Source organism: Amblyomma maculatum, chromosome 3 (assembly GCF_055883805.1).
Source record: "Amblyomma maculatum isolate TAMU_Amacu chromosome 3, ASM5588380v1, whole genome shotgun sequence".
Classification (NCBI taxonomy): Eukaryota; Metazoa; Arthropoda; class Arachnida; order Ixodida; family Ixodidae; genus Amblyomma; species Amblyomma maculatum.
Genome location: NC_139346.1, coordinates 221,646,994 through 221,719,082, shown reverse-complemented (window position 1 = coordinate 221,719,082; position 72,089 = coordinate 221,646,994). Strand labels below are relative to the sequence as shown.

Below are 72,089 nucleotides of genomic sequence, written 5' to 3'. Positions count from 1 at the left end.
ACCACTTTCAGAAGCGTTCCTGGTGTTGACATAATATATGTTCTCCTAAAATGGCCTTAATAGATTGCATCTTATTTGTTTCATTTTCCCAAGCAGCCTGTCACTTAGCTCTTAGTCCACTGCGCACTAAAAGACCTCTCCCTGTTTGCAAACAATGTGACGTCAGGGAGTCACGTGATAACCCGGCTTGGTGGGCAAAAGCGCTCCTTTCAGCCGGGTCTCCCTGCTGCAAGGAGCGGTGGGAAGCTGTGCGCTGCTCTGCAATTTTCGCTTCGAATCTTGCGATAGTCATATTCGCATCCGGCAGAATATGCGGCACTCCTAAGTACACGCACCTATTAGCAATTTTCGCCTTGAAAAAGATGACAGTCTCGGCAAGCATGCATGCAATTATTTTTGTTGAATGAACTGGCACGGCCGCTTGCGGACGACCTGAAGTCCTACCAAACGCTTGAAACTTATAGGACGTAACCATGCTGGAAAACGGGTCAATGCAGGCATATTACCGGCATCATATTCTATTCTTTTTTTTTTTTTCTAATCTTCACAAAATCGACTGTGAGCCCCACGAAGCATAGGCAGTTATGAGCGAAAACATCAGCGCACGCGCGAACTTCGTGCTTGGCTGGATGATTTCCATCCCAGGTACAGACATTTTTAGTTTTTGTTATGTTTGGCCAGACAAAAAAAAATTATTCCCGCCTAGTCGTGTAGTACTGTCACCAAAACTGTGTTACAAGGAAGCTAGCAATAACATGCGAATGAGTCCTGTGGTATGCAAAGTAACAAAGCGCGATTTGTACCACAAAATACTATTCATGCAAGGCGCACAAATATTCATAAGGGCGCTTAAATGATTTCAGTAAAACACTTTTCGCTTGGAACACGATAGCTTTTGAACGAGCTATATAAAGATTCCGTCAAGGGACGCTGTTGTACTTCTGCGATCATGCCGCTTGCATGACCTTGGGAGTCGTTTGGTGAAAGAGCTAGCTCCTTCCTTCAACATGGCCTACTGAACTGGAATAAATTCAATGCCGAGCAAGAATATCTAAAAGCGCTACAATTGATCGCATGCCGCCTGGGCATTTTAGAGTGCGATTGGCCAGCTTAAGCATGATTCGTTCGGAAGGACAATAAAGCAAACTAATAAGTGCTTGTTCTTTTCCCCAGAATTATGCCAACGCACTTGTATACCAGAAAAATGTGCTTACTGTGGAGTACAATGTCGAGGCCTGCCGGCGCACGACGTTTGTCGCTGGGCTCTTTTGCACAGCTGAAAAACACATTTGGACCGCGTATAAAACGGAAGAAACATGTAGTTGGTCATCTGCGATCGAATATCGCATCACACCACGTGGGATATTGACGGTGTTGCGAAAAACACAGCAAGTTGTCACCAGACGAGACCAAATCCTCCGCACCATGCCACCAACAGCGGAATGTTTTTCCCACCAAGGTTCGCCCCTCCGAAACGTCATTCGTGACATAGGCCGGGAGAGGTCTATTTCATACAGTCGCTATGTGACGCATCCACCTATTTTATTTCCATGCTCCTGGCTTGTGTACCACAGCGTCTTCTCTATTACTATCCCTGATTCCATGGCTTGTGTACCACAGCGTCTTCTCTATTACTATCCCTGATTCCAATGTGACTGGGGACCCAGCAGAATATTGTTACGGGGATGTACTTAATGTAACAGCACCGCGAGATGGGCTGAACTCGACGCTGAGACTTGAGTAGCCGTGCAGTGTCCACTCTGTCAGAGCGTCGTCCTCTTTTTCAACGCTTTGTCGTGCCCGTGTTCCTCGGTCGTCGTCTTCGTCAGTGAGCACATCACTTTGGTCCCGCGTTTCCAGGTAACACTACCCCCCTCGGCAAAAGGCAACGTCCCGGTGCGTATTAGGCGTGCGATGTGGAGGGGGAGTAATATGGCTTTAGGCGGGCGACATGTATACGATTTCGGAAGTGGGTGTAGCAGTCGCTGACTTTGGGTGGAGCGGTGAAATCTCATAGGTCACGTCGGTCACTGGGCGTAGTACACGGTAAGGACACAACCCCACACGACGGCACGGAAGCCAGAGCAACACCAGAGATCCGGGAGGATAGTGCACATCGCGGTGGTGAGCGTCGTAGCGGCGTCTTTGAGCTTCTTGAGAGCTGGTGAGATTGTGACGAGCAATCTGGCGAGCAGCGTCGGCTCGGGCGATGGTATCGCGGGCATAGGTTGTGACGGGGCCAGCGGCGGAAAGCAAGATGTCGAAAGGCAGTAAGGGGTCTCTTCCAAAGAGAAGATAGAATGGAGAGTACCCAGCAGTGTCATGACGCGAAGAGTTATATGCAAAGGTGACAAATGGCAGACTAATATCCCAATCGCGATGACTGTCGGATACGTACATTGCGAGCATGTCGGTGAGTGTGCGGTTAAGATGCTCCGTAAGGCCGTTCGTCTGAGGGTGATACGCAGTGGTGAACTTGTGCCGAACGGAGCAAGAACGAAGTATTTCCTCAACAACTCGGGAAAGGAAACAGCGGCCACGGTCGGTAAGTAGTTGACGGGGAGCAGCATGGTGTAGTATGACGTCGTACAAAAGGAAGTCAGCAACGTCTGTGGCGCAGCTGGTTGGAATGGCGCGAGTGATCACGTACCGCGTGGCATAATCGGTGGCCACAGCGATCCATTTGTTTCCTGACAAGGACTCGGGGAAGGGCGCTAGGAGGTCAAGGCCAACACGAGAAAATGGCTCAGTCGGGATAGCAATCGGCTGCAGGTGTCCAGGTGGTAGCACAGGGGGTTTCTTCCGGCGTTGACAAAGGTCGCAAGCTGCTACATAACGTTGGACAGAGCGGTAGAGCCCAGGCCAGAAGAAACGCCGGCGCACGCGGTCGTATGTGCGTGAGAGGTCAAGATGACCAGCTGTAGGGGCGTCGTGCATTTGTTCTAGAACGGCAGAGCGTAGGTGTTGGGGAACGACCAGCAAGTGCTCAGCGCCATCAGGTCGCATGTTGCGGCGGTATAGCGTATTCCCATGAAGGAAGAACAGGGCGAGGGAAGAGTCACGGCTGTGTGTGCGGAGGCGGTCGATAAGAGAACTGAGGGTTGGGTCCAACCGCTGTTCGTTGGCTATGTGGGAAAAGTCCGATATAGAGAAGACACAGGGGTCCGACTTATGGTCAGTAGAGGAAGGGGGATCGACGGGATAACGGGACAGACAGTCTGCATCCTGGTGAAGCCGACCGGATTTATATACAACGGAAAAGGTATACTCCTGCAAGCGCAGTGCCCAGCGGCCGAGGCGGCCAGCAGGATCCTTGAGGGAAGAGAGCCAACATAAGGCGTGGTGATCGGTAATTACAGTGAAGGGTCGGTCGAACAAGTAGCGTCTGAATTTTCCAACGGCCCAAACGAGAGCCAGGCACTCCCGTTCCGTAATAGAATAGTTCTGTTCTGCTGATGACAGGAGACGACTGGCGTAGGCAATAACGCAATGTTGGCCTCGTTGTCGCTGTGCAAGAATGGCACCAATCCAGTGGCCACTGGAGTCGGTGCGAAGTTCCGTTGGGGCAGACGGGTTGAAATGGGCCAACACAGGAGGATTGGTGAGAATAGCGATGAGGGTGGAGAATGCCTTAGCCTGCTCTGGTCCCCATGAGAAAGGAACGCCTTTCTTCAGCAGATTGGTGAGAGGGCGAGCAACAGCGGCAAAGTTTGGGACGAACCGGCGAAAATAAGAACACAGTCCTATAAAGCTGCGGACATCACGGGGTGAACGGGGACATGGAAACGCACTGACAGCGCGAACTTTGTCGGGATCGGGTTGCACTCCGGTGGCATTCACCAAATGGCCAAGCACTTTAAGTTCGCGGCGACCAAAACTGCACTTCTTTGAGTTCAGTTGGAGTCCGGCACGGCGGAAAAGTGCCAAGATGGAAGAAAGGCGACGAAGATGGCTTTCGAACGAGGGCGAGAAGACAATCACGTCATCCAAGTAACATAGACAAGTCGTCCATTTGAAGCCGCGGAGTAAGGAGTCCATCATTCGTTCAAACGTAGCAGGGGCGTTGCAAAGTCCGAAAGGCATAACCTTAAATTGGTAAAGTTCATCGGGTGTGACAAAAGCTGTCTTCTCGCGGTCTTGTTCGTCAACAGAGATCTGCCAGTAGCCGCTACGAAGGTCGACGGAGGAAAAGTAGCGGGCTCCATGTAAACAGTCCAAGGCATCGTCTATTCGCGGCAGCGGGTAAACATCTTTCCTCGTAACCTTGTTCAGATGTCGATAGTCGACACAAAAGCGCCAAGTATTGTCTTTCTAACGAGCACGACAGGAGATGCCCAGGGGCTGTTCGAAGGTTCGATGATATCGTTGCTCAACATCTTGTCGACCTCCTGCTGGATGACTTGGCGCTCAGAAAGGGACACACGATAAAGCCTCCGATGTACAGGCTTTGTATCGCCGGTGTCAATGCGGTGAGTCACAACTGATGTTTGGCCCAGAGAATCGGCAGCAGTCAAAAATGTCGGAGAAGGATAACAAAAGGTTGTGCAGGTCCTGAGCGTGTTCGGGGCTGAGGTCAGAGGCAATCATTGCGGAAATAGGGTCGGTAATTGTGGTGGAGAGTACGGGTGTTACAAGGACGCTTGAATGTGGGCCAGGAGTGAGTGCACAAATGGTGCAGTCTGTGAGAGGGGACAAGGTAGCAAGGTAATGCTGTTACATTAAGTACATCCCCGTAACATCTTGGTGGAGGTCGCGGGTTCGACACAATCTGACGCTGGATCTCCGCAGAGGCCGTCACCTCGGACCCCGTCACGATGACAACTGACGCGGCTCCATCTACCTCCGCAACTCCAACTGTCGTCGTAGCCCACCCCCGTGACCCTGGCCCATTCTGCGGTACAGATGAGGTCGATGTCGAGGACTGGCTTTCGCTTTATGAGCGTGTTAGCCAGCACAACAGGTGGGACGGTACGCTGATGCTGGCCAATGTCATCTTCTACCTTACTGGCACGGCACGGGTTTGGTTCGAAACGCATGAAGCAGAAATACGCTCCTGGGATATTTGCAAGCAAAAACTCCGTGACTTGTTCGGAAAACCGGTTGGCCGTCAACTCGCCGCCAAGAGGGACCTCGCCAAACGTGCCCAGACATCTACCGCCTTATATTACGTATATACAAGACGTTCTGGCCCTCTGCCGAAAAGTTGATAAAGACATGCCAGAACCTGATAAGGTGGGGCACATCCTCAAAGGCATAGCCGACCATGCCTTCAATCTTCTACTCTGTCGGGACTGTGCTACGGTTGACTCAGTTTTGCAGGTTTGTCGCCATTTCGAGCAGACCAAACACAGACGCATTGCACATCGCTTCGATCGGCTCCCCAACACTGCCCCTACATCCACGTGCGAGGATCTGCCGAACCTAAGGCAACCTTCCAACACTGAAAATGTGACACGCATCGTGCGTCGTGAACTAGAAGAGCTCGCTCCTGCTGCATCCAACCCGCCCTCCTCGGACAGCAACCTAGCGACGATATCCCTCATTCAAGCCGTCGTCCGTCAAGTGGTTGCCAACTTGGGCGTCCCCTGTAGCCACACCGTGGAACACCAAAGTTCGAGCCCCGTCCCTCCCATGGTCGCCACCGCTACACCCCGCACCTCCACCAAGATGTTACGGGAATGTGCTTAATGTAACAGCACCACGAGATGGGCTGAACTCGACGCTGAGACTTCAGTAGCCGTGCAGTGTCCACTCTGTCAGAGCGTCGTCCTCTTTTTCAACGCTTTGTCGTGCCCGTGTTCCTCGGTCGTCGTCTTCATCAGTGAGCACATCACTTTTTTTCACCGCCACCGGCGGATATTATGCGTGATCCTTCCCTCGAGCAGTGGGAGGCCGTGTTGGCCAGCTCAGACCCGGTCGTCCAGACCAGGGCAGTGGAGTGGGCCACCCAGGTCGCCGTCAGCCATGGGTTGATGGCCATCTAACACGGAACCATCCATACATGCTCTCTGACGAAAATAAAGTTTTTCCATCCATCCATGGTCCCGCGTTTCCAGGTAACAATATTATATAATGTTTATTGTGTCTTGACTTGTAAATGTTAAGTATTACGTTTCCGATCAGTGGCTCAAGACCATTTCCAGAGGTTAAAGCAGGGAGGACACTTAATAAGTTTGTGTAAATAATGCTATTTTTCATATTTGCATTCATTATTTGCTCCATAGCGACAGCAGCTGCATAATACGCTGCAGTGAAAATGGTACACACTGAGGCAGTAGTGCTGGTGTTTTTGTGCTGTAGTGTCTTACTTCCACCATAGCCTTTAATTTTTGAGCTATATATGTATAAAATGCAGCACAATTCTCATATTTTGCTTTTACACCAGATATTTTTGTAATATGAGCTCATGTGATGTGTGCGCTCTTTTTTCCGATTGTGTTAGTGTGAGGTCAAAATTGCGGGCAGGGCATATCATGGTGGGAGTGGTTGACGATTTGGGACAATACTTGGGTTTTCACTCATTATGCAAAGGTCCTGGAATTTTCCTTCTTAACGAAAGAGAGGTGGCTTTATTGCCATGGCTTATTGCCGAAGAAAATTCTGGATGGGCAAGCGTTTGTGTAAACAATACTATTTTTATATTTGCATCAATTATTTGCTCCACAGCGACACTAGCTTCATAATAATCTGCAGTAAAAAATGGTACACACTGAGGCAGTCGTGCTGGTGTTTTTTGTCTTATACTATCGCACTTCCAACATAGTCTTTAATCTTTGAGCTATATGTATAACATAAAATGTAATTCTTATATCTTGCTTTTACACTAGGTATTCTTGCAATATGAGCTCTAGTGATGCGTGGTGTTTTTTTTTTTTTTTTTTGCAATTGTGTTAGTATGAGGTCAAAATAGCGGGGAAGGCATATCATGGTGGGAGTGTTTGACGCTTTGGGGAAATACATGCCTTTTCACTCATTATGCCCAGGCCCTGGATTTTTTCTTCGAAACGCAAGCAGAGTGGCTTTATCTACTGGGGCTTGTTGCTCTGGATGGGCTTTAGTGACTGCATGGTAACAGAGATGTTTCGGTTGGGAATGGTTTATGAGCACTTCTGGGCAAGTTAAGACAGCTCTTCGATCCTGTAAGCAAGGTTCATTACTTTCTACATAAAGGCTGGATATAGGGGACGTTCTGTATGCACCAAATGATAACTGTAAGCCAGGAATATGAACAAGATCAAGTCGTTTTAAGTCGGATTGTCTTACTGAACTGTAACTATGCACCCTTTTTCCAACTTGGAGAGAACCAGATAATAATAGACATGTAACAGGCATGTTCTGTCAGTTTCTTGAGAGTAGTTTCAGCTCATTGAGGGCATGGGATGCTTTTCTTTTAAAGTTGTTTATATGTGATAAAATGCTGCTTTTTTAACAGAAGTGACACTAGATGTTGTTCTTGTTTGGCTGCCAGTGCGGTGATTATGATAAAAGGAAAGAAGTAATAATAGGATAGAAAAAAGGAAAACATTCCGACCCAGCTAGGGCTTGGCCCACCAGGAAGCTTAGCGGAATGTGCGTTTTCTTTTGCCCTGAAAAGTATGATAGCAAAATCTCTTCGCCAGGGCTAAAGCGCACAAATACTCTCGGAGCCGAAATTGGGTGCTCCGCGTATATACGCTCCGATGTGCGCGTATTTAATAATTTATGCACACTCTGTTTATGATGCAGGCACACGCTTGTAACATTTTTTTTTTTAAACGTAAGTTCCAATCTACGTACCACGAAGAATGGCTCTTTGAGACTAGCACTGCTGCGTAGACATAATTTATGCCTCTGCGGTTTTCAATCTATTATTTACAACAGCTGCAAGGAAAAATGTATCAGCGCAGAACTGGCTGCGAACAATCATTCTACCTGGGCGAGTGCAAGCCACGATATATGAAATGGTTTCCATGGAACTTTGCGCGCGTTTCTACACAGCGTACCATTTTGCCCCGTTATTTTATTCGCGCTCTAGCGGAGCAGAACGGTCATAGCTAAGGACTCGGCACGAGTCGGCGGCAAAAACGGAACACCTACAGCGATTCTCCCTATTTCGGAACTTTGTGCGTTAATATTAGATGCGCAGAGAAAGATCAGTTCAGTCTAGGATGGCCTTGTTAAAAAAAAAAAAAAAAAAAAAAAAACTTCCGAGAGCATTTCAGAATCTGCAGCGGAAAAATGCGAATACCTGAGTGTTGCTGCTGCACAAGGTGCCGTCGCACAAGGAGGTCTCGTGCCTCTAGTCGAACACAAACAGCGTTTCGTTGAACTCATCAAAATTCACCTGCGTTCTTTAGTCGCAAGTGCGAAAGTCTGTATTGCGTGAAGAGAGCGCAGAACATGGCGCACTCTGAAGGCAGAATGAGCATTTTGTGTGGCTCCTGGGAGTACTACTCTCACTGTGTCTGCTAGTAGATTATGCCAATAATATGTCGGAATAAGCTGACGCTATTTTAATCTACAACGAGAGTATAGCAGCTGTTCCTTGTCTTTTTCGTAGCGACAAGCCTATACCTCGCTCGAAAAATGCACACACTCCCAATATTACATGCGCAAATCTTCATTTTGCAATTCTCTTCTGAGCTCTCCTGTCCCGATTTTCCTGATCTTTATGCGAATCTACAATACTTGTATACACTGACGTCCTTCACCTCCATTCGTGTAACGCGTGGCCGCCGTTGGAATCATTATAGTTACAGGCGTTAGATCTAGCTTTTGATCTGCATGCTCTATTAAACGAAATGATTTTTCATCGTTGCTTAATCTTTCGCTGCTTTTTTTCTCCTTTTCATTTCCTATTTTCTTGTCAACGTTTAATCAAAGCCATCATAGAGGATTTGCAAATGAAGTCCTCAAAGTTACCGGAAAAGAAGTAACGCAATGTTGTGAAGGCGTGGTCAATGGGAATGCCGCTCCCGGGTGATGCATCAGACAGCGTAGCCAGGCCAAAGAACGCCAGTTTATTTTCGGATCAAGGGGTATTATATAGCCAGAGGGGTGAGGGAAAGAAGGAAAGAAAGAATGAAAAGATTGGTGCCGTTGCCGGCTCATAGATGGCGATAGCATCCCTTCCTCCTAATAACTATAGCGATCCACAGGTTTCTTGACCCGGGTTGACCTGCGCAGCTGTGTCTCTTGGAGAGCAGGGTCTGCGGGCTCTGACGTGGATGCGTTGTTCTGAATAGCCAGCGGATGGTCCACTGGTTCTGCTGCTGGACTGTCGGTACCCGTGAGTGTGGATCCCTCGACGTTGCGCTTGCGGATTTGATCAGCATGACGACGGACCACCACATTATCCTCCGTCTTGACGGTGACTAGTCGAGCGCCTGTTGTTGACTTCACCTTCCCGGGTGTCCACTTGTCACCAACACCGTAGTTACGGACTAGTGCAGGGTCCCCCGGAGCGAAACTCCAGCTGGCGTCGTCCGAAGCTGGCGTAGCTGCTCTGCTCTGGACAGGTTTGTTCCTGAGAGGAAAACACATGTCAAGTCTGGTGCGTAGTCGATAACCTAACAGTACTTCTGAAGGTGATAGGCTCGACTGCCTTGGGGCATTCCGGTATCGACACAAAACTCGTGCGAGTGCGGTTGAGAGATCCACGCCAGGCATCTTCTTTAACCCATCCTTAACCGTTCTGACCGCGCGTTCTGCCAGCCCATTGCTTTGTGGGTGGTAGGGCGGTGTTCGAATGTGGGCAATGCCGTTTCTGTTCATGAATTCGGCGAAATCCGACCCGGTAAAGGGCGTGCCGTTATCAGTTACTACAGTGTGCGGTAGTCCGAACTGGCTGAAGAGCGTACGCAGCGCGTTTACCGTGCTGCTTGACGTTTCACGCGAGAGTGGAATGGCCTCGATCCATTTGCTGCGGGCATCAACCACAATCAGAAAATTTTTGTCCCTGATAGGTCCACCGAAATCGAGGTGCAATCGGGACCATTTTTCTTCTGTAGCTGGCCAGTTTACTGGCTCACGTTCTGGAGGCATTGATAAAGCCTGGACACAGTTTCTGCATTCATCGGCCATTCGGCTAATGTCCCGGTCGATCTCCGGCCACCAAAATTTGGGCCGTGCTACCTTCTTCATGGTGCAGACGCCCTGATGGGCTTCGTGCAATATCATCAGCAGTGTACCGCGCGCCTGTTTGGAGACTACTACACGATGTCCCCACAGTAGGAGGCCATCCTGAACAGATAATTCATGTCGCTTTTTGTAGTAATGCAACGTCTCAGTGTTACCGGAGCAACATGCTTTGGGCCAACCGTCATGGACGTACCTGCGGACAAGTGCTAGTACCACGTCCGTTTCTGTGAGTGACCGCAGTTCCTCTATAGTGATGGCCGACTGGTCCCACTGGTCGATGGCGAGGACAAACTCTGCGTCTCCTTCCGGTGCGGTCTCCGTTTCCTGCAAAGTTTGAGGTAAACGGCTTAAGGTGTCCGCGTAAACCATCATTTTACCGGACTTGCAAAGTAGCTTGCATTTGTACGCTCCCAGCAGAAGAGCCCTCTTTGTATTCTCGCGGCGGCTATGATGGGGGTCTGACGATCCATTCGTAGAAGGCCGAGCAGTGGCCGATGATCCGTCACCAGAATGAACTCCCGGCCAAGGAGGTAGTCCCGGAAACGTGAAACGCCAAAAACGAGAGCCTACGCTTCACGTTCGATCTGAGAATACTTCTTTTCGGCCGAAGTTAAGGTCCAGTAACGAAATCCGATGGGCCTCATTTCCCCATTAATGCGATGGAAAAGTGCCGCTCCCACACCGTGAGGCGAGGCATCGCATTCCAAAATAGTTCGAGCTTCGGATTGAAATATGTCAACACAGGGGCTGCGCAAAGAGCCTTTTTCGACAGTTCGAATGCTGCTTGTTCTTTATCGCTCCACATCCACCTGGCTCCTTTCGTCAGTAGCTTATACAAAGGCGCAAGTAAGGTGGACAGGTTAGGGAGAAACTTATGGTAGAAGGTGATAAACCCAAGAAAAGCACGCAACTCTGTAACATTACGCGGAGAAGAGGCTAGTCTGATAGCATCGATGTTCTTTTCAACCGGGTGCAACCCGTTTTTATCAATGCGGTGACCGAGATATGTTACTGCTTGCTCGGCGAAGCGACATTTGTCAGCGCGCAGCTTAATGCCATTTTCCCTGAAGCGTTGCAGTACTGCTTTCAGGTCTGAGTCATCTTGGCCCTTGTCAGCTATCAGCACATCGTCAATATAGACCTGCACGCCGGTTAACCCTTGGAGCACGGATTCAATTTTCCGCTGAAAGGTTGCTGGCGCAGAAGAGATTCCAATTGGTAGCCGATTGTAGCAGTATAGCCCTTTTTGAGTGTTGATGACGGCCAGTTTCCGCGACTCCTCGTCTAACGCGACCTGGCTATAGGCATCTCGCAGGTCTAGCACACTGAACCGTTCTCCTCCCGCTAAATTGGCAAACATGTCGTCAATTACTGGTAGCGGGTATTGCTCAATCTCACACACAGGATTTAGTGTGGCTTTAAAATCTCCACAAAGGCGCACTGAGCCGTCCTTCTTCAAGACGGGAACAATGGGTGTGGCCCATTCCGAATATGGTACAGGCGATATTATCCCTGCTTCCGTAAGCCTATCCAACTCCTGTGAAACTTTTTCTTTGTACGCAAAAGGAACCTTCCTTGCCTTGAAAAACTTGAGGGTTGCTCCGCTCTTGAGATGAATCCGTGCTGGCGGGCCTTTCAAGAGTCCGGTGCTCTCGCCGAAAAGATCAGCATAGCTGTTCAGCATTTCCCAGGCAGGTTAATGGGCAGCTGGAGGAACCGTGCTGACCATGTTAGTCTGCGCCTTTACGTGCAGGAGAGTCATTCCGGTGTCCTCCAGTTTCTGCAATAAATCCCGGCCACAAAGACTGGGGCCTTTGCAGTTTAACACCACCAGATTCAATAAGTACTTTCTTCTGGGCGAGTTGGTTCATATTAGCAAAAGGTAAAAGACTTGCGCAAAAAGTAGATGAAGAAAGAGACGTGACAACAAGACAGAGCGCAAACTTCCAACTGGTTTTATTTAGGAAACGGTACCTACTTATATAGACAAGTGAAATCATATCATATCGATCATATCATATTGATCGCTGGTTGTGTGCTCACGTGTTTACTCTTGATCGATATGATATGATTTCACTTGTCTATATAAGTAGGTACCGTTTCCTAAATAAAACCAGTTGGAAGTTTGCGCTCTGTCTTGTTGTCACGTCTCTTTCTTCATCTACTTTTTGCGCAAGTATTTAACCTTTTACCACCAGATTTCATTCCACTGTAGTTGCTTGATAACGCACGTCCATTTTCATGACGCCAAGCACTGGTAGCTTTCCGAGATAGCACGATAACTTTATCGGCGATTTTGCGAGCGGAGGCCATTCATTGCGATGTTTGTCATAAATAGCTTTTGAAATGACGCTGACTGGGGATCCTGTATCAATGTCCATTTTTAGGTCAACGCCGTTCCATGTGAATGTTTTCTGAATGGGCGGTAGCAGCGTCTGCGCCGCCGTACGGAGGGACCATATCTGCGATGTACTGCTATCACTGTCTTCCGATTCCTGCCGCTTCTGTGCTTCCATGGTACCAGTTCTGTTAACGCTGTCAGCCGCTGAGCATATCTTCGCTAGATGCCCCCTATCGTCTGCATTTGAAACATTGCCGTCTGTTAAAGCGACACCCTGCAGTCTTGTGGCCGTAGTTACCGCAGCACTGGCATTGCGTTCGTGGTTGCGTTCGTATCTCTGGTTGGCGCCGATGAGTTATCTTGAACACGTTTGGATCCCGAGCCTCCCCGGTTATGTCTCGCGAATCAAGTTCGGCGCTTTCTGCAGCTAGTGCTAGAGCGTCTGCTTCCTTTAGCGACAGGTCTTTTATTGCGAGAAGCTGCTTTTGTAAATTCTTAGATCTAACGCCACACACGATGCGGTCTCTGATCATTCTGTCTAGCATAGACGAAAAATTGCAGTTCTGTGCTATTTGTCGTATAGCGACAAATTCCTGCACGGATTCTTCTTCTTCCTGATACCAGTTGAAGAACTTGAAACTTTCTGCTATTTCGTTTGGTGTAGGATCATAGTAGCTGTTCAAGGTCTCGACTACCTTGTCGTAGCTCAACGAGCTTGTTTTTGCTGGCGCTACTTTACTGCATAAAACTTGAACGGTCTTTGTCCCAAGGGCGGCTACGAGTTTGAAGTTTGAAGTTTATTGTATTTCAAAGGTTAAGAAAATATGAAAGCCCTCTTCTTTGCATCAGCTGAGAATTCATTGGCCTCAAAGTACGCTTCTACTTTCAACAGGTAAGCTTGCCACTTATCTTTTTCCTCCTCGAAATCCGGTAGCTTGTGACCCATGTCTGGCGCTGTCCTGGGCCCGATATCCTTGCTTCAGCCTCGTCGCCACTGTCGTGAAGGCGTGGTCAATGGGAACGCCGCTCCCGGGTGATGCATCAGACAGCGTAGCCAGGCCAAAGAACGCCGGTTTATTTTCAGATCAAGGGGTATTATATAGCCAGAGGGGTGAGGGAAAGAAGGAAAGAAAGAATGAAAAGATTGGTGCCGTTGTCGGTTCATAGATGGCGATAGCACGCAACTTGAGGAAAAAGATGATTTTTTATTTCTATTTGAAAGTATTGATGAGAGCCCACTGAACAAATACTTTTTACAGGATCGCGTACAGGTTTTTCGGCCAAAAAACCGCTTGGGCTCGGCTGTTACGGTGGTGCTAAGAATTGCTCGGAACGTAACAGGAAAATTGTTTGGGAGTTATCAGCATGAAACAGACGTGTAATTAAGGCGGTGTCCCTTCTCTTGCGGCGAGGGTCCGCTGTCCACCGAGAAACGTGGCAGATACTACGCCTGTCTTTTCCTACAAACCAATTCACAAAGGAGCTGCAGCGTTTACTCAAAAGCGAACATTGGGCGTCCTCCAAATTTCTTGAAACGAACTCAATATTTCAAATAAATGAATCTCGTCCTGCTTCGTTGCAAAAAGGGGGAGATAAGATTGGGTGACTGAAAGTTTGCCTGACTAAAAAATGCAAACAAATTAACATTATCCAAAATGTTTATACTCATTTCCACCGCCATTTCATGGCCTTCAAAAATAAAAATTAATGCTGACCGCTATCAAATATAACATTTGTAGGCTAAAAAAATTACTTCTGCCCAACAACAGGAGGATAATTACTGTGAAGTGTGAGCTCTTTAACACCGCACTGTTGCTGATGATTAAAATAGTCTTCAAGGGCGATGATGTTCATTTCTAAAACAAATCACAAATAAAAACGCCCCTCGACTTGCGATCCTGAGCCACTTAAGGACTGACTGGTGCATGTCGCGCGTAGGTGGTAGCGTTGAGGAAAGCCAGAATTTCGCAATATTGTTAAGATACCCTAAACGAGAACGACGCGACAGCTTGTTCACCCGTCTACGAAGGTTTGTTTTGGGCTTACAAATACTGACAAAAAAAGCAACAATAGCATAAAACTGCCACAAACCTTTCTTCTATGCTTCGATCACGGCTTTCAAATTAGTTTCTTAAGGAGGCTTAAGTATGAGGAAGAAATGCTCTCTACAGGGAAGGTCTCTGTGGGAGTCGACTTCAGCCTCCAAATTATTTTTTATTCTTGCGAAAATAAGACAACGTGTCTCAGAGGGCATGTTTAGATGTTAATTTAAAAAATATTGCCTGCGTTTGGCGCACCTTTCTTTCAAAGCTCCAGTTCAGTTCAGTCGTTCAGTCGTGTCCGACTCTTCGTGACCCTATTGACCATGTCACGCCACGCTTTCCGGTCTCTCACTATCTTCCTAACATCACATAACTTCATCTGCAGTGCCTCGAGGATGCCTTCTAACCATCGCGTTCGCTACCTACCCCTTCTCCGGCGACCCTCAACCTTTCCTAACATCAAATCTTTCTCCAGCGACTCCTCTCTTCTCATCAGATGACCAAAGTAGCTGAGCTTTAACTTTAGAATTTGACCCTCCAATGAGCAGTCAGAGTTTATGGTCGACAGTATTGACTGATTTGATCTTCTGGCAGTCCAAGGAACTCTCAAGAGTCTTCGCCAGCACCACAATTCAAACGCGTCAATTCTTCGGCGGTCAGCCTTTTTCACAGTCCAACTCTCGCATCCATACATCACAACTGGAAATACCATAGCACGAGTTATACGGATCTTGGTTGGCAGACTAATGCCTCTGCTCTTTACTAGGCGGTCAAGGCTAACCATTGCTCTCTTTCCCAGAAGCAGGCGTCTCCTAATTTCATGGCTGCAGTCTCCTTCTGACGTAACCTTGGAGCCCAAGAAAAGAAAATCTGTCACAGCTTCCACTTCTTGTCCCTTGATGCCCCAGGACTTGATAGGGCAAGACGCCATGATCTTTGTCTTTTTAATGTTCAGTTTAAGCCCAAACTTCTCACTCTCTTCTTGTACGCGCATCAGAATTTTCTTGAGTTCCGCTTCACTTTCTGCCATTAAAGTGGTATCATCCGCATATCTAAGGTTGTTGATACATTTTCCAGCAATCTTCACTCCAGCTGAAGACTCGTCCAGACCGGCTTTCCTCATGATGCACTCTGCATATAGGTTAAATAGGCAGGGCGACAGTATGCAGCCTTGCCTCACTCCTTTCTCAATCGGAAACCAATCAGTAAGACCATGCCCAGTTCTGACTGTGGCCTCTTGCCCTTCATACAGGTTCCTGAGGAGACAGATTAGGTGAATTGGAACTCCCATCTCTTGGAGAGCTTGCCACAATCTGCTGTGATCTGCGCAGTCAAACGCTTTCGCATAATCAATAAATCAGAAGTAGATGGGTTTCTGGAACTCTTGCTTTTTCCATGATCCAGCGAAGGTTGGCAACTTGGTCTCTAGTTCCTCTGCCCTTGCGAAACCCAGCTTGCACGTCCGGAAGCTCCCAATCCACATACTGCTGCAGCCTACCTTGGAGGATTTTCAACATCACCTTGCTAGCATGCGAAATAAGCGCGATCGTGCGGTAGTTGGAACAATCAAATGGACTCAAATCGGCTTTCATTACTTTCAGCCATTCTATGTAATCTTTCACAGCAAATGAACCTGAGCTCTATTCTGATCTCAGGATAACGAGCCACTGTCTGACTCTGGGCGTTGATGCCTCGTCTCCAGTTTTCGGTGGGTTCCGGACAAGCCCTGCAAAAAGTGACTCTTAAACGCCTCGCATTAAAATGTTCACTCTCTCACCTTCGGTCATGTTAGTGTCGGCGCGGCGAAACAGCCGCTTCATCTCCTCTACATAGACCAGGGCGGCTCGTTTGAGAGTTGAATTCTTGATTAGAGAAGGGCCTGAGCTCTGTCTTTTCGGACATAACTTGCAAAGACCATCAAAAACTGTGCTTTGAATATCTCTCAATCCTTTAAAGAAGTCTCATGATTTTGGAACTAAACTCCGGCATGTCCTTGAAGAACAAAGTAGACTTGCCTGAGTTTCGCAGCGTCGTTCCAGCCGTTGAATTCTGCCACACGGTCGAAAAGGTCCATCCATTCTCCCGCATCTTCGTCCGGTCGTCCATGGAAGCAGGGCGGCTCACGGGGTTGGACGAAAACAACCGGTGCTGTAGGCTGGGCCATTGTCAGCGTCTATGCCTTGCGAGATCGAATGGGGTCCGGCAGCAGACCGTGTTCCGGTTGGAGCCCTTGAAGCCGGCGATTGGTTCGGTTGCCTGTTGGCTGGTCCTCCAGGGTAACAGGAACAAGGCTGGGGTCTTCGCTTGAAGGATCAAAGGCATCACCTCCACGAGATGTCACGTTATGTCAAAAGGCCGTAGACACCAAAATAAGACACAGGCTTGATGGTACTGAAATTAACTCTTTATTGGGCGGACTTGCACCAGCAAAAGAACTAAGTAACTCAGCGACGGCAATAGCAACAAAGAAAAATTTATTTAAAACTGAATGTACACAAACAACATATTAACAGAGACAAGCTTGTCTGTAAAATACATACTGTTAAAATGCATACTTCACTAAAAGGGATGCTCTTCAACACATAATAAAACCAGAAATAATATAAACTTCAAGTCAATTGCTATGCAAGTCGATTTTCCTCCGAACACTTTTCTCTTTGTAAAACTATGCAGCATAGCGCGGGTTTAGGGCTCAGTGCTACGCTTTTATGCACATACTAAGTTTTAAAGGGTGTTTTGGATAGCCCATGTAGCGCTCCAGGGATCTCCAACTATTCTGCAGTAACAAAGCCGGCTGGGAGATGGTTCGCTGGCCCTTTACGCCGTATGGACAATGACAACCGCAGTAACTTGTGCGAAGGAAAGAAAAAAAAGGATGAGGGGAACAAAAACGGGGCAGGGGGGATATTGGTGAGACAGGGCTCAAGAAAAGGTCCAAGTGCGCTTCTGGGCACATGTTGCTACGAGAATACAACTTCAAATACCGCCCTCCCGTTGAATACATGTATGTGGCGAGAGGACTATTTCCGCAGGAAATCCTTCTCACCCAGCATGAAAAGCTCAGTATCTAAAACGTTCCACAGCCAGCAACACTGTCAGTCGTTTAAAGATGGGGTACATTGGTCGATGCGGTTGCCTATAGCAGGTGGCAGCACTTCGGTTTTTCCATAGTATGAAGCCAATTGACTTCACAACTAGTCGCTCAAAAGATCCGCGTGGTCGTCTTGTGTGCGAGACTGGGATAGAAAATGCCCAATGTGCGCGCCACTACGCAGTCGTTTATTGCATGCTGCTGTGTTTCTATGTGACCGCAATTGACACACTTGTTGTCTGGCAGAATCCCAAAGCGGAGAAGCCGTTCTTTCGTCGGTAAGACTCCCCACTCGACTCGCCAGCGGAAATCCTTTACGATATCGGGTAGGTCGGGGCAGTGAGCGTCCTTCCAATTAGGGTCGCGCATTGTGCTTGGTGCAGTACCCGGTGGCAGCCGTGCAAGACACAATGCCTCACACAATCGTGAGGGGGCCATTTCAGTTCAGTACTCACCAGCAAACGCTTCCTCAAGGTGCGAGCACATGCGCGCTGCCGCTGAGTAGTGTGGCAAAGGTGTGGCTGCGGATGGCACACTGTTTCCATGGCCGCGGGGCACCAAGGAACGGCGATGGCTCCCAAGCCAGAACAGGAGCAAAGGCCTTCCTACATAATTTGCCTCGCCTACAAGACTCTTCACCTATTTAGCGCATATTGCCCTGCAGAACTTTACCAAGCATGGCATGCTCCACCCACTGCAGTCGCGCGCAAGACGAAGCTGGGCTCGCGAGACTAGTTCAGTTTTGCCCTCCCAGAACCAGCCAAACAACAAAGTGTGTAGTTCGCTCACTACGGAAGAAGGAGGAAGCGCGAAGCGTGCAACAAACCATAGCTTACTGCACAACACGTTTTTCACAAAATATGCCCTCTCTCTCATGGACAAGGGGGAAGCTGCGACGGCAGCCACTTCCTTCTGTATTGCTGTGACAATTTTCTGCCACGTGCGTGGAGAGACTCTGCTCGCCCAAAATGTGACTCCTAAAATTGTGACATGCTCGGAGCGCGTTAGCATGTCCGGAAGAGTATCAGCAGAACGCCCCAGACATAGCACCTGATTTTTACTTTCATTCAACTTTCTGCCAGAGAGAGAGGCGTACTCGGTATACAGTCGAGAAAAGCTCCCAGGCTGTCTGAGTCCTGTAAGAGCAACATTACGTCATCTGCGTATGCCGTAACCTTCACCCTTGAGACGCCTGGCAGGGCCAGGCAACGCACCAAAGGCGAACCCTCCACATGTCGCACCAGAGGGTCTATAGCGAGCACGAAGAGCACCGGCGATAACGGGCAACCCTTCCTAACGCCGCGGGTTACAGCAAAGGGCGGTGTAGCAACTCCATTCAAACGTACATCAGAAGTCATGTTGCTGTACAGCAGTTGAATGATTGCAGTGAAGGCTTCCAGAAAATTTTAACAGCGTAGGATCCCATTTAGGTACGAGGGTTCCAGACGATCGAACGCCTTTTCCTGATCCAGGCTAACTACAATCCCGCTAGCTTCACGAGAATGAGTAAACTCAGTAGTGTTAATGATGTGAAAATACTACGTCCGGGAACCGAGCAAGACTGCTGGGGGCTAATCAGCTGAGGAAGAAGAGGGTTAATACGCTTAACAAGAATAGCTGTCAGGATTTTGTAATCAGTATTTAGCAGCGTAATGGGGCGCCAGCTCGATGGCTGTCGCCCGTCCCTGTCCGGTTTAGGGAGCAACACGATCCGACTCTTTCGGAATGAACGTGGAACGAAGTCCCGATAAAGTGAGTCATTTAGTGTCTTGATTAGAATAGGGTGTATTTCTGCCCAGAAAGTGCGGTAAAATTCAATAGGTATGCCATCAGTGCCTGGAGACGTACCCGTGTTCGGACACAATAGAACGGATAGCACCTCGGCTGTAGTGGTCGGACACATGAGAGAGGCCGAGTCTTCATCATTAAGTCGCGGGAGGACGGAGTCAAACTGGTTGACACGCTTGTTGTATTCCTGGTTTGTATAGTGTGTAGCTCGTAAATGAACAGATCAGAAAAGTAATTCCAAAACATGCGCTCAATGCCACGTTGTTGAGTACTCTCTTGGTCATTCTCTACGTACATGCCAGCAACGTATGTCGGCAACTTCCCGGTCGCGTTCGCGTCCCGTGCTAGGCGCAATACTTCAGGATCGGAGATGGGTCGCTTTTGAGCTGCCATGCGTTCTGCGGTGCGTGTATGTAGGCACAGCAGACGCCAGTACCGATCACGCTGTAACTGCAAGTAGGCTTGGGCCTCTGGAGTCCTAGAGCCTAACTTAACCATGCGGATGCGCCTTAAACAGTCCTTGAGTACGACAGCTTCGCGTTCGCGTTTGTGGCGGCGCGCCCTAACGCACGCGTCACGCCCTTCCTCCTTGAGCGTGTCCCAGTCACGCGGTCCTAGTCCAGGTTTTGCCAGCGACGCCGTGATCTCGTCTCTAACCTCACGTGAAGCCTCCAGATCTTGCAGAACTGAAACATATGAAGACGCCAGATATCGCTACGTTCTCCCGGTCGACCGGGTAGGTAAAACGCCACAGAAATTAGACGGCGGTCTGAAACGTAACCGGCATCTGCTGGAATGTCTAGTACGCGACATTGGACCACTGCAGTCAAAAGCAGTCAAAAGCTCGCCAGGAACATAGACCAGATGAAGTCTGCTGCAACTTAGCCTGCCTTTCCGAGTACAGCCAAAAGAATCTCCATGTAAATGACACCACGCGTCATGCAAGTCAAACTGGGATAAAATGCGCTGAAACTCTACAGTGTGCGTCATTGTCCGTCGGACTTCTCTTAGTGAGCGTATGTCTCTTTCCAGGTCCAGAACACAATTAAGATCTCCAATAAGCAAGAATGAGTGACTCTCCAAAAGATAAGGTGAAAGAGATGCGTAGAAGTCGTTAGATTGTGAGTGGTCTACAGGCGCGTACAGGTTAATGACACGAATCTTCCGCTGGCCGTAGAAAAAAATCAAACGCGATGACTCTTCCCTCTGTATCGAAGACACAATGACTACAATGCAGCAGACCCCTATTGAAAAAACCTATTTGCGGTTTTAATAGGTCCTGTATGAAATAATATGGGAATATGCAGGAGCCGAAATGGGGCATAAAGGACCCATAAAGACGCATTCAGGACTAGTAGGAGGACGCGCAGGATATGCATATAGGTCCTGTTACTCCTTTTCAGACTCCTTTATCTCCTGTATATCACATGTGGGATATATATTAGGAGTTATCGGAGTTGTGAATAGGTGCTGTGTACCATGATACAGGAGTTGGATGGGCTCCTTAATCAGGATTTGTTTATGGAAGTTTGAAAAGGCAAAGTTTGATATACGCATGCGGTGTCCCCGCTAAATTCAATCAAGAATTAAAAACAAGAAAGCCTTTTCCAAATTTGAATGAAATGAACATGAAAGTTTGTTTTACATTTCGATTTCTGCATGCGCTGCTGTGAGCGCATGCGGTAATTACAATCAACAATCGCTGCATGTCTTCCGACCTTATGACGCACGTTCATATCTGTAACTGATGACGAGTCTGCAATACGGAAGTGCAGGGAATAAATTCGCCTTTCCACATGAACATAAGTATGCTCGAGCATAACTCAAAACACACGTCGCCGCCTACCGAACCATTCATTGATAGCTGCATATCAACAGCGATGCTTATTTAAGGGTTTGCATATTCAAAAGGAGCGATGGGAAGTAAAATACCGCCGCCGCTGCTCCGCTGGCAGCATGGGAAGTTAAAATGTCCTATATATGACAAGCGGATCTGTACGAGATATCTCTGTAGTAGAAAGAAAAATGCGCTCTAACACGGCGAAAAAATAGCCAGTACGTAACATATTCGCATATTCTTAGGTGTACGTGCAAAACACTGATACGTTTGAATGATAGATGATATTGCCTATGTGTATTGATAGAAAAGAAAAAGGTTCAGCGTTTTTACAGGGCAATCGTCGAAGGACGACCGCACGTAAGAAAAAGATGCAAAGTGCGAAACAGAAAATCGCCATATAAAACGACGAATATAAGCATGCAAACCATCTGCCGCCGTGGTGTAGTGGTTAGCGTGCTGGGCTGGTATACAGTTTAATCCGTGAGATCATGGTTCGATTCCTGGTGCGGCAAATTTTTTTTTTCATTTTTTTTTAATTACGTGGATTTTTTTATTTACCTGAACGTCTTTTTAGCCTGCATCCTCATTTTCCCCACAACGAGGGGCGCTGACCACATTCGACAACGCACACAGCCTGCGACTCCTACTACTCCTTTTACTCCTACCACTCCCTCAACTCCCACAACTCCCACAACTCCCATGTCCAATAACCCCATATGAATAGGTCCTATATACAGATTTTTTTCAATAGGGACGGTTCCTGAAAATGACCACCCCCACCCCTTACGGAAATGCCATATCTGGACTTATAAAAAAAATACAGATCAGGTTTATCAGGAATTGGGCAGATATGGTATATTAGGACAGATCTAGGCCAGATAAGGCATATCTGCCCAATTCCTGATTTCGAGTACCAGATAAGGCATATCTGATTGTATATGCCTGATCTGCCCAATTCCCGATTTCGAATACCAGATAAGGCATATCAGGTCAGATATGCCTTATCTACCCAATTCCTGATTTAAAGATCTAGCCCGCATGGCAGGTAGGTTTTGAACTATAGATCTATATATCTGCATATCAACATAACACTTTCTTACAACACACACAAAACAATTTCAGTATTCCAGCTAAACGCACGCTCAATCAAGTTTGCCAAGGGAAACCTGAATTTCCCCTTTTATTTCAAACCTTACAGAAAAATAGCTTTGAAACCACAGGTTTTCTTTTTTCCCTGCCTATATGGAATCGCTCAAAGACGGTCCTGAATTACGTGCGTATACCGAGGGTCAAAGACATGCTCATCCGTTAGTAAATATTGAGATTCTACTCATTTACGCGCGATACTATAACAAATTAGATATCTGAACACAATAATGTCTACACGAGAAGCTAAAGTGAAATACATTAACCTATTAAATTAGATATTACATTTTTATTCTACTCTTTTGCACACAGAGCTTTAACCAGTAAATGCTTTTAGTTTGAGCTGGTTTACTTGCGAAGCTAAATAAAATAAACGGCTATTAATCGAACTAGACTATTAAAATGAAATTTAAAGGTTTGTCGACACCCGGAAAAGGCACCGCTAAAGCGTAGGGTGATAAAACACACACTGCTGGGGCTGCCGATAATACCTAAACCTTACCAAAGTACATATAGGCTGTCAGGAAGTACTGGTATAACCTTAAGCAGAGACTGCAGTGCAAAATGAGCGAACGCGCCTAACTCGTGGTTGCTTTTCAAATTAGGAGAGAAAACAAAAAAAGCATGTCCGATGGCATTTGTCATGACCGCGACAGCTCTGCCCCTAAACCAAATCAAGCATGAAGCTACTTAGGTAGAGCAAATAATAATAATAATAATAATGATAAAGTAATAATAATAATAATAATAATAATAAACAACGAAGGACCCTATCCACCCACTGAAATTTGTCAAAATTGCTGGAGCGAAAGACAAATTAGCAACGAAATGTACGGAAAAATATCACAAACTGGCAGTTACCATCCAATTTACTGATTGGAAAATTAATTTTCCATCAAAATAATAAAGTGAACAATATCCTGAGGCTGGCAAGTGCTAGTTCCCGACAAGAAGTCTCACGCTCACGGTTTTGGTGACCGGGCGTGAAGATGAGGCGGCACGATGAGGGTGCGATCCGACACAATGGTGAAGATTTGGCCGGGCCACCCAGGGCAGAATCCCCGAAAAGCTCAATCGACCATCAGGTTCGCTGCCAAGGCTGGGGAGGCGGCTTCCACCCGTAGTGGGACACAGTAATTTCCTTTGTGCCGACGGTCAGACTGAAGCTCTTGTAGGTCTGCTGTCGCATTTTTGTTACATGCACACAGCTAATAGCGAACAAGCGCTGGCACACACACACACACCAGCATACACAACATGCAGCACGCCCGCCAGCCGCACCGAAGTCCGATGTCTGCCACCAAAAAGGAACGAGATACCAAGTGCTTAGGCGCACGGAGTTGAAAGGGGGAGGGGAAAGAAGCAAGCACACACAAAACGAAGAGCTCGCGGCCTACGCGGTATAGAGCGTGGCAGCGAGGAGGAGAGATGAAATGCGAGCCAGCGACGCAGGGGCTGCCGCTGCCTGAGAGGGAAGGGGGAGCGCGGGAGAGAAGGAGTCACTGTCTAGCCACTGCGGCCTTCGACGAAGCAACCGCCAGCTGTCTCTGAGCGTGAGTCACCGTCTGACAGCGCGGAGGGGGCCGTATACTCAACTGCCATTATTTTCTTGATATTTTGAATCGCTCAACTTAACCGACCATGCTTTTGTGCACCGGACTGCGGCCGCATTTTAAATGAAAATGCGAGTTAGTAGGCGGAAAGAGGATCATGTAGCTATAACCCAGCGCCCTCCTGGATTGAGGAACACATGGTGTAATAATTATAGTGCAGCGAAATCTGCAGAATATTTGAAATATTAGGAGTCGTAGCTATTTTCTAAATTGGATACAATTAACACTAAGCATGCAGGCCATGCTGAGTGTAGAAAAATTGAAGCTCGACCACATGATGCCAATATTGAATATTGGCAGAAGGTAGACCAAGGCCACATATTGCTAATATACAATAACTATGGCGCCTACATACTTAAGGCCCCGATGAGGTTATATAAAGTCCTGTTGATGCCAGGCATATATGGCCTGGTCTGTCTATATAAGGTCATGACGATGCCATATATGCCCTTGATCAGGCCACATAAGGTAGCGAGGATACCATATATGCCCCTAATCAAGCCATATAAGGTCCTGCTACCCGTTCAGATATGGATTATATGTTGCATGATATGGCCAAATCTGAGCCATATAAGGGCAACATTTTGCACATATATGACCTTATCTGGACCAGATAAGGTCTTATTTGCTGCCTTATATATTTGTATCTGGCAGCATATGTTCCATATCTGGAGCAGATATGGGATTTCCGTAAGGGACACCACGACTTAGGGAATAACTAAATGAAAAGAAACTCTTAACAGAAAATCGGTCATTAAACTCATGCACTTCACGCTGGTTATGCAAATTACACTCCTGTAGGTAAAGTAAGTCAATCTTCTGGGCTCGTGCTAAGTGAACAACCTCACGCTGTTTGTCCGGGTTCCGAAAACCTTGAACGTTCAGCGTGAGTATGTAACGGAACATGAATTTAAGGAGGATGAGCGTAGCCATCTTGCCCACCGAAAATTTAAAAATACATCTCGTCGGAAAAATCACCCTCCGCAGTGACCCGCTCGGGCGAGTTTACACGAGCTTTTTTTGGAGTCCTAAATGTCCTAGACGCATCATTATCGCTTGCTGATTAGTGGTGCGGCCGCTGGCGTTGGCTGCAAGTAGGCTGGCTGTCCGTGAACGCTGAGGAGGATGGATTGTCCGTCTCATGAGACCTTGTGCCGTAGGACGCGCTGCTTGGTGAGTTTGGACAAGAGTCTTCGCTATCCACCTGATCCGCCCACTTTCCCGGAGTCGGTATGCTCGCAGGACTCGAGCAGTTTTCCGCTGCTGCAGACTCAGCCGACGAAGCAACCATGAAATCTGAAGAGCGTGAAACGTTATCAATTATTTCGCCCTGTACGGGATCGTTGCCGGGGCTAGTTGTGGTGCTTTCATAGGTGCGTGCCTCAGCCATTCGTGCCGGCAAAACAATGACTTTTCTTGTCGCTGCTCTTAATAGCTTCGGCTTGTGATGCGCGCTCGGGGCTGACACCGCCGCCAGCTTTTCCGGGGGTGAATTTTCCGCCGGTTCGTTGATTTCAGGAACCGCTGGTGGGTTGTAGCAAGTAATACTGGGGGTTTCAGCTCTCTGTAGTGCCCGGGTAGCGTCAGCTAGGTAAACGCTGCTGGGTTCATTTATAATGGTGCGTTCGTCCCGAACCGCTCGTAGTTCTTGTACCGCCGCTAAATATGTCCTGCGCTGGATGCAGTCAACGGTAGCATGTCGCCCGCCGCATCGTTGGCATGGCGCTGTGCAGCCCTCAGTCATGTGTCCGAAGACGGCGCAGCGCTCACATCTCGGTGTCTTGCAAGCCGCCGCCATGTGGCCCGCCGAGTTGCACTTCGCGCAAACCCGCTTCATACCACAGTACTCGAGCATAACTTTGCGGCCTTGGACAGTCTTGAAGTTCGGTACCGGGGTGAGCACTTCTAACCGAACCACCCTTGTGCCCGTGAATTTGCTTGGGCTGTCCTTAAAATGCACATGTTGAACACAACGGGGTTTTCCGTAGGGCGCCAGAGCTGCAATCAGGACATCGTCGGGCACGTAAGGGTGCAGTCGATAGACTGTGACGAAGACAACCGGTCGGCCCACAGGTTCTACTGGCACGCTTTGACTCCCGAGGTGTACAGCTCCAGATGCAAACAACTTCGTGGCGTGTGCTGAGGACCGCCCGCACACGAGGTACTTGAAACCGCCGAGGTGCTGCAGATACAGCACGCCGTCAGCACCAGATACTTCCTTGATGGCGTCAATAACGACGTCGTGACTCGAAGCTCCTTCCGGAGCCACTATGAAGAAACAGTGCGCCTTGGGAGGCATCGGTGGGGCAGTTGGGGGGGGGGGGGGCTCGAGTGCCCATCGCTGGCCACTCCCGGTACCCGACGGCGAACGGCACGGGCCCAGGGTAAGCTGGCTGAGTGGTAGGCGGTAGCTCGATAGCGACAGCAGAAAGAACGAACGGGCTCGCCGATCGTCGAACAAAGAATGCCCGTGACACTCGTCAACGCTGAATTTAAAGGCTTCTCAGAACCATCTAGATAACGTCGCAAACTGCTACTAGCACAACCTGGAACATTGTAGAAATATACTCAAGTGATCGGAATCTGTGAGGCAGATCTCGGCGCATCGTTCGCGACAAAGAAAATGATAACGCGTCGTATCGCGACAACGAGCATGAACAAACACGGCATACAGAATTGATACGCGTGCCAGAATCACAGTGATAAGGCCGCATGCCGGCGGCTGTTACAAAACAACAAATACAGTTTTGAAGGTTTCGCGGCAATATTGTCACATTTCAGGCATTTTGTGCTCTCGGTGTACGTAATGTACAGATTTCTCCCACCCGATTCGGACAGAATTTTATTTTATAATTTCATAGTATGGACGTCTTCTCAAGCTGTCAAGTTTTTGTTTTTTTCGATGTTTATTGCCTCAGGGCATAAAATGGTATGAAGGATGAAGGGTGTGTTCAAATTATTGAATAAAGGTTGGCTGATTTTATATGGGGTGTTTTGCGTGTCTTTGTGTCTCCATTTGTTTTATATGCGCGACACATTTTAATGCAATTTTTTTTCTCATTTCATAGCAGACTTTAGTAACCGCTTTATAGCTTCTTTTCTAGGCTGTAGTGTGCTTAGAATATTCGATTTAACGTTATATTTTTTGTGTATTGGCTAATCCTTAATGTAAAATTTTTGTGTTTTTGTTCTCTCTTGCAGTTTCTGGCTACTCACGGACGTTTTCTTCTGTGCCTCCTTCTTTCCTGGGCCTCTTCATCTTTTGGTGTGTTTCTTCTCTCGTTTTTGTTTGTTTCTTTTGTCCTTTTTGCATTTCATAGAACTGCTTGTTGCAAATAGGTAGTTGTGTTCGTTGTTTACTTTTGTACCTTTATGGTTTTGTATATATTTTTTACATCCATGTATTTTTTTCCTCTAAATTATGTTTTCTTTTTATTCTAGGCGTTTAGCTCTTTCTTTTTTACTCTAAATTGGATTAAGCCTGGCAGAGCTTTCTTGGTCCGGGCTCCCTCTCTCGGTATTGTACTTTTTTTTGGTCATATACTGAGAGGATTAATAAAAGGTCGAAAAGGTATGATATGTGGGGTTTAACGTTCTGAACTGACGCACTAGCAATGAGAGGCGACGTACGTGTATGTAGGGCAAGTCACCATATTAATTTAGGTCACTTAGGGTCCTCTAAACTGACATAGTATTGTACTCTCTCAAGTTAAAAACAGTGCAGATACGTATTGTTAAAGCAATATGTGGCAAATATGAGTTACAATCCGCATTTCTTAGCTTTCAGCGAAACTTAATAAAACAACAATGTTGATGATCACCGCTGCTGATGAGATGGGGCGTAGCCAGATGGTAGAGGGGTCGTTTCGGCGTGAGCCCCCCCCCCCCCCCCCCCCACCCCTACCCTCGTGGAAATTTCCTCGCCGCAGCATCCCCCATTTTATCGCCCATTACTTTCACCCGGCGACGTATAAAAGCACCCCCCCCCCCCCTACAGGAAAATATGTTTGGCTACACCACAAGCGATCAACATAGAAAAGGGTCGTGCAAGCTTGTTAACATTAGAGTCAAATACGTAATGAAGGCTGACATTTTGGCGATACGGCGATCAAGCGTTTTGGCTTGCGTTATGATGCGGTGTTTGAAGTGCACCCTTCATCAAGTTAGGAATATCGCTAATACGGTGAACAATAAAGGGCGCTGTTGGTCGTAGTTACGAAAAACAATGCTTAAAACCAAAGCGAGGTTGGGCCATTAGCACGTAAGTCTCAGGAGTCACCCCGGTCTCCTCGGCTTGAGCCGAAGCTCCGTGCTGGGCTAGTGCATTAAGCAGCTGAGCTAAGGATGTTACCTGGCACACGGCGTAATAAAAGCAAGACACCGGGTGAGGCACATAAGACGAAACCTAGCTAAACCTTTGGCGCATAGCTCGCGCCAAACCCACGTTCCCATGCGTATTCTGCAGCGTATAAATAAAAACGGAAATATATACGTCTGAAAATTTGCTCTGCCATAGCCCACTTATACAAAACATCCCTGACTGCACTGAGATTATTTTTCTTGTCTTTTTCTCTCTTCTGATTACGCTATGTTTGTTTTATCTACCCTTTATACCGATGCAACGAGGCCGATTTCCTGCCTTTTATCATCGAAGAAACCATGAATTGCGATAGGGTCAATGCCACGCGAATAAGATCTCGTGCTTTTCTAAAAAAACAAACAATGATATTTCCGGCGGTCGCACTGTAGCCTGTGTCACCGATATGGAAGTCATGAATCACGATAACCGAGACCAGACGCCAAGCCCTGCTCCTTGAGGCAGAGAAGGCCGTCACCGCACGCAGTCCAGGCTTCAGGCCAACGGTTACTTGGCAGGCTTCGTCCCTTTCATCTTACCGAGGCCGTAGTATAACTCGTCATTCTTTGCTTTCATGGCTTCTTTCCTCCCTAATATTGCTGATTTCTTTTATTTTTGGTGCAGTTGTCCGGAGCTTCCGGAGACGGGTAACGTAGGGCTATGCATGCTATTAGTCGAAGCTGCTTGATAGAATGGACAGCAAAGGAACCGTCCTTTGGGTACATTCTGGCAAGCCACTTGGCTAGCAGCGTATCTCTACCGTTGCTCTTCTCTGCGCACGGATCATTGCTGTGGCTCCGAAAAAACCATATGCGTAAGAACCTGGCTGTGCAATGTGCATGTAAAGGTATACCGGGTGTCAAAGCTAACTTGGACCAAGGTTTTAAAAAACGCGGTGGGCCCAGAGAGATATATTCAGAGCTTTTCGGAACCGCCTATGCTAACCTACAGTAGTTTTGGTCACCGAAGTTAATTAATTAGTAAGGACTCATTAGCTATTTTTAATTATTGCCTTGACAAAAAAAGTGTCCATACAAATATTGTAGATGTCATCGAAAACGGCTAGCTACGTTGTACTCATCACGCTATGACTTACGCCGCCTTATTTATAGGCCTTGAAAAAAAGGCTATCTTGTGACCAGCTGTTATCATTCGCCAAGTGCGTACGACGAGCTTCATCGTGACGAGCCCGTACCAAAAAAATGAGCGGATTTTGTTATCTCGGATGTGTCTCCAGGCTTTAAGCCACGTAATTTGAAGGGACGCCGTAGTCATGAGGAAGTTTTTTTTATTATTATTGCGCAAGGCATAGTTTTCGAATGTAAAAATATCCCTTTACGTAAACGCTAGATTTATGAAAACAACGTAGCTAGGCATTTTTAGAGAGCTGCAACTTATGCTTTGACACTTTTTCTCTAAATTCAATAATTCAATAATAACTAATTAATCTATACTAATTCATTAACTTTAGTTAACGAGAAAACTAGTGCAGATTAGCATGTACGACTCTTAACATCTCTGTATTTGTTTCACGGTGCTAAGGCGAACCATACTTTTTAAAACCTTGGTCCAAGTTATCTGGGACGCACGGAATAAATACATTAATGCACCTGCAATAGAAATTACCAATTTAATTAACCTTCCTGCTTGGGTAACAGTCCTAGTGCGTCAACATTTATAGTTTCATAGATATTATCGAGAAGAAATTTGAGCACGTGATATGAATTGCGAGTGTCTAAGACTCACTTCTTGTATATCAACACACTAGCAAATGAAATCACCATAAGACCACATAACTGCAATATCTATCCACTTAACAAGCCATACCGTTAGTTTGCCGCATCAGTTAAGGATTCCTTTAGGGACTTGGTTCTACAAGAAAAATAACCCCAGTGCACTTTGTGAGCAAAATATCCTTATTCCTTATTATATCCTCAAGGCAGCATTTTCTAAACAAATGGAAAAATATTTAAATTAAAAATGAGCCAGCAGCATGCTGCCTAAATGCAAGAAAAAAATGCTCAACGTGTCCGCGCGAACTGCACGTACAAGAAATTCAAAGCATATTTTAAAATATTTCGAGAGAATCTAAAGAGGGTGTGAGGAAATCGCTCTAGTAATTACATGGCTCTTTTCCTTAATAAACAATTGGACCGTGTGGAATAATAAACTGTGTTAAATTTCAAAGTCCATAATGAGTCACCCAGAATAGACAATATAAAGTCACTAGGTAAGGATGCAAGTGTTGCATGGTGAAGCTATATTGTTATTACTACCGTGTGAACGCGTTTACCAAAGCTTTGTACATGCCTACCTAACCCATATTTCTCTTACATGTTTATTTACTAAAAGCCACTGATAATTTCCATGGTATAGTCAGTTTCATTCATCGCAAGCCAATCTATGTTTCCGTTTTGAGGTGAGTGAAATTTACAGAAGTGGGAGGCAAAAGAGAGAGCGGAGTCGACGGAATTCGAATGCGGATACACTAATGTTTTTATTTCTTTTCTGGCGCCGAATATGAAAAGAGGGCATATGTGGCAATAAAAACGCAAGTATTGCTGTAATGGTGGCTAGTTGGTTATTCATGTTCAGGAAGGCTCACTATACTTTACTAACCAGAAAATAAAAACGCCTTTCTGGCGCAAAATACAAGTACCCCAAAATCTCGAAATGTCCCGTGCTGCTCTGCGTCATGTTCACAGGCAGGCGTGGAAGTCAATGCGGCACCCTTAACACGCCCACGCTGCGTCACCCACAGGCCAGAAGCAAGGCTTTCTTCACAACCCATTGAGACTTTCAAGACAATATTCTGTGGGATGTGTCTCGCTCCGTGTCTCGCCAGAATGCGTTCATCCGTGCGACGAAAGCTGTAGAGAAAAAGCAGTTATTGTTTTTTTCCATCCAAAATTAGGTCAACTGGAGAGTACTATCAGTGATGTCAATCAGTTTTATCGCGTAGCTTCATATCGTTCAAAAAAAGCGATAAATGCTAAATTATTTCCGTCTAATTCCTTAACATCTCGTATTTAAACTTGGAAGGCACAGAGGTTTAGTGCGGCACAGAGCGTCCGTTTTGTGCCCACTGCTCCGCCATAACGAGGCTAAGTTCAAGTCACGGGCTCCAGCAAAAGGTGAGCTTTGCTATGTTGTTAGGGAAATAATGAAAGTAATAAAAACATATTAAAGTTTTTTTTTTGTTTTAATTTGCCATATGCTTCGCGTGAATTATCCTCAGCGACGGAACATCAGAAATCGAGTTCTTCTTTATTGTTTTTGTTCATAATATTTTTTTCTGTGCCTTGAGGCTGTGAACATCTCTTTACGACTCTTTCAGTTCTGAGTTCGCTTTATAATGTCACCAACACACGTAGCAAGCAGCACAACAACCGAGCAGGCCCTATTTAATCAAGCGAAAACTCGAGAGAGACGAGGATGACGCTTAGCCACGTGCCAAGACATTCGGCCACTTGGTGGCGCCAGAAGATGGTCAGCGGTGTGGCATTGCCCCCCTTCCAAGGGGCATCGACCCGATGCCGCAAGCGAAGGGGAATAGTAGAAAAGCGGGGCAAGTTATACGGGAAAGTCTCTGGCTCTGGTTTGGACCCTGGAATGGTTTACCGATTGTAATATGGCTTCATTCTGGCAACGTGAACTATTTCAGACTTCGGCTGCCGAGAGGAGCGTACAGTGCCTTGTGGTAGCACCTCGTAGTTCACCGCGATGAGGTGGCGGAGCACCTCGTAAGGTCCAAAGTATCGCCGCAGAAGCTTTTCAGAGCGCCCTCGCAACCTTATTGGTCTCCATACCCAGACTTGGTCGCCGGGCGTGTAAGTCACCTCTCGGTGTCGCAGGTTGTAGCGCTGGGCATCGTGTACTTGTTGGTGCCGAATTCGCTGTCGGGCAAGCTGGCGTGCAGCTTCTGCGTCACGAATAAATTGGTCAGCCCCCACGACAGTGGAGGGAGCAGAATCTTGAAGAAGCATGGCATCCAGCATAGTCAAGGGTTCGCGTCCATGAATCAAATGAAATGGAGTGAAGCATGTTGTTTCCTGGAGCGCAGTGTTGTATGCCAACGTGATGTACGGCAGAATTCGGTCCCAGTTCCCATGATCGTCGTCTACATACATAAAAATCATATCGGCAATTGTCTTGTTAAGCCGCTCAGTCAGTCCATTAGTTTGAGGATGATAGGTTGTTGTCTTGCGGTGGGTGGTGCCACTAAGTCGAAGTACCTCACTCGTGAGTGCCGACGAAAACGAGGTTCCTCTGTCAGTTAAGACGACTGTTGGCGCCCCATGACGTCGTACAATGTTGTGAATGAAGAAATGCGCAACTTCATCTGCGGTACCACGGAGAATGGCCTTGGTCTCACAGTAGCGGCTGAGGTAGTCAGTGCCAGCCGCTATATACCTGTTACCCATGGAGGACTTCGAAAATGGGCCCAGTAAGTCCATGCCGACCTGTTGAAATGGGAATTTCGGGGGATCGATAGGCTGTAAAAGCCGAGCTGGTTTAATGGGTGGTGTTTTCCGCCGCTGGCACTCACGGCAGGTACGGACGTAGCGGTGCACAACGGTAGCTAGCCTGGGCCAGTAGTACTTTCGGCGTATCCGTGCCAATGTGCGAGAAAACCCGAGATGGCCGGAAGAAAGGTCATCGTGGCACGCACGAAGAACTTCGTCATCTAGCGTTGTGGGTACTACAAGCAGATAAGCAGTTTCTGTTGGACCGTAGTTCTTCTTGTAAAGCACACCATGGCGCAGGCAAAATGACGACAGTCCGCGCCTGAAGAGCTGAGGAGAAGATGACACGGTTCCTTCGTGGTATTCAATGAGGGGCAAAAGTTCAGAGTCAGCCCATTGCATTCGGGATTAGGTGGACGTCGCGATAACACCGAGGAAAGCGGAATCGTCGGAGCCGTCCGCGTGGCAGGGAGTAGAGCCACGGGACAGACAGTCAGCATCACTGTGTTTCTTGCCGGACTTGTGCACGATTGTAACGTCAAATTCTTGCAAACGAGGGCTCAATCAAGCAAGCCGACCTGATGGCTCGTTCAGGTTTGCCAGCCAACACAGAGAGTGATGGTCGCTCACGACACGAAACGGACGACCGTACAAGTACGGACGAAATTTCATGACTGCCCACACAACAGCGAGGCACTCCTTTTCGGTAGTTGAATAATTAACTTCGGATCGAGACAAAGTGCGACTGGCGTAAGCAATGACACGTTCTGCACCATCCTGCCACTGAACAAGGACCGCACCGAGGCCAACGTTACTGGCATCCGTGTGCAGTTCCGTGTCGATCTCTTCGTCGAAGTGGCCAAGTATTGGCGTACATTGGAGACGGGACTTGAGTTCCGTGAAAGCGTTTTCCTGGTCGGGGCCCCAAAAGAACGGCTCGGCGTCTTTTGTCAGGCGGGTCAGAGGCTCAGCGATCTTGGAGAAATTGTTAACAAAGCGACGATAGCACGCGCAGAGGCCGAGAAATCAACGCAAGCTTCGTTTATCCGCTGCTTTGGGGAATGAAGAGACAGCGGCCGTCTTCTCTGGGTCTGGGCTAACACCTCCAGCGCTGACAATGTGGCCGAGAAATTTCAGCTCGTTAAAAGCAAAGTGGCATTTTTCGGGTTTTAGAGAGAGACCGGCAGATCGGATGGCCTCGAAGACAGCGCGCAAACGTTTCAGGTGCTCGTCGAAAGTGTCCGAGAAAATCACAACGTCGTCGAGATATACGAGGCATGACTGCCATTTCAGACCAGAGAGAACAGTGTCCATCATTCGCTGAAATGTGGCAGGGGCTGAACACAGTCCAAACGGGGGCACTTTAAATTCATCCAAACCGCCCGGCCTAATAAAAGCGGTCTTCTCACGGTCTCGCTCGTCAACCGCTATTTGCCAATATCCACTGCGGAGGTCAAGGGACGAAAAGTAAGTGGCATGGCGAAGGCGATCGAGGAAATCGTCTATGCGTGGCAGGGGGTACACATGCTTTTTCGTGACGTTGTTGAGGCGTCTGTAATCCACGCAGAACTTCAATGTTCCATCCTTCTTCGCGACGAGGACAACAAGCGAAGACCAGGGGCTCGTCGACGGTTGGATAACGTCGTCCTGGAGCATTTCTGTTACTTGACGGCGGATGGCATCACGTTCTTTTGAAGACACCCGGTAAGGACGCTGACATAGTGAACGTTGGTCATCGGCAACTATAATTCGGTGCTTCGTTAGTGGCGTCTGTCGGACCTTGGAGGTTGATACAAAACAATCGCGAAACAAATTGACAAGATTCTCTATGCAGCGTTTCTCACTTAGCAAGAGGTGCGGGTTCACATCAGTCTGAATGGCTGTAGGCATCGCATTGTCGAGGTCTGACGTGCTGGATAAAGCGTACTGGTCTGTACATTCTCCAAGTTCTTCCAAATAAGCGACCCTCGTGTTCGCCGTGAAATGTTGGGGTTCACATTTGAAGTTTGTCACTAGCACTTCGGCTTGGCCACGGACAACTTCGACAAGGCCCCGAGCTACACAAACTTGTCGAGTTAGAAGCAGTGACATGTTAGCTTCAGCAATGCCATGCGTGCCGGTGCTGTGATCACCTCCGACTGTGACGAACTTGCTCGCACGCGAAGGGATTGTTATGTGGTCGTCACAGACGCGCAACATCGTTTTCCGGAAGTCCGTGTTGCTATCAATGGCTCGCATGGTTGAAAACGATACCATGAGCTGCTCCCGAAGGTCTATAACAGCACCATACTCGTGAAGAAAATCCATGCCGAGAATCAGATCTTCGCAGCACTCTTGTAATACGGCAAATGTGTCATTGAAAGTAAAACCGCAGATCTCTATGCGGCAAGTGCACACACCAATCGGCGTCATTACATGACCACCGGCGGTACGCATCATTGGCCCAGACCAAGGCCTCAGAACCTTACGGAGTGCCGTGTCTAGCTGGCTGCTCACGACGGAGAAATCGGCGCCGGTATCCACAAGTGTGGTCACATCACAACTGTCGGCGGTTACAAATATTTCCCCGGAAACAATGCGTTCGCAGCACGTCGGTAAATTAATCGAATCGGGTCGTCGCCGCTCGGGCCGTCGCGTCAAGGCGGTGGAGGCTGTTTAATCTGGGACGTAGCGGCGGCCCCACCCCCGGAGGTCGCCGTGTTTAGTTTTCCCGGTGAGGGGACGTGCCTCTGAATTGCCCAGAGGAGGAGTACCGACTGGGCGAAGCAAAACGCCTCGGAGATGTCGATCGCGACCGCCGTTGTGGTGACGTTGGCTGCATCTCGTTAGCAGCCAGGTACTCCTCAATCGCCTGTGGTCTTTCGCCATAGAGGGGTCGAGGCGCGTTTGGTGGAAATCCTCTCAAGCCTATTCTCCGGTATGGGCAATTGCGAAGAATGTGACCAGGTTCACCGCAGTAATAACAGAGCGGCCGTCTGTTAGGCGTGCGCCACAAGTGCGCCTTGCTGATAGTGGGACGCTGGTATTGCTGCGGTTCGACGGGGTGCAGATCTCGTTGCTGCTCGACGGGGTGCATGTAGCGAGGCGGTGGTCCGACAAAGGGACAGAATGGATCTGGCTCGGGGGCAGGTCGACGTAAGACATCACTATAAGTCATGACGCATGGCTCCGGTTGTGGTGGTGGTGGTGGTGGTGGCATCACCGCTCGCCGAATTTCATCACGGATGACGTCCACGGTAGAATATTTCTTTGCAGAGGGAGCATTCAAGTGGAGGTTTTGCAGCTCTTCGCGGACAATGCTCCTCACAAGCTCCCGCAATGCCTCGTCCCTGGCTGCTGGCACGGACGCGCAGCAGGGTGTGGCCGCTACGCTTGCCTGGCGGCGGTATTAGGTACTCCGAACGTTCCATGCTGGTAACTTCTCTCGCGAAATCTGCGACAGTTCTTGGGGGGTCGGTAATGCGGCCAGCGAACTGCTCCTTCGCCCCGCGCATGAGGTGCCGTACCTTCGTTGCCTCATGCATGGTTGGGTCGGCCCGATTGAAAAGCCGCGGCATGTCCTCGACAAACATGACCACGCTCTCATTTGATGGCTGAGACCTCGAACGAATTGCAATCTCTGCGTTTTCTTTGCGCGCACTCGAGCTGAATGTTGTAAGCAACTCACGGCTAAAGGCTGCCCAGTTGACAAAGGACGCCTCGTGGTTCTCAAACCACGTCTTGGCCGAGTCTTGCAGCGCGAAGTACACATTCATTAGCTTCCGCTTGTCGTCCCATTGGTTAAATGCAGCCACACGGTCAAAACTGGCCAACCAGTCTTCCACATCTTCTAACCGGTCACCATAAAATGATGGCGGTGATCGCGGTGCGAAAAGGACGAACGGTGGGGCGTTGCTGGAAGGCTGACTTGTCTGGCTGCTCGTCGTGGATGTCATGGTTCGTAGCGGGGTGGACAGCTGTTCAAACTCAGGTTGTAGGCCTCGGAGGCGACGGCTGGCTTTATGGACAGGAGTCGCGTCCACGCGTTGATGAGCAGCGTCACTGACGTCTTCGGGGGCAACGTACATGGGATCTTATCCTGCACAATCCACCAAATGTCACCAACACACGTAGCAAGCAGCGGGCCCTTTTCAAGCAAAAACTCGAGACGAGGATGACGCTTAGCCACGTGCAAAGACATTCGGTCACTTGGTGGCGCCAGAAGATGGTCAGCGGTGTGGCAATATAGTCGTGTCTTTCAGTCGTGTCTAGCCGTGTCTTTACATGCTACATGTACATGTATGTAATGCTACATAAATGTATACCGTAAAACCAGTTTCTTTTAGTATTCATTTACTTGTTATTTGTACCTCACTCTCCTCAAGAGCTGTGCGTTAGGCTTCACAGGAACCTAAAAGAATTTGCACATATTAGAGACCTTTAGTATAGCGTACACAGACACACACAGAGGAATAGCGCACGCCAAAAATAACGTGACGCGCACTGCGCATGCGCTATATGATATCCGAGGTCGAGCTCTTTCGTACGATCGGCCAGCGTACGCCGAAACTCGAGTTTATCGTGCCCGGCCCTCACGTACGATGGGAGATTAGCGTTGACAAGATGGCGGCATCCAGGCCGCCCGCTTCAGAGTGAATTTGTCTTCGTTACCGCATTTTTGGGCGCACTTCCGCCTATAAATGGCACACGGGGCTTCGTTTTGCCTCGTGTATCATTGTGCAAAAATATTTAGCGAATATATACCTCTGTTTTTTATTTTGCACGGCGACCGCGCAGTCCCTAAGCCTCAAGGGTAGCGTTGTTTTGTTGGCATGGCAACGTCATGAAGTGGATCGCCTTGGCTTGACTGCTTACAAGCATGTATCCATAAACAGTGGTTGATTTTTTCAGTCGTCGCCCTTGCAGCCCTTGTCGTCGCGTGTGTGACATGGCAGCGAAAGCCTGCTGCTCGTCTGCGGTTTGTAGCCGCAGACGATTTAGCACTACTTCGTGAGGTCAACGCTGAAAACCCTTTCAGAGACCCTTCTCGATGGCCGCTGATTGAGAGGAATGTTCATTTTGCCGTAGGCAAATTGTTTAGTGTTCGGGCGTTGCGGGAGCGGCTTGATCTGCTCCTAGCCCAGTTCATAGCAAATGACAGGATGTGCCTCCGGAAGTGAGTACTCAATTTTGTTGATGTAAAGCTTATACTGTACCTCAGAATTTGCTTGCAGTGTTCTGGAAATTACCGTCAGCCACCTCCGGCTCTCTTCTAAGGCGCCTCTTTCTATGGCTTCATCGTCTCCTTCAACGCTTCGCTCACGGCACAGTTCAGATTCCCTCCATGCGTGAGTGCCTGCTGCGCCTTCTCTTTCCTCATAACCATTCGTGCATGCGCAAGAAATCGGATAACGAGAGAACATCGATGGTACTTGCGTATTCATAACGCCGATTGCTCGAGTACATTGTTTTGCAATTGTTTTATATAGCTGCTGCTCCTCCTAGATCTGGTACAGAAGAAGAGTATGAGGAAAAGGAAAAACTCCTGCAAGATATCTCTGACCTTGCGAGGGAGTTTGGACACAAAATAAAGCCCCGCAAAATGCAGCTTATAGTGCTGCCCAGAAAACTTTCGCAAACGAGTACGGGACTCCGCCTGCGCTGCAAGTACTGCAGCATCACCTGTGCACGATTATAATGGTATGTAAACGAGAACATCACTTCTTTTTAATTCACCTGCTAATTACTGTCAACCAAATGTTGTTCATGATGTATGCACTGGCTATTTCTGTTGTATTGACTCCGCCACAGTGGCTTAGTGGTTGGGGCACTCGATTTCGAAGCCAAGGAGCCCCGGCTCGATACCAGCCCGAGGCGGCCGCGTTTTGAAGAAGGCGAAACACAAGGCACCTGTGTGCTGTACGATCTCAGAGCACGTAACTTTTTTTTTTAAGAGCCCCAGTTGGTCGAAGTTAACCGGAGCGTTCCAACAGGCGTCCTAAGCGTTTTGAGGTGTTAGACCCTACAAATCAAACCATATATATTATATTGTGCTTTAGACATTACATCCAAACATGGTCATTTGTATAAGGCCAAGCAAGTTTCCAAACAGCACTCTATGCGTGGCAGGTGAACATTTGCACTAGTGACTGTGGATTAAGTGAATAAAGAAAATTACATCTGCAGAGTAGAAATGACTCGTTACGTATGCTGCACTTTTCATTAAGCATTACTGCTGTGTTTCTTACAATCACCCAGTACCTGGCGGTATTGCAGAACTTCATGACAAAAAATAATGGTCAGGGTGCATTCGAGATGAAATGTATTTTATTGAGAACAAAGTCTGTACGCTAAAACAGATGATGTGCATATGCTGCTTTGCGCAGGCTCACTATCAGCTCCTGACGCCAGCTGCAGTGCACTGGCATCTGCATCCTCCATTCTTGAACAGATGTATTGCAGCACAGAAGCGGAGGAGGAAGGAATGGTGCATGAAAGCCCAACACCACCACAGGAAATACCAAGTACAAGTGCAGCGTGCATCAGCACACCTACACAACAGCAGATGCAGGCAGATGCACAAGATGAGCCTGCTGCCACAATTGAAAGCAGGCGGAGTAAGTGTAGTACTCAATACAGCTGCATAATTCTAGGTTTGAGTAGTCGATATACTGTACTCACTGCTACCCATGTTGCTCTGCCAACACGAAAATCTAGCTTGCTCGTCCATACCTGCCCTATTTTCATTCTGCACTAAAACAATGCTGCACATTAATTGCATTGTTTTAATTGTGCATTTGCAGGAAAGAGAAAGCCAAGGTCCGGGACTGAAGACCAAGAATGTTTGGAAAAAGATGGAGTCATGAACGGGCATTGAAAGACAAGGAGATAGAAGTTGAAAAAGAGCGTATCATGCTTGAAAACATGCGCCTCTAGCAAAAGCAGAAACGCTGGGAGAAGCGAAAAGAAATGAAGACAAAAATATTGGAGCAAAAGCATAAGCTGCGTGAGCTTCAACTAGAAGCTCGTGCCAACGAGCTCAGAGAAAGGCAGCAACAAGCGAGCTCAACAATGCAACGCAGCAGGCACTGGTGAATGTTTTAAGTGCCATTGCACAGAGACTAAGCAAGTAATGACAATGAAGGGCCATTACAATCGTACATTGTGAAAACAGTCTGGTTTAATTTGCCTCTGTCATGACTCGCCGATCCCAGCAGAATGAAAGTGTGTTTTTTACAGCTTGGCATTGGTGAAAAAAGACAAGGCAGCAGTAGCCGAAAGGCAGTTTAGTACGGAACCAAACATTCAGCCCAGTTTTCTTATATACAACATACCCCTAAGGGCCCTCAGTTCGAGAGTATTACATGGGGGGGGGGGATACAGGCATGCAATCAAAAGTAAACAAACCAAAATTACAAAAAACTACAACAAAACATATAAAAGGATATCAATATTAGCAAAAACACAAATCTAAACATTGAAGCTTAAAGGGGAAGAACATTAACAGAGCAGCAGGCAGTAACGTTGATATAAGTTATACAATGTCTTGCAAACAAAGGCATAGAAAGAGGCGTGGAAATAAAACTAGAAACATCAATAACAGAAATACAAGACCGAAACCTAATGCACTGTTAACAATGAACCCCTTTCGTTAGCCTCCATGTTTCTGCCCTATAGGCAAGTATAGCGGTAAAATACAACTGTTATATACTTTCCTCTTGAAGGATATTCTGTGCACAGTGCTTAATTTTACATATCTTTAAGAACAACACAATGTCATTACACATTACGAAGAAAAATGGAACTAAATATATAAGGATTTGAACTTCTAATGTACTCCTACATGAAAACAATGCACCCAAATTGAATGAAATGTTGCACGTTGAACTAAAAGGTCTGTGATCAGGCTGCATTACTGTTCAATTGCATCGTATACAACTGCGTGGGGTGTAGATAATCAAACAGGCAAGGTGGCTCCAGGCAGAAGTACTTTGAAACCTGATTACCATACATGCAAGCATGGCAGTTCGTTAGAACTGCTACCCTGTACATTCTTGGTACAGCCTGCAATAGCAGCTTTTGATTTTTTTTTTGAAATCTAGAAACGCAAACTGCTCAATGATTTTGCCAAAACCCCATTCTACAGCCTGCCTGACTGTGCTCATAGCAGCATTGAAATTCTGCTGAGCACTTGTGAGGTGTGCACCACCATATGGCTTCATGAGCAGGGGCCGGAGGGGATAAGCAGGGTCCCCGTATATAACTGCATCATTACCTGGGACCAGCTGCTCCAGTTTTTGGTACAGGTTGCTCGGTCGCAAAATTCCCGAAACAAAAATGTAAAAAATTAAAACACTATGTGCTTTGTCGCAAGACAACATGGCCAGCACAGAATGCTCTATGCAATACATCAGGTACAATTCCCACTGAACACAACATTTGTCTGCAAGAAAGGTACCATGCTGCACAAGGGAAGCAAATATTTGAAATTTCAATTAGCTAATTGAAAATTTTGACAATTCAAGAGAATGGAATAATTTACATTCAAAAGTGTTTGTGGTGAAAAAAATATGCTCTGAGCTTCTCAACTTTCCAATAATTGGCACAGAATACAAATAAACCAGGTGTAATTTTCTTTGACGACAGTTCTGAAAACAGCTTACGTTCGCACTAGTAGCAAAAATTCTCTCATTTAGACGCCTATTCTATTGTCTGAATCACTAATTGATTTGGCTTTGAAAAGGTACTATTTCTACATCCTTTCTGCTGCCATATCCACTCGAATATTTTTGCTCATTGAATGGAAGAAAAATCAATTGAGCATACAAGAACATCAATGACCTCATCAAACCCTGTGATATGAGTTTTGATATTCCCCTTCATGCTTTCCTCATACTTACAGTGCAGTGAAATGCAACACTAGGAAACATGAATACCCTTAACATGGTACTCACCAGCATCATGCCTACTGCCTGGATATGGCCCATCAAGTCCACAGATGAGCCCGTTAGGGCACATAAGTGCCTGGTACTTGAGCGCATGTACCCTCTTGTGGCCGGAAAAGTAAAGCCGCTGGTTCTCGGATGTCCGGCAAATAGGCCGTGCCGTCCCATCTATGAAGGCCCAGCAGTTGTGCAGTGGGGCTCCTTTAAGATGAACTGCCTGAAAGCAAGTAAATACAGAGTGCTTAAAAGTTTCTGCATACGTTCAGGTTCTTGTCAGCATTTAGATAACATCAACCAACAGCGTGCCTGGGTTCTATCTCAAACATTGGATGCTACATCATTTCATTTTATTGAATTATTTATATACTTACGTTGCCCATGTCCCTCAAATCAGCCGGGGTCAGCCACTGGTGGCAAAGCAATCATCGAGCAGGAACCCGAACCTCTGCTCAATATGAAGCATAGTCCTGTTGGTGACGCTTGATATGACAGAATAGTGCCGTCCGAAGAAATCTTGCAGGTCGCAAAGCCGGTTCGGATACGCCAGCCGTCGCAAGCACATGCACAAAGCTTCGTGCCCTGGCACTCGCACTCCCTGAGCGCTGATCACGTTTTCAGGCAGTTCTAACCCCTTCACAAGCACGGGAAAGTCTGCCTTTTCGAAGCGAAAATGACTCCGAAATGCGTGCTGTGAGGGTGTCGACGTTCAGCAGTCCATACCGCGAAGCATATAGTCGACGCCGTGGTTCTCGTTCGCGCATCATCAGCGCTTCGATGTCGTTCCAGCACAAATATGCTTGGCAGTACGGGGATGAAAGAAGGCCGGTACGCACCATGACGGCTGTACAAGATAAAACATTCAACGAGGCAATACCAACATTGGGCAGTACAACTACAGTGCGTATAACCAAACTGCCGCAGCAAAGAAACTGGCTAAATTGCGACTTGGCTAGTTTTGGCTTCCGTGTAAAAAAAAAGCCTGAATGTGTTTTTTAATTTTAAATCTAGATGTCGCCACCGTACACTCTAATAAAAAAGGTGTGATCTTAGTCTTTTTGGGGGGTAAACTGCTTGTCGCTGAGCTAAAACCTTTTTGGGGTAAGGTTACGCTGTGTCTTGGAAGACTAAGTATTTATACCATTGCATGTAGTCTAACATTACGCTTCTGGTAGCATAAACTTGCACCTTCACAAGCAGTGTAACTGTATTCTACCTAGGCATAACGTTGCACCTTTCATAAAGGCCTATGTTTTAGTCTGTCGATGGCACAAGCATACCCTTGCATCAAAGGTGCAACTTTGCACCTTGACAACGTAAACTTATCCTGCATGTACAGGTGCAAAGTTAGCATTTTAGAGTATAAATTTATATTACGACAAAGAGCGCAAAGTTTTGCACCTTTATGGTGCAAGCTTATACCACCAGGAGAAGGATAACGTTGCCCTCCAAGCAGTTTAAAGTAATGCCATATTACATAGGGTATCTAAGCATCATCTTGTGGTATATATATGCTATCCACACAAGAGTACTATTACCAATCTGCATCGTAAACTTGGTCACTGGAAGCAGGAATAAAGCTAACCAATACATTTCAAGATTTTCTGGAAGGAAAGATTATGTTGAAACATTGCAATATCTTTGTGTCGTCTGGAGTGTGACAGTGAGCAATGTTTCAGGTGAGGTAGGCTGTGTCATGTTGTGTTCAAGCCGTAAGTTATGTTGCAGAGTGAACAAAAAGAATTTACAGAACAATCGGTTAAGATAACATACCATGGTATTTATTTCACCTCATTATACACCGAAGTTGCAGCAAGGGACTGGATAATCTTCTCCGCACAGTCAGGGCAGGGATGTACCACGTATTTGACCTGCATAGAAAAGAGAACTTGTAATCGGTTACTCACGAAGAAAGTCTCGCAAAACATGCTTATGGAGTAATTAATTCACATATAAAAATAACACTGCACAAAGGGCAAGTAAAAAGGAAGACAGATGGAAATAGTGCACCAGTACAAGCTTCCAAGTGTTTAGATAATGAGAATTGTGAACTCACACAATATATAGATCAATGAAAATTCTCCAAATCTGACCTTTACCTCTGCCACTAACACACACATAGACAACTAGCACATTGCAATCTCAGAAAAAATTGACAATATGCTCAATAAGACACAATATACAATGAGACATATTCTTGTTAGGAGCAGGGTCAAGCCATAGGCATCACTGATGTTGGACTACCCAGAGGGTCATTTAAAGAAATATGAATGAAAACATATTGATAAAATAGAAGCTAGCCTAATAAAGGCAAAAGATGTGATTTAAAAAACCCCTCCCTCTACTCGTTCATATGTGCAGTTCTCCTTTTTTTTATCATTAGCTTTTTATGTTAAACTTTGTTTTATCACCATCACTTTCACCTTTGTTGTTTGCTGGTTTCCACTCCAACACCCAAACATTATAGTTTGCTTTCACACCTGACCATACCAGTGGTCTTGTTTCTAGTCACTATGGTCTCACCCTCCTAGAAAACACTGTCTCTGGTCCTTCATGACATTATCTTATGTTGCCTATAGTGTTAATGTTTTCCTGAGACTACACTGTCTTTAGTCATCTGATCATCCATCACAAGTGACAACTGCAAATCTCTTCTTCTTCTTTTTTTTTTGGGGGGGGGAGGGATGGGGGGAGGTTTTTTTGTTCTTGCATTCGTTGTCATTTCTCATGAATATAACGAATGAAGCTTGTTCCTGCAGAGCTTGCTCCTGCAGGGGTATGTCTAAGGCCATTCTATTGTTTCTGCCTTTAGTGCAGTTTACATTCCTGGAAAAAGGCATGAATATACCACAGAGGCTATGCCTTATAAAATGCGGGATACCACTTCTGAAAGGTGGAACATTTCATGCTAAAAGAGCAATGATAGCAAGGCACATCCAAAGCACCTTCTGCACATGTGCATTACTGCAGTGATGTCACAGATGCAGAATTATGTAAAGCATGGCAATAAAATGCAACTTTTACATAAGTTCATTGCTAGTATCACACCACACATCAGCTTATGCCGATGCCAAAAACTTCTCGAGACTGCCGTTTCACTTCAAAACTACATTATCTTGCTCAGGAGGCAAAAAACAATACACTTCAATACCCCTATAATTCCTTGAACAAACCACTAAGCTTGAGATTCTATGTATTGCTGCTTCATGTGATGCTCGCAGCACATGCAGCAGGAATAAAACTTCTCATAAACTGCAATTTGCCAGAACTGTCAACTGCTTATCTCTTTAGATGCCTAACTAATGAAATTGTAAATGCTGACCAATATTATACAAGAATGATTATTAAAAGGTGTTTACAACAAATTTCTCGAAGATTATGTTCTTTACCTTTACAGATTGCAAATCATAAACTATGAAGAGACACCCGTGCAGTCTCTGCCAGTGGGTTGTGCAGCAATCTGGACTTTGGGTACCTGGTACAGCTTCAGGATTAGACTTAATTATCTATTCTTTTTGTTTATAAGAGGCTATATGAAAACTGCAAAATTGAAGGCTATTAATGGGTGAGCCTAGGCCTAAAACCCTCCTAATCATCTATGTGGTCTAACATAATGAGCACCAAAAATATTCCTTTAAAAGCTTTGTAAGTTGGTTTTTCCACATTACATAACTAAAAAAGGGTGTTGCTGACATTTCTTATTCAGATAATATAGACATATTTTGTGTTCAGTTCATTTCAGTTTATTACCTTAAGGACCCCCGGGGGGGTATTACATAAGGGGTGGATTATACAAAAAAAATAAGTACAATGGTTGCCATGTGGGTTCAACATACAATATGATCTGTTAGTGCTTTGGAAAAGTTGGATGGGCAGGTGATAGCGGCGATGCTGTGGGAAAGGCCGTTCCAATCTAATGCTGCCCGGGGGAAGAAGGAGGCAGCGAACGTGGTCGTATGGGTCCGAGGCCGGGCAACTTGAAGAATGTGACCAGTGCGATGCGATATGCGAGCTGGTGATGTGATATAGCATGCGTAACCGTGGGTGCTGTAAAAGAACTTATGAAACAGGTTTAGGCTGGCAATGCGGCGACGAATAACAAGGGTTGATAAGGCGGATTCTGCTTTTAAAGACGACACGCTGACTTGGTATGAATAGGTATTGTGGATGAATCTAGTGGCACGGTTCTGGACGGATTCGAGGGCATTTATGAGGTATATTTGATGTGGATTCCATATGGGGGATGCATATTCTAGTTTCGGTCTGATTAGCGATTGGTAAGCCAGGAGTTTAACTTGTTGGGGAGCGTGACGTAAGTGGCGTTTCAAAAAGCCTAGTGTTTTATTCGCGGATGATATTACATTAGAAACATGTGTGCGCCAAGATAAATCATGAGATAGCGTGACTCCTAAGTACTTAATTGAGTTAACTGCTTCTATTGGGATTTGAGCTATATTGTACGAAAAAATAAATGGTTTAGTGCGACGGGTGAAGGATACAATCTTGCATTTCTGAGGGTTAAGTGTCATCATCCACAGGTCGCTCCATTGCTGAACGTTAGTTAGGTCAGTCTGGAGGGCTTCTTGGTGGGAAGAGTTATTAATAGTACGATAAATGACGCAATCATCTGCGAACATACGAATGTGACATGATACGTGAAGGGGCAAGTCATTAATGTATATTAAGAATAATAACGGTCCGAGCACTGATCCTTGGGGGACGCCTGAGGTTACTGGAATGTAATCAGAAAATTTGTTATTAACTATGACTAATTGGGTTCGATTTGTTAAAAATTCCTCAATCCAGTTTAGAATGCTAGGGTGAATATTTAGGTAAGAGAGCTTAAGTAGTAATCTCTGGTGTGGTACTTTGTCAAAGGCTTTTGCGTAATCTAAAAAAATAGCATCAGTCTGTTGGTTGCAGTCAAGGTTGGCATGTAAGTCATGAACAAATGTAGCCAGTTGTGTCTCACAGGAAAGGTTTTTACGGAAGCCATGTTGTGATGAATTAAAGAAATTGTTGGAATCGAGAAAGTTCGTGACTTGAGAATAAATTACATGCTCCATGATTTTACAAGGAATGCTTGTTAGGGAAATGGGTCGATAATTTAAGGGCGAGTTTTTGTTACCGGACTTGAAGATTGGGACGACCTTTCCCACTTTCCAGTCATGCGGTATGTTACCTGAAGAGAGAGGCTGAGAGTACAATAGGGATAAGTAGGCCGCGGAAATGTGCTTAGTATTTTTCAGAAATTTCGAGTTAATTTCATCGATCCCGGCTGATGACGTTAGCTTGATGTTTTCGATACGAGATGATATACCATCTGCGAAGAAAGAAACTGGATCCATGGTTGACGCTGTGAAGGAACTTATGAAGGCGTTAGCAGGTAAATCACACTCTTTCGCAAAAACAGTTGAAAAGGCTCTATTGAAAATGTCAGCACATTCACAATCGCTGATGGTTTGACCCATATCGTTAGTAAGAATAATTGTACGTGTATCCTTCGGGTTTACTACGTGCCAGAATTTTTTAGGGTTGTGTATTAGCATTTTTGGCAAGTCAGAGTGGAAAAAGGCGTGTTTTGCGTTGCGGATAGCAGCAAGGTAATCAGCTTCGGCAGTGTAGTACTTTTCCCATGATGCTTGGCTTGGGTTCCGCTTTGCTGCCCGATAGTGACGCTTTTTCTTGTTTTCCAGGCGTTTCAGGGCCGTAGTAAACCACGGTTTTTGCTGGTTAGCACGGAAACTAGCTACCGAAATGTACTTGTTTGTTAGTTCGTGAACTTTGTCCCTGAAAATAGTCCAATTTTCGTTAAGAGACTTTGTGTGGAAATCGGTTTCATAAGTTGTAAAAAAAGCAGTTAGTTCTTCATTTATTGCTTGAAAATCACCTCTTTCATAAAGACGAATTGTTTTCCTGGAAACTTGACGAAGCATGGGTGTAAAACTGAAGGTAGCATGAATGACTTTATGATCACTTATTTCCCTTAGGTATGTAATACTTGTTGCGCTATCAGGGCTGTTGGTTAATATCAGATCTAGAGTGTTGGCGGAATTCTGCGCAATGCGCGTTGGCTCTAATATTAGCTGGGTAAGGTTGAAGTTAAGACAGACCTCGACAAAATTTTTTGCTTCTGAAGAATTTGTCATGGAGGTGTAGTTACGCCAGTCAATAGTGGGAAAATTGAAATCACCAAAAAGAACAATATCTGCGTTAGGATACGATGATGTCAGTTCACTCAGCACATTGTTTAGTTTGTAGGAAAAGTCCGGATCATTTTGCGGTGGCCTGTAACAGACTCCTACCAGCACAGTTCGGGGGGCAGCGTGGCAGAGCAGCCATAGCAGCTCTAAGTTAGAATCTACATTGATTAAGGATGCTGAAAACTGCTGATGTACGGCTATGAGCACGCCACCGCCACGGGCTATTTCCCGGTCTTTACGGTAAACTTTAAAGTTGGGCAGCGCAGCTAAAATTTCGGTATCACTGATATTGTCTGTTAACCACGTTTCTGTAAGAATGAGAAGGGTGCTGTTGGTTGATAAGACAAGACTAGATACGATTTCCCGTTTCGGTAAAAAGCTTCGTATGTTAGTAAATACTGCAGATAAGGTAAGATTAGTTCGGGGGGTGTGCTGTCGGGGAGTTGCTTTAGAGCGAGCAGAGTGTGATTGCTATGGCACTTCTTTTACCGTTTCCGTCAAGTCGTCGAATATATACTGCTTGGGGCCTATGTACAGTGTTTTAAAGCGCAGTGTGTACTTATCAGATGTTTCTTTCGCGAAACGTAGTAAATGTTTGCGTGCCTTACGGACAGAATGTGAAAAGTCTTCTCTTATGCTGTAGTCGGTGTCTTTTAGTTTCCGGGCGTTTTTTAGGATGGATTCTTTTGTCTTATGGAAAGTGAATTTAACGATAATGGGTCGACATCGTTCACTTGAGTGACGGCCAAGACGATGTGCTCTTTCTATTTCTTTTGGGTCTATGGTGATGTCCAAATTTTCACTGCAAAGGCGGGTGACCAGTTCTTCAGACTCAGAGGACGTTTCCTTTGAGCTAGTATCAGGTAAGCCATAAAATAGCAGGTTGTTACGGCGCGACCGGTTTTCGGCATCGTCTACTCTGGATTCGAGGTTACTGATTTGGCTCGCAGAAGAAGCTAACATGATGATGATGCAGAAGAAGCTAACATGATTCTGGCAACAATACCAAGTGCAGCAACATTTTTTACATGCAATGTGGGAAAGCAAGACAATAGTTTTCAAATATGCCTTTCCTTGTTCAATATTCTGAACTACATTGCTCTTCCAGAAAATTTAAGAACTGGGCTCACCTATAATATTGGGGACCCTCATTTCTGGTATATAATACTGTCCCCTAAAATTAAATTGCAAAAGTTAAGTCTATTTTGGTTGATTAGCCATTCAACCATTATCCTCTACCACAGACATGTCCACTGTGCTGCACAATCCAGTTCTAATTGTACTGCAAATTTTATTTCATTCATTCTCCCTTTATAGGCCCATAGACATGACATAAGGGGTGGGGGCATATATATATATATATATATATATATATATATATATATATATATATATATATATATATATTTGTTAAATGGTAGTGGTGGAACACAAGGAAAATACGCTGAGTACAAATGGCACAAAACAATATAAAGAACACAAAAGAAACAATAAAGCTGAAAGTGCTAAAATACCATCCATTACATATCACCTGCAGTACTTCATTTTTAGTTTCATTCTATTGTGGACATACCTAGCAACATAAGAGCATGTGAGTTGTTGAAAATTACACCCATCAGAGAACATAACCTTACTGCTGAGAACCAAGTGCAAACAATTTAAATATTAGGTTTTGAAGAAAAAAAGAAAAGAGGCATACATTAACAGCTCACTCAATAAAAAGAAGTCAACATGTTCAGATCGATTACATACTGAAAAAATTCCTCCCTTGCTAACTTGCTCAATAGCACTGAATGGTTCCAAAATCAATGTAATGCCAGGGCTATTGCTCCTCAGCATAGAAAAATATGCTCTTTGATAGACATAAAGCAACAATGAACAGACCACAATGCCACAGCTATGTCGAAAAATACATACCACACAAATCTTGCCGTAAGTAGTCGTCCAGCGCTGAAGAAAGCAGGTTGATCTTTAGAAGCAGGAGTAACAGCACTTCTACACCGTATTCCTCCTACTGGCAGGTACGCTGCAGCAAAGGTATCATTCATAACATTAGCATGATACTCGTAACTAGTACATACATAACTATAGTACAAAAAATAATGGCACCACACATGCCAAAACAATGACTCAAATATTTTGACAATGAGCTTAAAAGCTACAACTCCTGTTCCTAGATATATCTGTAACAATATCTGCCACCTCTTTACAGTCGAAATAACTGCTTAAATAAACTAGAATAGCAGGTTTATGACAAACTGCTAGCACAATGACAATACACATTAACTTCAATGAGGGAATGTCTCAGTACCAGTGAATTGTAGTAATGAGCATAACACAATGTCTGACAACAGAAACTACAGAAGGAAAAGAATGTGTTGTTATTGGTCAGGCATAGCCTCCTTTCTATGGGTCAGGAGGCTGAAAAGTTCAGAATGGAAATAGCTGAGTAGAAACTATAGCAAATCCCCAAATGAAAAATATTAGTGATATAAAAATTTTCCTTAGCTCACTAACGAAAATTAGCACATTTAATCAAAATAGCTGTTCGGGCCAGTTGGTTCATACGTACACCCTAAAAGACCAGCGAAAAAAAAGAAAAAAAAAAGAAAACAGGTACAAAGGAACACAAAACGTATTTCAGTGCCCCTCCTGTCATTTTTTGTTCCTTTGTCCCCGTAATTATTTTTTTTTTGCGCTGGTCTTTTTATGTACCGATTACAAAAAGAAAGTCAGTCTTAAAGCAGAGAAGGGGTGACACATGGTTTGCTTCAATGCTGAAGACATCTGATCACCAGCTAACCCAGATTTTTCACTTGTTAAGTGATTTGATCGAGTCCAATATTTATTATCAGTTCTTAACATAAGTGATCAGCAAGTTAAATAACAACATTTACTCGCACACGCCCTCAAACACAATGAAACTCAATTGATAAGTCACTGTCTGGGCGTGCACCATATTGCACGGCATGAGCGAAAATGGCAACACGCAAGGAGACACACACATGGCACGCGACATAAATATTCTCCGACGAGAATCCCAAGCAGTATACATTGAGGCAGATGTCAGTGATCAGCAATATGTGCCACAAAAGTGCGCGTGTCAATTTAAACGCCCCTTTCTGGACGGAAACAATGCTTTGGACTTACCAGCACGGATAGCAGAGACCAGTTTCAAATTCTTTGAAGAAACGACAGTCTACGTTCTTGCGCAGACGAGACGGACTTGAGCCTGCAGCGAAAAAAAAAAAAGAAAAAAAAGCGTGAGAAATGTCTTTCCTGCACATTGCGTCACTGCGACAGTATACATGTACACGAATCGGCTCGGTCCCACCTCTGGTCTCGACGCCATCAGCTCAAAACTGCGGGGTTAATCGGCGTTCTGAAAGCGTGACTTTAGGATATCAAGCGCGCTGCCTTCGAACGTACAGGTTGCTGGCAAAAGAACCGTAAACTTAACCCATCACCCTGCATGGTCTCCCGCATTTATGGCAACGTTCCCGTAAAGCAGCAACAACAGACGATCAAAACCGATTGTAGGCAGCGAGCAAAAATAATGCGGCATGCAAACACGTCAATGCGTATCACCGGGACTGCATTAGCGCTCGTCGACGCATACTTTCGACCGCGGGATATGCTTGTGAGCGTCGTAGACGACTAAAAATGCACCATTAACATCCCGCAAAAAGGTCGTGACCATCTGAAAATTTTGGGATGCGCCGCTCCTCCAGTCTGAACTGAGGGAGTGGTATGCTCAGGTTGGGATCCAAAACGTCGTGCTCAGAGGCCGTTTCACAGACAAACAAGCAGCGTCGCGGACGTAAGCAATAACAAAACATGTTCAGGCCAAGTTAAATAGCAGAGAAAAACACGTAAAACGAAATGTAAAACGTCACTTACATGCGCGGCTGAAATTTGGCGCCAAGGATCCGTTGGAACACCACCACCGCTACGACCAGCCATCCGCCGTTTCATTCCGAAGTTCACACTTTCACGAAGTCGTTTCATAGTGAGGCATCGATAAGCGCACTCGATGAAATAATCGCTGAGAGCAACCGAACTTTTCTAAAAACACAGATGAGTACCAACGACAAAGAGCACGAACGCTGACTCGTGCGACAATCGCCGTCTTCGTCTTCTCGGACTCGCAGAGTCGCAGGGAACGCAGGCAGGCTCAAGCAACTACGAACACGTGACGCTGCGTTGAGAATAAAAACAACAAAACTAAAAAGCAACTGCTTCGCTTCTCGCCTCACCACCACTCCCCCCTCACCTCCCCTTTCTCCCTGTTTTGCAGCCTACACACTTGTCTGTCCGCCCTTGTTCTGAGTTCGGCCTTGCTCCCTCCACGGTCAAGCTAGCGTAGGAGTCAAAAGACGGGACAAGGGGTGTCGGGGGGGGGGGAGGGGGGAGGCACCGCTTTTTGTAAGATAAGATGCTCCCAACTTTCGACGATCCCCCACCTCCTCCAGGGAAAAACGGGGGGTCCTTTTGTGGTAGCTCTTGAAAGGACATCGGACGGGAAGTAGAAACACAGCCGCACCCAGCTTGAAACCGGTTACCATCATAAAAAAAAAAAAGAAGAAACAAGCGGCAAACTTTTTTTTGCTTAAGCTGCAGGGACGAAATGGTGTAAAGTCATGCGAGAGAGACTAACGACTTCCGTGCGGGTGATTGCGCAGGGTATATTTAAACCATGCGGTTTCAGATAGCATAAATCCCGAAGTTACCCTCCTTTTACACTCATTTTTTTTAGAGTGTAGTTAGCGTTCGCGCTTTCGTACGGCTAACTAAAGGCGCCGATGCAACACACGGAGTAACGTCCCATAATTTGTTAGCGTTTATCGTACGAAAGCGTCCGTACCCTATACTAAAAGTCTCTATTAAACGAGATGCTAACGAGATATGCAATTTTTTTTTCACGAACTTTAAGCACAGAATGGATTTGTATTGATATGGCCATGATGGGGCTGTGTATCATCACCCATTGTGGAGGTTGTAGCAAAAGCCATTGAACTTGTATTCATATGGCTATGGTGCGCCTGTGTACCATTCATTGTGGAGGTTGTAGCAAAATGCATAATGTTTTGTGCGTAAATCAAGTACGCAATAGATATTAGGTAAGTCAGACATTCCTAGTTCTAAACTCTTCGGTAAATCTCGATAACAGAATGCATGCCCATCCTTTGGTACAGTATGCGCCTCATTTGGCCTCAAGGCCTCAATCAGCCCACTATATTTGATTTCATGCCCGCTAGTTCATCTAATCGCACCGCTAAACTAGCCTCACTAAGAAGGGTTATAGAGTTAAACACTGTCAGGGCTACTTTTCAATGGGGGCCAGTGCGGAGCCAGAGTTTTACAGCGCCCTCCGCGGCACAGTTACCCCGCCGCCGCTGGGGACTAAGTGCCGGGTGATTATTGTAGGAGGTTGCGGCCAATCGCTACATCCGGATGACCAAATCCTGTTATAGTGTAGGCATGCGTTTCCAGAGGTACTCACTGGCAACATATTGTTACGTGGAGCGCTCGCGCCAGGCCCGCTGGCCATTAAAGCATATTTCATTGTCATGTCATCACGTCGTTCTGTTTCTGTTCTATCGCCGTGTTCCATAGCTTGTCATGCCACCACCTAACATTTGGTTGGAGGTGCGGTTCATCCCCATCGTCGCCTTGCACCGTCGAAGCCAACCGTACGCCGGGTCCATCGGCCGAGAGCCCGTCGAGATCGCCGCCCAGCTTGTCCCAGCCCTTTGTGCTCAGACCCGACCAGCCGCTCTCCCAAGCCCCGTCCCCAGCCCTGACCACAACACATGACGGCCAGGAAGAGCCCAAAGCCGACCTAACCGACCCCACGACGAAGCGACCTCACGACCACTCGAGCGAAGACAGCACCCCCGCCCAAGCCGTTCGGTGTGTCCATGAGCCTTGGCCTTCGGCAAACGGTGAAGATTAGACTTGATGCTCCGCTGCAAATGTTCATCCCATCTTCACATTCATTGTGGTGTTCAGAGTTTCATGTCCTAATTCTGTGTTTGTGTTCATCTTCACTTCATGCAATGGATTTGTAGCAATCAATCGGGACGATCGCTCGGTGGCCCCGGGTATTGCTACGAACATGACGAAGCGGGCAGTGGCGCGGGGCGGAGCGCTCGCGCCAGGCCCGCTGGCCGTTAAAGCATATTTCATCGTCATATCATCACGTCGTTCTGTTTCTGTTCTATTGCCGTGTTCCATCGCTTGTCATGCCACCACGTAACAATATCATTCCCAAACATGTTTATGTAATTCCTTCAATACGCAGGTTTCTTTTTTTAACCCGGTAGAAAATTTCCCGGCACCGAGATTCGAACCGGTTTCCTCATGCACCGAGGCGATTCTTCTACCTCTGCACCACCGCGGCGTGAAGATATTTATATAGTGACCGCACAGCAACCATAGCAACAAGTTTGTGTGATGACGCTGCATGTATTTTTGTGTTGGTAGCTTTAGCTTCTTTTTCAAGGTGTGTTATCTTCCTTTGTGCTATAATGTATAGCACAGAATTTATTGCCGCTTGTCTGATGCAATGCCAATGTAAAAAAGGGGGCAGGACCTCTGTTAAGCTTCCGAGCTTTTAGTCCTGTCTCCTTCTCTAATATAGAAAAAATAAAAGGCTGATTGATTGATTGATTAATTAATTGATTGATAAAGCAGGTAATAAAATCCAATAAAGAAAGGTGTTCGGCAAGGAGACGCTATCTCCCCAGTGCTATTCACAACTTTCTTAAGGAAGTATTCAGAGATATCGAATGAGAGCAGTTAGGGATCAGGTCTGATGGAGAATATATTAAACTGCGATTCGCTGATGACATTACCTGGCTGAATAGCTCAAGGGACGAGTTAGAAAGAATGATTAATGACCTAGACAAGAAAATCAGAAAGGTAGAATAAAAATTAATATGCAGAACTTTAAAATAATACTCAACAGCCCGGGAAAAGAACAAAAGTTCACAAGAGGTAGCGAAGCACTGGATGTGATAGGCAATTATGTCTGCTTAGGGCAGATAGCACCAGCAGATGCGGACCAAGAATGGAAAATGACTAAGAGGATAAGATTGGAAGGGAGCGCATTTGTAAAGTTTCATATTAGAAAGGCACAGCGCAAAGAAGACACGGGACGAAAGGAAGAAGACGTCCCGTGTCTTTTTGCGCTGTGCCCTTCCAATATGAATCGATACCAAATCGCCCAATTGTCTACCCTTTTTCAATGCGTTTGTAAAGTACTCGCAGATTATGACTAGCAGCTTACCGGTATCGTTTCAGAGGAAATATGTAACAGTTGCATCTTAGCGGTACTCATTTATGGGGCTGAAACGTGGAAGCTAACGAAAGGGATTTAAGTTGAGGATAATCTATGGAACGGAAAATGAAAGGTGTAAAGTTGAGCGATAGGAAGCGCAGAGTGTGCCAGAAAAATAACTCGAGTTAACGATATTTTATTCGAAATCAAGAAAAAAAAATGGGCATGGGCAGGACATTTAGGGCGGAGAGCGGATAACCGATGGTTGCTCATAGTTACAAATCGGATTCCAAGGGAAGGGAAAGCGTATACATGAGGCGACAGAAAGTTCGGTGGACGGATAAGGTTATGAAGTTTGCAGGGGTCAAGTGGAGGCAGCTATCACAGGACCGAGTTAATTGGACCGTTATTGAAGAGCCCATCGCCCCGCAGTGGGTATAGTACTGCTGTGCTGATTACTATGATAATGTGATGACGAATGAGACATTCCGTTAAGCTACGATCAACGTTTCGCGTGTCTGTGTGCGACTTAGCTGACTCGGACTTTCCATTATCCTGAAGACAACTGGATAACTGGTTCCAGCAGAGGAGGAAGAATAATTGGTTTATTTTTGAGTCCTTCTCTTAAGGGGGTGACATAAAATTTATGTCGTGGAATGCCGTCCTGAATGTTAACCTAGCGTTTGACGATTTGATAAAGGAGGGTGTCCAAAATATTTCCAACAGAAAACCTGTGAGGCGAGAGAGAACTTCTACATATAGCAAATACTGAGGGTGATCAGAAGGGGTAGAGGGCGGAGTGGTCTGCCGGGAACAGCAGATAGGTAGTGCAGCTGCAGCGTTATAGTGTAACTATTGTAGCAGTCGCATACATTTTCGTGCTACGCTCTTCTGTAATTAAATTCTGCATTGCCGGGCTTCGGACCACGTTAAATTCCCAACCTCCAGCCCCAAACAAACATTGCTTCAGTTTTTAACACCAACACTATACCCCCCCCCCTCCTATCACCCTCTCAGATATTAAAGGACACCGTAAACAGCCTGAATGTTAAACACAAATATACTTCTTTTCCGCAGGTGTCGACTTGCGATGTCTTCAGTTCACGAAATCGTTGCCTCGGTCTGCTGGCTGCTGCTTGTTCTCTTCGTGCTGCAAGGAGCCAGCGCCGCAGCAGGCTTCACCATGACTCAGGGATACGCGGATGGCAAATACATCCGCTTCAACCAGGTTCCCACCAACGTGCAAGCGGACATCACCAAGGACCTCGGCGCTTTCCGGTCAGTGAGACTATCTCATTAAGTAGGTGCAATCGTGTCGCATTCGCTTTTTACGCAGCTGATAGCTCTCGCTATTATGTGCAAGTCGAATGGAGGAGGCAGCAGCGCGTCTGGTTGGTCTACGGCGACGCCTGCGATGAGCGCATTAAACGAGTATCCGACTGCTTGGTGAAAATATATAGCTCGCCTAGATTCACAACGAAGCTACTTATGCGGCTGCCCGCTGCACCACGAGCGCCGACGCACGAACTTTGTCGTTCCTTCGTTGTGTACTGTAGGACGGCCGGCTTTTATATGACCGGACTAGCATATGGAGCCGCATTTTGGTATTCGGGCACCGACACTTCCGAGAGGAAACAAAATGAAAATGTTTGCAGATACGCTGAAGCTTCATAATTTTTATGACCGAAAAGAGAGCCCCGCTACTGACATTTCTAAGCAAGGATTATCGCCCCTAATAGCGTGCCGCTCATCTGTGCAGCTTTATTTACAAGCTACTTTGTGAGAATAATTCCAGCAACAATTTTCTAACTTGAATCGCACATATATTAGCGCGCGCTTGTCGCACACACAAAGTTGGACATTTTTTGCTCAACAAAAAGTATTCTCTATCTTGTACAGCCGAGTAGAAATCACTGAAACGACATTCGTTCATCTGCAGCCTCGATAAGAAGCCTCGCACTGTAATAAAATGCACATCTTAATGTGCACGACGGCGTTCATTACACAGTTATTTTTGTTGCTTCTTGCTGTTCAACTTACTTCCGTTCAAAGCTCAAACGTTACTACCAAGGTAGGTTTACTCGGCCCAGAGGTGACTCGGAGAGGGGAACAGTTCGATACGTAGCATTCATAACGGTTAACACATCGGACAGAATGTGCATAAGCTCTTGTTCAATTGAGATTAAGCTAACGCGATCACGTGATCATAATGTTCGTTTGTGTAGGACGCCAGGCAGTTTCAGGGATGGCAGAGGGCTTCTCTCACGGAAGGGTAAATTGTCATGTCACCCGCCTCATCTATTCTGCAGTTGCTCGCTACCCGGACTGTACCACTTCTCCTTTACCGCCATGGCACCCAGACGTGAATCCTGCCGCATCTCCCTGCGCCGAAACCGCGTGCCTGTGGTGACGGCCTTCACCAGCGACAACGGCTTCAGCTGGGCTTCGAGCGGGCAGTGCTGTACCTGGCACACAACGACCTCGTCTACCTGTACCTGGAAGACGGAACGCTCCATGAGTCTACAACCTCCCGCAGGGCGTTCACTTCGTTCCCTGGATTTCTCGTCGAGAGTGAGATGCTCATGGGCCGCAATCCCCAAGACGCTACAAAGGGGCTGTTCCCGCCGCCGGACTCGAACGACGACACCTTCGTACGCATGTCTCGCATTAAGGTCCACCAGAATACCACGGACATTGGTGAATCATCGCCATACGTGTCCTTCAAAGCACCACATCAGCTGCCATTGCACTAACACCGAGTTTCGTACCTTCTACGCATAAGCAGAGCCTGCAAGAATTATGCAGTGTATTTCTCATGTCCACTTCAATAGCACCATTGCCTGAGGCGGTTATTATGTATACTATAGTATGCATCTGGCTATCCTATTTACCGAAATAAAAATTGTTGCTGCTTTCTTTAAATTATCTAGGTTTCTTGAAAATAAGAAAATGTCCTGGGAGACGTAAATCAGAGCAGGCCCACTAAAAGATGCATTTGCCTTTACGTCTAGTTCACTCAAAATTATAGGATGATCTGTCAAACCGACGTGACCGATTGCGAGCTGTAGGGAGAATTACTGCGCAGAGTTGGTATTCGAGTGACTGAACAAATTGTCATGAATTGTGAGTTTTTGCAGTTGCATGAAATGACTACACACACAAAAAAAAATTTAATAGCACGCGTACCGGGTAACTGTTACATACATAATCAGCCTAGAGTGTGATGAGCAAGTCCTACATAATCCTCATTCTGCCACAATGCAGGACTGCTCGTGCAGCTGGTATGTCCAATAAAGCATGTCAATTGAGGAGCTTCGTTTTTAATCATAAAAGAAACATTAGCTGGTGGTTTAACGTTGGTTAACCCTTGAGGGTTATACATGACTACGCTCATTGTTAAGCTTGGATTAAACACTGTGCGTTTCTCTAAATTTAAAGCCCGTTCTTCATCGGTTTCTAATTCGGCATGCCGCCTTTTAAGGGCCTCATTGCGACGTACCTTCTTCGCCTTCCGACGCACTACTGTAGCAAGGTGCTCGTCCTCCTCCATCGCACGCAGTGCTGCAACCTAGGCAGGAGCCCGGGGCTCGTATTTATACACGTATCGGCCCTCTACTTCCACGTCACACTAAGGTCACCTCACGTGACCTTGACCTTGAGAATGGTCATGGGCCATTTGGTGGCCTACGTGACTATGCCCAAAGTCTTAACCCCCCACCAGGCTTAACCCAAGTTTGACCTCTAAACCTCGTGACCTTCACCTTGACAAAGGTCTCGTGCCACTTGGCCTATGTGACAATGTCCCAAAGTCGCATGGCGACCACCAGGCTTAACACACAAGTTTGACCTCTAAATTTCATTATCTTGACTGTGACCTTGACAGTGGTCACGGGCCCCTTAGTGGCATACATGACTATGCCCCAAAGTCACACGGCGACCTCCAGGATTAACACAAAAGTTTGACCTCTAATCTCGTGACCTTGACCTAATGAGTTGTGGGCGATTCCTCTGCCCGAGGGATGCGCACGACAAATACACAGCGGGCCGTCTAACAAACATCTTTAATCTCCCAGGGGATCGTCCAAGACGGTGCGGGGTTGTCGTCCGGGGGGCTGCAGCCTGCGGGTCGTCTTCCGTGGGGAAGCGCCAGGAGCGAAGCAGGAACGAAGAGAGCTGGAGCGAAGAAGAGAGGGACGGCGGCGCGTGGCTTCCTTTATAGCTCCCTCGCGCAGGACCGGTTATTCCCGAAAGAGAGGGGAGAGGGAAACAGGCACCGCGCAGGGAGCATTAGGATAGTGGCACGGGCTTCAAATGCGCAGCGCGCCACGGGCCTTACGGATATCTGGCGCAGGGCCCCACATCTCCCCCCCCCGCCCTCAGCGTCCGACCCGGGCTACGCCAACAGCCGGGCCATGTCCATGTCCGAGCCCGGGTCGGCGTAAAATAGGGAGGCTTGTCGCCTGGATCTGGCGGGATGCCCTCTCAGCTGGTCCGTGTGACGGGAGAAGCAGCAGGCATGGCGGGACTGTTCCGGCTGGTCCCTCTCCGGCAGCGGCCACATCCTCGGGGTCACAGCGAAGCTGGGCTCGGCCATGGATACGCCTGGCAGCGGCCCTGAGCTGCTACTCTACATCGCTGACCCCTCTCCACGTGGCGCCTTGCTGGATGCACCGAAACCCTTTTGCAGCAGGCGTTTCCGCCCCGGGCACACCTGGCTTCCTGAGGCCCGTACTCCAGGCCTGGGCAGCGGGCTCCAAAGCCAGCCTCTTTGAAGACGGCCAGCATGGCCGCACTGGTCACGATGATGGGCCACAAATCACTACAAACTAGGGGGGTACCCCCTGTTTAAGTTGGCTCTCCTTGAACCATGTGCTGGGTGCGGTTTCTCGCCCCAGCGACGGTGTTCATCAGGCTGCTGCAAAATCTTATCAGAATGCATTCTGAAAGAAGCAAAGACGTTAGACAAAGTAGTGCACTACCTTGGCCGTAGGTTATAGCATCGGTTGCGAACCGGGTTGCTACCTGTATGCCTTACTTTGGGGGAGATCGCTGCATCACTTTGAGCTTCCCCCTCTTTGCAGTTATCGTCCTTGCGAAGGTGATAAGCTTTCAGGTCTGCGACTTGCACCGGACCAGCGGTTTCACCGCTCGCCAACAACCGCAGCTGGTAGGTGAGTGGCGTAGTCCGTGCCGTAACACCGAACGGTCCAACCCACTTGTGCGCTAGCGACGCGGCGAAACCACGCGCTGCGTTACTGAGCGGGTGCGTTCTTTTCAGTACCAAGTCGCCCGTGTTGAAAACGACGCGACGACGACCTTTGTTGTACTGATCCGCTTGCTCCATGCGCGCGACATCGAGGTTTTCACGAGCCGCGCGCTGCGCTGCCTCAAGGCGCTCGCGGAGCTTTGCCGCGTACTGCGTAAGCGGAGGGGACGCGGGCCCCGCCTCGTCAAGTAGGGCGTTCTCTAGCGGAAAAGCGATTTCTTTCCCAAAATTCAAGTAAGCAGGTGTCATACCCACCGACCTGTTCACGGTTGTTCTAGTGGCGAAAGCCAGTTCGGACAGCCGTGCGTCCCAATCTCTGTGCTGCTCGGTCGTCGCGACCAGCATACTCTTAACATTCCGATTCACTCTCTCGGTTATGTTGCTCTGAGCGTGGTAGGGACTCGTTTTCCTGCGGCGGATTTGAAGCGCCGGACAGGAACAAACAGACTTTGCTTGTGAAATACGAAGCATTGTCTGTAATCAGGTCGGAAGAGAAACCGAAACGAGTGAATGTCTCCAACAGTTTCTCCCAAATCCGTTCTGACACAAGCTTCCTAAGGGGGAAAACCTCAACCCAGTTGGAATAGTGGTCCGTTATTACCAGGATGTATTAGTGTCCGCGCGCGGAGCGAGGGAGGGGTCCCATGATATCGCACGCGACCACTTGCCACGGATAGTTGCTAACTACCGGCTTCATAATGCCAGCGGGTTTCCCCGCCCGAGGCTTGGCTACCTGGCAAACAGGACATGTACGGGCGTAACCAAGCACATCCTTTCTCATACCTGGCCAGGTCGCGACACGGCATCATCATCACCATCATCAGCCTGATTATACCCACTGCAGGGCGAAGGCCTCTCCCATATTTCTCCACTTAACCCGGTTCTGTGCTAGCTGCATCCACTTGACCCCTGCGAACTTCTTAATCTCATCCGCCCACCTAACTTTCTGCCGCCCCCTGCTACGCTTTGCTTCCCTTGGAATCCAGTTTGTTACCCTCAGCGACCATCGGTTATCCTCTCTTCGCACTACATGTCCTGCCCATGTCCATTTCTTCTTCTTAATTTCTACTAGAATGTCGGTAACTTGAGTTATTGCTCTGACCCACTCTGCACGCTTTCTATCTCTTAATGTTACCCCTACCATTTTTCGTTCCATAGCCACACGGCATAACTTGTCATAAGTGTTACTGCCACTGCCATGGCCTGCCAGCGCTGAGTCATGGAAGTACTGGAGGAATCGTTTCCGCAACTTCCTCGGGACCACGACTCGGAAGGGGGATGCAAGCGCCTCTTCCTCGTCAAGTTGACGGATGTAGCGGAGCACTAAGCCATCATCGCCCAGCAGATACGCGTCGTACTTGCCCTCAGCGTTTCCAGTGCAAGCTGCACTACTCGCAAGCTCTGTCAGCACCCGCTGGCATAGACATTCTGCTTTCTGGGCCTCAATTAGCTCTTCCCTACTGACCGCTACTCCCCAAGACAGATTTTTCTCTGCCTCGCTTCTTGGCAGGCGAGTAGTCGCCGCCACCAGCTGCTGCGCCTTCTCTCTCTCGCAGCACAGCGCGGCAACTCTGTCCGCCTCCTTTCTCTCTTTAAAGGCCCCCGTACGGTCGTTTTTAGAGGCGCTGCGCTCGTCCGCCTTCCGCGAGCTGGCGGACGCATTCGTCACGGGAGGCGCATAGGGTGCTATACGGTCACTTTTGGGCATCTTTTGTGTGGCGGATTTCTCCAGCGCTCTGATTGGCGCGCCCGGCGCGCGCTGCTTCGAACGTCCAAACGCTGCATATGACGGCTGCGGCGCTGGTTTGGGGAAACGTTTCCTCTTCACGGTGGCTCTCGATCGTCGGCTATCAAATTAATTTGCACCCTAGCTGTAGAGTTATTGAGCCCCCGCCTATACAGCACAAACAGTATGAAGTGACAATTAGTAGAGCGATTAAGTCGCCGGCGATGCAATCATCCAGCAACAGCGTAGACGCACGCGTGCCCCAGCGGCACCTGCTTTCGCCGTCTACTTGGTGTGTATATGTTAGTATGAGGAGAAGACGGCACGAATTTTTTAACTACTCCCGGACGTATACATTGTAAGGTAAAGTGTCTACCCTGCCTGTGTTCGCGCGTTCACTTCGGTATAGCACTCGCGGCAAAGATGCAGGAGCTGGTCATTTATTGTTTTCATCCGAAACTACAGCCTAAACACATTTTACAACACGCCTGTTTTACTGTGAGAAAACAGACTGCAAAGCATAAACAAAAGTGCACATAATTCGTAACATGTACAGAAGCACTGTTTTCCATGCGGTTCTCCCCGGTGGTAGCAATCTCTTAGTGGCGTACATTTTGCCACGTAATCCTCATTTCTGGCTGCAACGTACAGTTGTGGTGTTGCATATGAGATGCATTTGACGCAGAAAATGTGTCGAGGTTCATGACAGTAACAAATCTTTAAAAGTGCATGGAATCATTTGTTATGGTATCCATGCAATAGCAAATGATTCAAACAGTGCATGTTCAAATTATCTCTACAATTCAATGTGTTTACTTCTTCAAAGACATTTAAAATAGCTGCTCAACTAGTTTATTTGTATTCAGTTTGGTTTTCAGCACTATTCATATTTAATTCAGCAGCAAGACTATGCTATTCATAATCAGTTTGGTTGGCAAAACTACAATTCGCATGCCCCCCAGTACGTAATACTACTTTCTCCATCTCTGTGCTCAGTGCTGCCTATATTAATAAGAGCCTTCATGTCAAGTGCAGCATACACTTCCTTTTCTTGACCTATGCCATTTTGTCTTCCTAGGTTTCATGTGTGTGCACTGCTTTTGTCATTTCAGACACAGAAAGTAGCAAATGAAATCCGACGATTGAGTGTTAACATGCAACACAGATCAAACTACTCAGCGGCGGCATGTACTGAAAATAATTGTTACCAATTGAGACAGCCTCTACCAGTCAAATGTCAAGTGAAATATTTGTACAGTTTGTGCTGAGCACAAATAAACCAGAATTATGGCACAATTGTGCTGCTGCAGAGGAAGAGTTCATAAAGTTTTCGAAACATTGCATGATATGAAATGACTATTCTAAGTACAAATATGTATATATTTAATGTTTTTTGTGGAATGAGTGTTTTATTCTTCTGTTGTAGTTTTATTTCACTGTTTCTCATACCTAAAAACAATACAGCTAAGAGTATACGCACTGAAAAGTCGCGTCACTTCACGACAGAGTAATAGTGCATGGCCGGAGCGGTCAGTTGGGATCAAGAAATACTTAGCGCCCACTGCCCTGCATCAGCTAAGGGTACCCACTTGTAGAGAAAAACTGTCTAGGGGCTAATTGTAAAACAGTGACCAAGTGTAATAGCATGTCACATAGTTGCCAGGACAGCATGCAGACTTGGTGGAATTTTGACTTGTCTGTGAACATGAAATACTGTACTTCTATGACTAGTGTACTTACCTACCCGAGTCCTTTGCTTTGTTTACATAACTATCCTGCAAGCCCATACATGAATTTCATCATGGAGTGAATACACAGATCCTCAATACAATTCCAAGAACAGAAACCAATTGTAGTGGCATGTAAACACGGTGCAGTTCTCCAAAAGAGTCACGACAAAACTGCACCTTGTGATATCGAATAAAATATCCCCTCTGAGAATTCAATACTCTTCTGATAAAGAAAACTGTGCTTGGAACTCTGAACTGTCAAATAAAAGAAAAATGGAAGAAAGCGAGTGTGTGTGGATGTTAGGAGTCCTTGCCACGGGAGGCTAAATGCCTTGCAAACCCAGATGTTTTATACTCGGTGGCTCGTGTAACAAGTAACGAATGCTAAGACAGAGAGGCAAGGAAAGCAGCACTGAACTGCAAGATGTTTACTAGGTCAATATTATTATTGCATATAGTGAGAAAGCTGCTGGATAATCTTGTCAATCCAAAAAAAATGCTTTTATTGACTGTTTAGAATCACCTGGCCTGTTTGAGACTGATTAAAAAAGTGCTGGCTATGCCCACCATCGAACCGTTTGAAATTATGGTTGAATTTTGTATACTTACTTATTTCCTTAATCAACTGAAACTGGCAGTGTTTTTTTTCCTCAATGCTACGTATGCTTAAAAACCCATGTAATGTAGCTTTGTGTTTTGGATTGCTCATCTCACTGAATTTTGTGTATTTACAGGCACATATGGAGGCTTCTGGGTCATTTTACAATATCACCAAGCAGCAGGTGTACCGTAAAAAACACATTTCATGCTTTGGTCAACCGCTGCAGGATCCTTCGTCAGGGAGTCTGCCGCTACAAAAGCATTGAATGTAGATGTATGGACCAGTGAGGCTTTACATACCTACCAGAGGATGCATGCATATGTAATAGTAATTCGCAACTCATCCATATGTGCCATTTAGTAATTCAAACAGCATCTGCCTTGCAATGGAAACATGCAACTAGGATGCTATATGTGCTGACCATTTTATGCTTGTAGTACTTGCTGTAATGCTAGTTGGTTCACACTGACCATTTGAGCGACGCAAGGACATGATCACAGGAAAAGAAGATGGAAAGGAAGAGCGCCTTTCAATCCCTCTTCTTTTCCTGTGATCGTGTTCTTGTGCCGTTTTATTGATCATGTTATGCTGGGTTACTATTTCTTGAATGCGTAATGGCACCCTCGCTTCACTGCCACTGGAAGGTTCTAGTCTGTGCCTGGTTCAATAGCCCTTAGTTTAGATCGCCTCACCAGATTCTGCTCGCCTGAAGAGCTCATGCTGCATGATACGTCATCCTGTCACGTGTTAGATGCATGTAGGTTTCTATATGCATTCTTGATTTTATTTTTTTTGTCTCTGTTTCAATGTTACTTTTTAGATGTTTCCAGGATCATGCACAAACTCCTGTGAAGCTTTGCGGATTCGTTCCTACCTGTGCTGTAGTATGTTCATTTCCTTCTCTGCCATTGTCATTTCCCTTCATTCACTCTCCAGGCCTTTGGGCTGCGTCGAATAACATTGGCCAGCACTACTGCTTCTTGTGCGCCTTGTTTTTGTGCTTTTCGTTTCCACTTTGTTCCCCTTGAAGCTGGATAGAAACTAGTCCATGCAGTTTCACACTTGGGAGATCCTGTCTGCTTTAATCCATAGTCCCCAAGTAGACGAGAGGGGGGGTACTGTTGTAATGCAGCAGTGATACACACTGGTATGCACAACATATAATAGGGATGATCGCACCTTGTAGACTAGCAGACAATGCTGTTTTGCCTTTGAGCAGTGTGGATGACTATATTGCTGGGTTCTTTTCTATCACAAATTGGTTGGTTGGTTGGTTGGTTTGTGGGGTTTAACGTCTCAAAGCAACTCAGGCTATGAGAGACGCCGTAGTGGAGGACTCCGGAAATTTTGACCACCTGGGGTTCTTTAACGTGCACTGACATCGCACAGCACACGGGCGCCTTGCTTTTCGCCTCCATGGAAAAGCTGCCGCCGAGGCCGGGATTCGACCCCGCGTCTTTGGGAACAGTAGTCGAGCGCCGTAACCACTGCGCCACCCCGAAAAATTGAATAAACAGATAAGTTGGCAAAGCACTACTCTTGCTTATTCATTACAATTGTGTTTTCTTCAAGCATGCAGCCTTGTACTGTAGTCTCACTTCACACTTGTGCAGTGTTGCATGTGGAGACAGGCTCTGTGGAATTTTCCATACAAAGGGGTCCTTGCAATGGGTGTATACAGTTACAGCTTCATTTAGGGGGACCTTATAAAAATAGCCACTGAGCTCAACAGGGAAAGAGAAGTACATAGGTCTGAGAGGACACATAACATGCTGTAAGGGGCTATGTTCCGGAGTCGTGAAGCGCACTGAGCTTTCGGTCAGTCCGGGATTGCTAATTAGCTACATGCTGATGCAACTGCATGAATTTTCAATTGACAACCATATTTGTGGAGTACTTAGAAGCACTCCAGTGATTTTAGGTGTGTGTGACATGGCTTTTTTTTTTTAGATTTCAAGATTTTTGTGTTGCCGGATAGTAATGCTGCACTACTCTGGTTGAAGCCAGCAAATTCAACAAAGCAAAGGATATTTTATCCAGATTTCTGCATGCTATACATCGAACAAAAAATGAATGTTGCCTGTCTGTAGCAGCAAACTTCAGCTGTTATATGCATATCCCCAGTTGTAGCATCTCGCATCTGTTACCAGTATAGTGGTCTTTGAAGTCAGAAAATAAATGTTTATCCTCCCCATTCTGGTTCTCCTCAACATTTGGTTCTTACCAAGTAATTTCCATTTTCTTGCTACACTAAACAGCAGCATTTAACATTCTCAAGAAGCATCACTTTATACAGCTCAAGGCAATGCAAGGTAATGTGGTTGTGCGACGGGATTCTATCCGAATTATCATGCTGTAGAGGGTTGACACTATCGAACCTAAACGGTTTAGTCTCAAGGAGCTTGTTTGAAAATTCATCTTGCTCAAGTGCAACTCGTTATTTGAATTTGTCTTCCCCTCAGTGTGATCAAGGGCCTTGCCCTGGTAAAAGTGTGCAAGTACCTGTATATTGTTGTATCATTGCAACAGGAAGAATGTTTAGCCAAGTTGAAAATTCCTTTCAGATTGTATTTTTTTTTCATTCTGCATCATAATATTGCCCAATTCATTACAGTCTTATAATGGGCCTTACCATCATTCTTAGCCATTCAGTTGATGGCATCTTGCTCTGTTGGGCTAACGATAGAACGACAGAAGCTGATTACACGGCATGTGCTCTTTTGGGGCATGAATCTCTCCTCTTGTTTTTGGCTCAGCACCAAACCCTCGGTACCCATCATAGATATGTACCCTTTTCAGAGAGACAAGAAAATTAACAGTTTTGTCCGCACACCATCATGATGCCCAGCCCCCACAACATAACGATTAATCAGAACAAGACGTGGCACAGACAAGACAGGCTTGCTATAATCTAGCTATAATTGCAAGAACTATACTTCATCATCATCATCATCATCATCATCAGCCTGATTATACCCACTGCAGGGCGAAGGCCTCTCCCATATCTCTCCACTTAACCCGGTTCTGTGCTAGCTGCATCCACTTGACCCCTGCGAACTTCTTAATCTCATCCGCCCACCTAACTTTCTGCCGCCCCCTGCTACGCTTTCCTTCCCTTGGAATCCAGTTTGTTACCCTCAGCGACCATCGGTTATCCTCTCTTCGCACTACATGTCCTGCCCATGTCCATTTCTTCTTCTTAATTTCCACTAGAATGTCGTTAACTTGCGTTATTTCTCTGACCCACTCTGCACGCTTTCTATCTCTTAATGTTACCCCTACCATTTTTCGTTCCATAGCCCTCTGGGTTGTCCTCAACTTAAGTAGAACTCTCTTGGTTAGCCTCCACGTTTCAGCCCCATAGGTGAGTACAGGCAAGATGCAACTGTTGTATACTTTCCTCTTGAGCGATACCGGTAAGCTGCTAGTCATAATCTGCGAGTGCTTGCCAAATGCGCTCCATCCCAATCTTATTCTTCTTGTTATTTCCTTTTCATGGTCCGGATCTGCGGTTACTACCTGTCCTAAGTAGTTATATTCGCCTACTACTTCCAGTATTTCGCTACCTAATGTAAACTCCTGTTCCTTCCCGAGGCTGTTGAACATTACCTTAGTCTTCTGCATATTGATTTTCAAGCCTACCTTTCTACTTTTCCTGTCTAGGTCATCAATCATTATTTGCAGTTCATCTCCCGAGTTGCTTAGCAAGGCAATGTCATCAGCAAATCGCAGATTACTGAGGTATTCTCCATCTACCCTTATCCCTAACTGCTCCCATTCCAAGTCTCTGAATACTTCCTCTAAACAAGCTGTGAATAGTACTGGGGAGATTGTGTCTCCTTGCCTAACACCTTTCTTTATGGGAATTTTGTTACTTTCTTTATGCAGAACTATGGTTGCTGTGCAGCCACTATATATATCTTCCAGCACTTTCACGTACGGCTCGTCTACCCCCTGATTTCGCAATGCCTGCATCACCGCCGAGGTTTCAACTGAGTCAAATGCTTTTTCGTAATCAATGAATGCTATGTATAAGGGCTGATTATATTCCGAGCATTTTTCTATCACCTGATTGATGGCATGTATATGATCGATAGTAGAGTACCGTTTCCGAAACCCTGCTTGATCCTTTGCTTGATTGCAGTCTAAGGTTGTCCTGATTCTATTAGCGATTACCTTAGTAAATACCTTATACGTAACAGACAGTAAGCTGATTGGTCTGTAATTTTTAAGGTCCTTAGAGTCCCCTTTCTTGTGAATGAGGATAATGTTTGCATTCTTCCATGCTTCCGGTACCGTCGATGACACCAGGCACTGCGTATACAGGGTGGCCAGTTTTTCTAGCACGATATCCCCCCCGTCCTTCAGCAAATCTGTAGTTATCCGATCCTCTCCAGCTGATTTCCCCCTTTTCATAGTTTCTAGTGCTTTCTTGACCTCGTCCTTCGTCACTGGTGGAACGTCTGACTGTTTTTCCCTATCGCCAATCTCATTACGGTCCTGACTACTTTGGCTACTGTAGAGATCTGTATAGAACTCCTCGGCTACTTTGACTATCTTTTCCATATTAGTGATGACGTTGCCCGCCTTGTCCCTTATCGCATACATCTGGTTTTTGCCTATGCCCAATTTCTTCTTTACCGCTTTAAGGCTTCCCCCGTTCTTTACTGCATGCTCAATTTTCTCCATGTTATACTTCCTTATATCGGCCACCTTGCGCTTATTGATTAGCTTTGATATCTCGGCCAATTCGATCTGGTCTGTTGGATTGGAAGCTTTCATACTCTGCCGTTTCTTAATCAAATCTTTCGTCTCCTTAGACAGCTTACCGGTATCCTCTCTAACTATCCTACCGCCTACTTCTACCGCGCACTCAGTAATGATATCTCTGAAATTATTATTCCTTGCCTCTAGGGTAATGTCGCCATCCTCAGTTAGAGCTGAATACCTATTCTGTAGCGAGATCCTGAACTCTTCTGCCCTCCCCCTCACCGCTAATTCGTTGATGGGTTTCTTTCTTACTAATCTATTGCGTTCCTTCTTCAGATTTAGGCTAATTCGGGACCTCACCATCCTGTGGTCACTACATCGAACTTTCCCGATTACCTCTACATCCTGCACAATGGCGGGGGTTGAACACATTATGAAGTCGATTTCATTTTTAGTCTCTCCGTTAGGACTTTTCCATGTCCATTTTCGGTTCTTCCGTTTGCTGAAGAAGGTATTCATGATTCGTAAGTTATTGCGCTCTGCAAACTCAACTAGTAACTCCCCCCTGCTATTCCTAGAACCAATGCCATAGTCACCTACTGCCTTGCCTCCTGCCTGTTTTTTCCCTACCTTGGCATTAAAGTCGCCCATTAGTACAGTATACTGCGTCTTTACTTTTCGCATTGCCGATTCTACATCTTCATAGAAGCTTTCAACTGCCTGGTCATCATAACTACATGTAGGTGCATAGGCCTGTACAACCTTCAGTTTATACCGCTTATTAAGCCTAATTACGATGCCTGCAACCCTCTCATTAATACTATAGAATTCGTCTCGATTACCCGCTATATACTTATTGACAAGGAAACCTACTCCTAGTTGTCGCCTCTCTGGTAAACCTCGATAACACAGTACATGCCCTTCCTTCAGTACAGTATATGCCTCATTCGGCCTCCTAACCTCACTAAGCCCTATGACATCCCATTTCATGCCCTCTAGTTCCTCTAACAGCACTGCTAAACTAGCTTCACTAGCTAGGGTTCTAGCATTAAACGTTGCCAGGGTCAGTTTCCAATGGCGGCCTGTCCAGCGGAGCCAGGCTTTCTTAGCACCCCCTGCTGCGTCACAGGTCTGACCGCCGCCGTGGTCAGTTGTTCCGCAGCCGCTGGTGACTGAGGGCCGGGGTTTTATGGAGCTTATCATAGGAGCTTATATAGGAGGAACTATACTTCATGAAGAATCAAGTCACTGAGTGGGGCCGATGCTTCTGTAGTCACATCAGAAAGCAGACAGTGGAGATCATTTCATTATTACAAAATAGTTTCCAGAAAGGTCACATCGCTACAAGGCTGTTTTCAGGCACAGTACACACGAGCCACAATCAATATTTATGATGGACACGTTGCAGGGCAAAAGCCGTGCATGCATGGTCACTACAGGGGGAAGAACAAACGCGACTACCTACACAGATCGAACTTTATTTCAGCATTCAGAATAAAAGATATGTGTAGTGAGCTTTTCAAACGAATCAAATACTTGTGCAATTTCAACCACGAAATAATTAAGAAATAAAAAAAAAAGAAATGAATCAATGAGAGCAGGAAATCAGCAGTAAATAATAGGTGCATGTTATTGCCATTATGAAAAGCATTTTTTTTTTTGGCTGTTCATAAGACAATGAGGGAAATGTATATTGCAAAACAATGCCGCTGGTCAGCTGTTCACAGGATTTCACGTGACGTCTGAAGTGCTTACATGTGCAAACTCCCTGTCTTGAGAGTACAAAAGCTTATGAGATGCTATTTTCTGCATATACCTTTGGTTTTTCATTGTAATTCACTTGAAAGAACTGTGGTAGCAGCCCATTTCTTATCAAACTCAGTCTGAAATTACCTGCTCCTTCTTATACCCCTGCGACGCGAACACTTGCGATCCTCATTGAGGTTTCCAGGAAGCATTGAAGCATCCGGTGCTGCACGGCCGTTTTGAATGATCACTGAGGAGCTTCCTTCGTGTGCGTTAGGTGACATCGAGGGTGGCGACGCCCGCTCTCGGATGTGCTTCAAAACTCAAGAGCGCTCAGAAACAGCTTCGATCCAAGCAGGCTCGGGCACGATTGCACGAGTTGAATGCAGATCGAGTTCAATGAGGATCGAAAGTGTTTGTGTGACCGTGTTACATACCTTCCACTCATTAATTTCTGCTATGAATATCCCTAAAATCTTTGCTCCTTGAGTCATACTCCAGAGTACCAGCATTCATCACTCTCATGAAGGGTTACTGCATGCAGCTTAAGGCATGCCAGATGTAAACATTTGCCTTGTGCCATCTATTTGCACCCCAAGGTTCTCACTATGCTCTGTGAGCCGCATGATAAAGCTGAATCCATGGAGCCTTATACATTTTCGTGCAGGTGGTTTTCTACTGAGATCTTGCTTACAGGTACTCTTACTCTTTATTATTATGGCTTCCAGTGCGATTTTTTTTATGAGAATATCATGAGGACTGTCCTGCACAATGTGCAGAAAACTTCAATCCTTCTAACCTTATACTGCTCCAATGGGGAAACTGAATAACACATAAGATGGCATTTCATTTCAGATTGTGTCTGTACTTTTCTTCTTGTGCCATATAACACTGCCCAATCTATTACACTTGTCCTTAAAAAATCTTACACACCTTCTTAGCCTTCTCAGCCATTTCTATGGTAATCGTTCCATTCACAGAACAAGAATATGTTGTGTTTTGTTTTTTTTCTCGGCACTAAAACTTGGTTACAAGCCCGCCGTGGTTGTGTGCCGACAACTCATACCTATATATAAAGAGGCGAAGAATACTAACAACAAT

At 46.4% G+C, this 72,089-nt stretch overlaps 1 protein-coding gene and 2 pseudogenes across 2 annotated transcripts; 1 reads left to right on the top strand and 2 right to left on the bottom strand.

The window, feature by feature from the left end:
* Window positions 1-8,984: 8,984 nt before the first annotated feature.
* Window positions 8,985-13,528, bottom strand: LOC146197771 (uncharacterized). The gene is made up of 2 exons (XM_084599676.1): window positions 10,313-13,528; window positions 8,985-9,505 (listed from the first exon to the last, which is right to left on the bottom strand). Exons 1-2 carry the CDS (start codon window positions 10,489-10,491, stop codon window positions 9,115-9,117), a joined length of 570 nt encoding a protein of 189 aa, XP_084455802.1. The 5' UTR covers window positions 10,492-13,528; the 3' UTR covers window positions 8,985-9,114.
* A 27,156-nt stretch (window positions 13,529-40,684) lies between these two features.
* Window positions 40,685-42,563, bottom strand: LOC146197770 (uncharacterized; annotated as a pseudogene).
* A 13,731-nt stretch (window positions 42,564-56,294) lies between these two features.
* Window positions 56,295-58,021, top strand: LOC146197769 (cerebellin-4-like; annotated as a pseudogene). Its single transcript, XR_014705680.1, has 2 exons — window positions 56,295-56,487; window positions 57,519-58,021. The product of XR_014705680.1 is annotated as a cerebellin-4-like (transcript).
* The last annotated feature ends 14,068 nt before the right edge of the window (window positions 58,022-72,089 follow it).

Coding starts and splice junctions, on each gene's coding strand:
- LOC146197771 (XM_084599676.1), bottom strand. CDS start 10,491: ATGATGGTTTACGCGGACACCTTAAGCCGTTTACCTCAAACTTTGCAG. Junction 9,506..10,312: donor GTACTAGCACTTGTCCGCAG/GTACGTCCATGA, acceptor TTTTCCTCTCAG/GAACAAACCTGTCCAGAGCA.